The sequence below is a fragment of the Xenopus laevis genome, chromosome 9_10S (genome assembly GCF_017654675.1).
Source record: "Xenopus laevis strain J_2021 chromosome 9_10S, Xenopus_laevis_v10.1, whole genome shotgun sequence".
NCBI lineage: Eukaryota > Metazoa > Chordata > Amphibia > Anura > Pipidae > Xenopus > Xenopus laevis.
Genome location: NC_054388.1, coordinates 59,229,027 through 59,301,115, shown reverse-complemented (window position 1 = coordinate 59,301,115; position 72,089 = coordinate 59,229,027). Strand labels below are relative to the sequence as shown.

The 72,089-nt window shown below is 38.9% G+C and overlaps 1 protein-coding gene across 2 annotated transcripts; it reads right to left on the bottom strand.

The window, feature by feature from the left end:
- Positions 1-23,893: 23,893 nt before the first annotated feature.
- Positions 23,894-58,112, bottom strand: lypd6.S (LY6/PLAUR domain containing 6 S homeolog). Of its 2 annotated transcripts, XM_018238774.2 has the most exons (6): positions 57,886-58,112; positions 40,097-40,216; positions 32,784-32,961; positions 31,537-31,635; positions 26,902-27,032; positions 23,894-25,942 (listed from the first exon to the last, which is right to left on the bottom strand). In XM_018238774.2, exons 3-6 carry the CDS (start codon positions 32,899-32,901, stop codon positions 25,775-25,777), a joined length of 516 nt encoding a protein of 171 aa, XP_018094263.1. In that variant the 5' UTR covers positions 32,902-32,961; positions 40,097-40,216; positions 57,886-58,112; the 3' UTR covers positions 23,894-25,774. The 2 variants fall into 2 exon arrangements, with proteins under 2 accessions (XP_018094263.1, XP_018094262.1); XM_018238773.2 differs by lacking the exon at positions 40,097-40,216 and having other exon boundaries at positions 57,886-58,111.
- Between the last annotated feature and the right edge of the window lie 13,977 nt (positions 58,113-72,089).

The following is a 72,089-nucleotide window of genomic DNA, read 5'->3' as shown; positions in this document are numbered from 1 at the left end:
AGAAATCATTCCCATAAACTTGCATTGGGATTGCATTGTGATACATTTTCCACATATGAAAACTTTTTACAGCCATTTGGAACCAGAGGATAAAATGGTTTTCTGCCGGTGGGATGATACTCAGATCGCTTAGTTTCTCAGAAGTCGCCCGAAGTTGCCTCACGAGGAAACTTCGGATGACTACGGAAAGCCGAAGTGATCCGAGTGCCATCCCACCATCGATTCACATTCTAGCCGGCGGGAAGGCATTTCGGGGAGATTACTTGCTGGGCGACTAATCTTCCCAAGTAGCAGCGTGTGCCACCACCCTAAGAATTACATCCCAGATGGTATCATATCACATGTTAGGCACACAACACCAGAAAAGGTACTGTTGCTGGGATACTGAGAAGCCTATTAACTAGGAAGTTGGGCTACCATACTTTGGAAGCTAGAAAAAGGATGAGTAGACATCTGACCTCCAAGGGTATGATGATGTCTCGTGTCAGGAGCCTCATAACTTCTCATCTACTGATGATGACACATTATTTAAGAGGTCTTTAATGCAAGATGGTGTGGGGTGGGTAAAAAATATGGTGTCAGCCATGATGGATAAGAACTACGGAACCACTAACTACCAAAAAATAGCAAAATAGGCCAAATTCAATTCAGGGAGTAAATAATTTATGGGGAGCAGGAGTACAAATGCTGAAGTTCTAAGGCAAATTAATTAGTGTGCCTTAGAGCCTAAACACTTTACTATTCTGCTCATCCTTCATGCAATCTGATCTCAGTCAGAATTGAAGATGAGAAGGAATGAAAATAAGATTAGCAAAATAAAAAATAAGAATACAAATCAAAATTCACCTTCAATTGTTTTTTGGTTTGTTTGTTTGCTGGGGTCAGAAACCCTTACAACCAAAAAACATTTTCAGGAACAGGCAGAATAAGAATGCTAACAATTAAAAAAAACATACAAAATAAGTTATGAAGACTAAAGAGCCAGTAATGTTAGGAAGGGGAAAAGCCTCAACGTACAAATTCACCCCCATTTGTAGAATGTACAATATTTATGTCTGACAATATCTGTACTTTTTTTGGGAAGGGCTCAGGGGTCAGTTCATAAATAAGCATTATCTAAAGCTCAGCTTAACAAAATACACTACATTTGGCATTGTTTAGCCAGATAAAATATGGCAGAGTCGATAGCAAACACACTTCAATATAAAAGAAAGCTTAAGCTGCAAAGAAACATTTTTAAAAGCTCAGGACAGAAATACAATAAGCAGCACATCAGTCCAAATTAAAAATTAAAATTTTTGGTGTGACTGGTCCTTTAACATATCGATTGTTACCACCTAGAGTATTGCCCTCAAACTGCTATACTTAATCCACTTGTATGTGTGAAACGGAAAGGAAATTACCAATAGATATAGATTGGCACTGACGATTTATTTTAGCCCTTTCTTCAGCGACACTCTTATTGGAGTTGAAGTTTCCAACAAAACTGCAATTACCAAGGACTGTTGTCTAGAAGAAATTTAAGACTTATGTATAAAGGTCTGAAAGGACATGGAGACGAGGCCTTTCAAAATGGTTTCTATGGGCAACTGAGCTTGAAGCTGCGAGGCCTGTGTTTTCGGCAGACATAGTTATTTTCAGATTAAGATAACTTGCCCATCTAATCAGATTTCTGCCTGCGTTATCGATCTTACCGGCCTCTCTCCTGTACCAAAGTAAAGTTACATTTATATGTACGGAGAAGTGGAATAATAGCAGGTGATTTTATCTATAGAGCAAACAGGTGAAAGCATCAGGCTGGTTTTAGATTGCAACAATGAGGGCATTAGCCTAGGACCCCTAGATCCAGGCAATGGCCCCTGGGGCAGAAAATTTGCATTGTGTAACAATAGGTATGTTTGAGACTCTTTGTCAGGGATAGATACCCTACAGTCGCACTACCCAGTGATACTGCTTGAAGGGCAAAGCTTGGGCACCCTAATATATGTAATTTGCCCCAAAAGTCAGGAGTTTTAGCCTTCATATGTGTAAAACATTAACTAAAAAAGTTCAACAACCACTGCATTAGTTGCATCAAGCATGGCAGGACTAAGTGTGTTATATTTTCTTCACTGATCCATTGACATCATGCAACATTGCTGGAAAGGGGCCTTCATGTTCTCCATTATGTCATGTGACACATTCAGATTGAATAATTGGTAAACATGATTAGCTGTTGTAGTATATTCCTATGGTGGCTATTGTACTAGGCATTTATAATACAAGTTATCACCAGTAATGATGGGTGGATAAATTCGCCAGACATGGATACATTGAGAATTTCCGCTTTTCACCGCCCGCAAATGTTTTCGTAAAACTGCATCGAAAATTCACAGGCGAATAATCCGTCACGAAAAAATTGTCGCATGCATAAAAATTGTTGCGTATCAAAATTATTCAGATGCCCATTGACTTTAATGCATTTGGACAAAATAGTTGCGCGTATAAAAATTGTTGGTTGTGTCAAAAATGTACGCCCATAGACTTCAATGCGTTTTGCAAATTTTTGCCATCTTGTGAATTTTTCCACCATTTCTCGAATTATTCAGCGGAGCCAAAAGGGACAGATTCACCCATCACTATATCACCAGTTAAATTATTTCGGTCAATGTGGCTTGAACTAAAAATAGCGTAGAATCCAGTTTACTCCTAATGTCTGACAAAGCTGCAACCCAAGAGGTCTTGCAGCATCTAGATTTTTGTGCTTTATCAATCATACCTAAAAGGGGGGTTGTTACCTTTTCAGGATAATAGAATATGAAAATGCGTGTTCTCTCTAAAGCCTTAAATAAAGGGAGACTGATACATTGAAAAGCTTAGTGCCAGACTGGCTTAGAATGGTGCTGTATGGAATTTCAGTCTTGTAATCCTTTTAGCATTTCCTTATAGGGGACAAAGTCATTTCTGTGTTCCTTGCACATCCCTTCAAATAGCACCCATCCCTTCAACTGTGACTGCTCAGCTCTATACAGTGGGGAAACTGTAGGCTTCAAGGAAGTGTTGTCTATTGTTTTGTTTATCTCCCTTTCTGGAATGTAATGGCACGTTTCACTACAGCAATAGAAACTGTCTGACCAAGGAAAAATGAGTGGCAGTGGCTAACCCTTAGCAATTAGTTAAATGAATACCCATCAATGGCAATTAAAATGGGCATTCCAAATTTCCACAGTCCATAATTTATTTTTTATTGACATATTCCTCATTATGCCACTAGGTGGAGAATGCAGTGAAAGCTGTCAACAGAGAAAATGTCCTGCTAAAAACCTTGGCAAATAGCAGTGTAATCAAGTGTTGCAATCTAAACTCTGTTTATCCCATCTATACCCCCCAAGATAAACTGCAATGGATTGGATCATATTTCCTCCTTAGGCTTCTTAGACTGATTGCATGTGGACGTGGTTTAAGGTGTCATGTTTATGTTGATGACAAAGTACAGGGTTGGACTGGGGTGCTTGGGGCCCACCGGGGCTACTGCCTACGGGCCCCCCTCGCCGCTCCAGAGCGTCGCGTTTGTCAGTGTGCATGCGTGCAGTGCCCCGTTAGTTTGAACGTGCAAAATTATTATTTCACCGTGACCCCCAACAAAGTGGGGTCGCGCCACTAAGAAGCGGATCTGGGCAAGCAGGGCGCACAAGAGCCCGGGGCCCATCGGGTTTTTTCCCAGTTTCCCGCCGGCCCAGTCCGACACTGACAAAGTAACCCACAGTGGGAATGGACGCAGGGTTTCAGGGCAGCCAACAGAGAACAAGAATTTGCTCACTGGGTTTGTAACTGGGTTGTTAGCATTTGTATATACCACAACCCCCATATGTAATGAAAGTCACTAAGTTTGCCCAGGAGCAGCATAACCAATAAGATGTTTGCTTTTAAATGGGTGACAAGTAAAAGAAGTAAAAGCTTTCTGCTGATTGGTTGTTATCGGTTACTGCTCCTGGGCAAACTCAATGCCTTTTATTACATAACCCCCATTGACTTTACAACAATGGTGAGGCATCGCACTGGAATGGATATATCTTTCCCTTCTCAAAGTAAAGTGTGACAGTGCCAAAGCAGCAGCAGAAACGAAATGAGAAAAGGTAAACAGGGTCAAGAACCACAATGTGACCTAATTCTCTTTTTCTGGCCTAATTATCTTTTTCTGGATCTGAGGAGTAGACTTTAAATTAAAGGGACATTAAAGGATTACCCATTACGTTTTGGTCTTTTTTATCCAATGATATTGTTATTTTAAATACACTACACATAAAGTAATTATGCAGTTTCATAAAGAATTGTTGCTGATACATGAGATACATCTGAGAACACATAAGATTTGCCCAAGCACAGGGAGAACATCAAAACCCCATCCAGCTAGTGTCCTGCCTGTAGTAGAATCTAGGACACATACAAATACTTGGCAGATTGTGCTCCTGTCTACAATCAAACCTAGGCAGCGTTGCTAATTTTTGTCACACCATGCTGCTACGCCAGCAGGCCCCTTTGTGCCCCCCACATGAAAGTTTGCCTACTGTATTTGTTTATTTTGTATAAAATTTAAAACTATTAGTACTGAGATTAACTGGCCCCTGCATTGTTTACAGCTCAAATTCAGACAGCAAACTCCTGCATTTTTCACACCTGTAATTCCCCCTGCATTGTTTACACCTGTAACACCTCTATTGTACACACCCTAAAGCCCTGTAACTGTTCACCTCTCAGAAAAAGACTAAAACTGCCCACATTGTTTATCTGTTCACACCTCATACAAACTGGTGGAGGGTCACAGGCATTGTGTTGCTGTATGTAGCACAGTATGTCCATTTTAGAGTTGTCCTGATCGGTTTCCCTGTCTACTTCTATATTCTGCTTTTCCTATGCTCCCTGTGTGTGCCATACTCTGCCTGCCCTATGGTCTTTGTGTGTCATATTCTGCCTGCCTTATTCTCCCTGTGTGTGCCCTACTGTTCCTGCCCTATGCTCCCTGTGTGTGTCATATTCTGCCAGCACTATGGTCTTTGTGTGTGCCATACTCTGCCTGCCCTATTCTCCATGTGTGTGCCATACTCTGCCTGACCTATGGTCTTTGTGTGTGCAATACTCTGCCTGCCCTATTTTCCATGTGTGTGCCCTACTGCACCTGCCCTATGCTCCCTGTGTGTGCCATACTCTGCCTGCCCTACACTACCTGTGGGATGTGAGCCTGGTAGGGTTTGTTCTAGGGATTTGTTAGCATTTGGAAATTGTTGTTAGGTGCCCCTAAGGTGTTTAATCATGTGCTGGGGGTTGCAGTGTTATCCACAGGGGAGGAGGCGGCAAATGTATTTAAGGATATGTTTTAATATGACTTATTTTTTCACATATGAGTGATATCCCTGCAGTGATCACCAACCATTTTTTTGGGTGCTACCACCATTAATGTGGATATTGTCTTAAATGTTCTTGTGATAACATGGGCTATGTTTAAAAACAGGTAGTGGTCAACACTGGCTTCCATTTTTGGCCCTCCACCATGTAGGCCAGAAAAATTCTGGCCCTCGGTACCACAGAAGTTGGACAGCACTGGGCTAGATAATAGTCTTATTTTTTCTGTAGCACTAGTCTAATAGCTAAAATCTACTCAGAAGTAAGCATTCCAAATCGTTTTTAATCCTGGTACTTCAAGGTTCTCCACAGTGAGTAAATTGATATGGATGCCATCTATAAACACAAGGTTCTTTAAAAGGTCTCCTGACTTCACCAAATCTTGTAGGGAAGCACCTCCATTTTATTACAAAAACATGAAGCTGGCCGCATTCCATGTTTCAGCTGAATAAATTGAATGAGGGTGGTGAGATTCATTAATACCTATTGTTGAAAAGCAAACTAAATCTAACTAGAATGCCATTTCATTTATTACAGAATGTGAACACCTTGAGCCAACATTGTTTTGCAAAGTTTTGGATTGTGAAATATAGGGCACCCAGGGGTGACAGTTCTTCATGGAAAATTTCTAATATCCTATATTAAAGGGGTTGTTCATGTTACAAACACTTTTTTTCAGTTCTGTTGTTTTCAGATTGTTCACCAGAAATAAAGACATTTTTCAATTGCTTTCCATCTTTTATTTTCAACCAGTTTAAAATGTAATGTCCCTGTCTGGCAGCTCAGTAATCCAGGTGCAGAATATTGGAATATTAGCAACTATTGTATCAATTCTAACTGCTGCCTTTAATGATTCCTCACTGAGTTGGTGACCCCTGTCCCACAGCCAATTAAGAAGAAAATATAGTTATAAAGAATATAGCATATTATAAAGAATATTATATTAAATTCAATCATTTTAAACATTATAAAGATTGGTAAAGTATAAAGCTGGTTATATAGATGTAAGAAGGTGAAAAAGTGGAAAGTGGAAAATAATTGAAAAAAGTTTTTATTTCTAGTTTTCTATAATTGCAAAGCAAACTGAATGCGAGACTCAGAAAAAGCCAAAGCAGGTGGTCTACACAAAGATGGGCCAGCTCAACGAAGTGTGGTGGTGCCATATAAGAATTTTGTAACAAAGTACTGTATACACTATGAAGACCTAAAGGAAAGGGTAGGGCCAATGGAGAATGGGATACAGCAAACCAAGGTGTTTGGTATAGATCTCCTCTTTGATTTTATTGACACTCTAATTAATTTGAACTTACTGAGGCATAGTGTGTATAGTAAAGTGAACTGGCATCAGATAGGAACTTACTCTCCTGAGGATATACAATTCACTACTGGAGTTTCCCGGTAGTATTAATATGTAAAACACAACTGCCTTGAACAGCTTGCACTTCATATTTGTATAAGCGATGCTTCGTGATGTCATTCATTATTTTTCATTATTTTCCATTCTTACTGCTGCCTCAAGGGAAACCTGTGTGCAGTATTATAAAGTGAAAAAAAAGAATGCATTACTTGGAAGATATTATTTAGAAGCCCCCTTAAAGTTCCATGACATATATAGCTCGTATATTTCACAGTAATGTGTCCATTATTCACATGTACATATCGCCACTGGTTATGGTTAGAGTCGGACACATATTTCAAGTACAGCGAGTCTCCTCCCATAGAGCTGAAATGAAGTTAGCTGCCTAAGGCACAGGGAGATTAAGTGTCTTGCCCTCAAAACCACAAAGAATTGACAGAATAGTTGACACAGGAATTGATCCCTGGCCTTCTTTAAAATAGTGACTTCCCCTGAGCCATTTTTCCTCTGTTAACCTGCCATCATCTGTTCTACACCTGGCGTCAAATAATCTTCTCCACACAAACACACAAATCTATTAGCTCTTAGCTAGGAATGAAGGTTAAGGTTTATGATATTAATCACAATTTGCGCAGAATAGATTAGTTCAAAGTGAAAGTGATAGCATTGACACATAAATAAACATGGGGATTTTACAGGAGATGCTATATCAAGATATATATATATATATATATATACATATGGTCTGTATTGATTTCCATCCAATATACAAAATAATATTATATTATACTATACTAAGCCCCCCAAACCAACACTAATTAATTTCTTAACAATAAACAATATGGGTGTATTGAGATCAGCATTAATACTGGCATGTGTTTTGGGGGCATTATGTGTGGAATGGCACTGTACTTATACTACCATATGTACTAGGGGCATTATATATGCATTCCATGTATATGTATATATCCTGCAATGCTCTGGGGGAGGGGTTACATGAAAAGGCACTGTACTTATACTACCATGTGTTTCGTATGGAAATCCTACCATTGTTCTGGAATATTATAGATGAAATTGTCACTGTACTTATACTGCCATGTGTTTCATATGGAAATCCTGCCATGTGTTATGGGATACTATACATGAAATTGGCACTGCATTTATTCTGCCATGTGTTTTGGGGGTAATACTAATATACATGAAACTGGCACTGTATTTATACGACCATGTGTTCTGGGATATTATACATGGAATTGCCTCTTTACTTTCAAGTGTTCTGGGTATTATACATGAAATTGACACTGTATTTTTTACAGTGTAGTTAAATATGCCCTTTGACTTGTATACAACTTGTCTTGTTTTTTGGGGTATTATATAGCTACAGTTAACCTGCAGGGTGGAACTAGATTTATCCAGTGATGTTTTACTATACGATAAAAAAGTCTGTGTAAAATGTGGTTTTACTTAAGTTCCCCATATGTGAAAACTACCCTCTGCCAATAGTTTCTTCATTATGTGGCCCCTGAATAGATGGAATAGTGGAGTGCTGGTCTTGTACTTGCTCTTTACAGTAGTGTGCTTACCTGTTCATATAACTGGACTTCTATCTGTTTTAAAGGAGAAGGAACGTTTAAAAGTAAGTAAGCCTTATTGGAAAGGTCCACCTAAATATACCAGTAAACCCTCAAAGTAATGCTGCTCTGAATTCTCTGTCAAAAGAAACACTGCATTTCTTTCCTTCTATTGTGTACACATGGACTTTCTGTATCAGACTTTTTCATCTTAAACCTCCAGGGCAGGGCTTGAGCATGCTCCGTTTGCTTCCCTCTCCCCTCCCTCCCTCCCCCTCCCTGCTGTAATCTGAGCCCAGAGCTATTAGTGAGCAGGGAGAGACTCAGGCAGGAAGTGATGTCACACCAATCTATTGGCAATAAAATGCCTCCATAGCTTTCCCTCTCCTTTAAGAAAACCGAGTATACAGTATACCAAAGCATGAATATAGTTCACTGCACTCCATAGTTCTCCATTTCATTGTATAGGATTTTTAGGTTCATATTAATCAACCCTTTCCTAAAAATGCCTGATTAAATCAATCTTTATATATATAAAGGACAGTCGACTAGAAACAATTAAGCTGTTAAGGAAAAGCTTGAGGCATAGGAGAGAGAGTACTGGGAACACTAAAATGTGTTGGGGATAAAACCGATGGTGGGGCCAGGGGTCACATTCCTGAATAAAGGAACTAATTATGGATGAAAAATTATTTTTCTGTCTAAAGTCAGGAAGACCTACATTTTGACATGTTAAATGATATTGTCTCTCTGCATTTGTTTAATAATCATAATGTCTTAATGCTTGTATGGTGTTGCTTCAGGGTCATTTGGCACATTTACTCTGTAGCCTTTGTCTCAATATAAGCACTGCAATGTGCAAATATATGGAATGTGGCACTGTGAACCTCACTGGGGAATAGCTTGTACCTGCTTGTTTCACCTATTAACAGTCATCAATGGCAAAAAATAGCATATTGTGTCTTGCACTACAGAGTATATTTTGCTGTAAGTTTATGTTAATATGTTCCCTTACTTTCTCTTGACTGCCCTTGTTGCCAACATTCTTTTATATAAAATCACAGCTACAATAGTAATGATGGGTTCAACTATACATAGGCACAAAAGCCACCAAGCAAAAAGACTTGCGGTGCTGCACCACAACAATGCAGTACGTGTACAGCTGCCCGTACATTGAATCTGTGTATATGGCGAACAATCGGACATGTAGAGGGCCTGTAAAGAGCCCTCAGATGGGGACTGCATCAACATGCTTGATCTGGTCCTTTCCCAAGAGACAATGCAAAAATTTTTAGCCAAATATCAGTTGGACAGGCTCACCTGAGGGCCCCATATATGATGGGCCAATAGCTTCCGACATGGAGATAAATAAATGACACCTAGTGATACTGCGTATGCTTCTGTGTACTGCAATAATTTAGACATCTGATGTTTAGCCTCATTAAAAAAGAGCAAAGATAACTAATAATTACAGAATGGATATGAAAATTATCCCTGTGCCTTTAGCCTAAGGCATGAATTAATGGTGCCCATTTGCAACCCTCCAGCTGCTGTTGAATTTAGAGTTGCAGACAGGTAACATAGTAACATAGTAAGTAAGGTTGAAAAAAAGACACATGTCCATCGAGTTCAACCTTTTTTTTTTTTTTTTTTTATTAACTACCTATCTGCCAGTTGATCCAGAGGAAGGAAAAAAAACCCATCTGAAGCCTCTCCAATTTGCCTTAGAGGGGGAAAAATTCCTTCCTGACTCCAAAATGGCAATCGGACTAGTCCGTGGATCAACTTGGACTATGAGCTATTTCCCATAACCCTGTATTCCCTTACTTGCTAAAAAGCCATCCAACCCCTTCTTAAAGCTATCTAATGTATCAGCCTGTACAACTGATTCAGGGAGAGAATTCCACATCTTCACAGCTCTCACTGTAAAAAACCCCTTCCGAATATTTTGGCGGAACCTCTTTTCTTCTAATCGGAATGGGTGACCTTGTGTCAGCTGGAAAGACCTACTGATAAATAAAGCATTAGAGAGATTATTATATGATCCCCTTATATATTTATACATAGTCATCATATCACCCCTTAAGCGCCTCTTCTCCAGCGTGAACATCCCCAATTTGGTGGATGGCTCTATGTTGAATATCCCTGTTGTATATTTACTGAATATATTTAACAATTCACACATAATATACAGTATACCTTTTGTACCAGAGACACGCTTACTACCAAATCCAGACCTTTGCTTTTTCCCCTAAATATGATTGACTCTTGATAACTGTGGGAGGGTTGACAGGTCAGTTATCAATATCATTTACCCAAAGGGGCCCCTGATAAGCTGGGGCTTAAATACAGTAAAATGCCCTACCCTCATGAGGGCCCTATTTAATTTAAATAGTAATGGAAATACTCTCACCTGAAGCCTGATGAGAGGTTCACCAATTCCCATCATCCATTGCATCCCTTAACCAACTGGAAGCTGTAGATATAGCAATGTACAAAAACATACACATTGAATATCCATTTAGCAGTAGAAGATTCAAAGCCAAACAATGTGTTATGAGGCATTTTGTAATTTTCATAGACAACTATGATGCGCATGTTGATGATCTTTGGAAGCCATTTTTATGTTACACAAAAGCCAATCATTACTTTGTGTAATTATTGTTATGATGCACATTTCCTTTCATCCCTCAAGTTTCAAGCACCTGCTGGTTCTCCTCTTTCAACAACATCATTAAAGGGGTAATACAGTTTCCATAACTTTGTTGCTCAACCAGGGCTTTACAAGATCCTGCTGGACTTCTGCTACCATTATAGTCCATCATGTAATAAGGATTAAGGCATGCTGGGAGCCAGGAATGCCTGGGCCCCCTCCCTGTAACCTGCCATGATTTGTTACACTGGATAGAATTGGACCGGAATGAAACATGAGTCTTTATGTATGGATGTGATGCTGTTCCTGCAGGCTATACTGCTTATGAATGGGCTGGATATTAATGATGCATCTTTCTGTCATCACATCAGGCTGTTTATGGTTTCTATAGTTCTTTGATATTATTTCTTATAAATGAAATATAATCCTCTGCTTTCTGCTGCCTCTTGGCATATTTTCCAGCCTGAGTTTCCACCTGTTTGTTAATGAAATGCAGATCCATTAATCCACCCCAGAACCTCATATCATGGCCAGCAGGGCAGCAGTTGGAGAAGGAGACAGGGTCACTTGCAATTTGGGGGCTTCCCTTCAAAGGTGAGAAAAATTACATCCTGTCCAAAATGCAGTCCCCAGCTGCCTTTGTCTTATTAAGGATAACGTGTTTAAATCATTGTTATGGTACCTAGAAAGTAGAGTGGCCCCAAAGGCTTTTCCATGTGATATCATTATACTTTTACTCTGGCCCCGAAATATATGGTATATGTGGATATACAGTACAAACATGCAGGGCCCAGTGGTAGAAAAGTCCAGGATTTATTCTGCACTTTCTTACTATATCATTAATATGTCATTCTTACAGACAGGTCATTTACATTCAGTGCACATCCATCTTCATTGTTTGGCATGGTGTTACACTAATAGTTCCCCTACACCTTAATTACACTACAACTGCTGCACAATTCTCCACCACCTATTGGTGTAGCTATCTTTCACTAAAATATATGTATCCCATTTGCTTATTACATACTTGAGCCAGGCACCAGTCATCCTGTGGCTACAGGCAAAACTTGTATACTATGTATAAGATTGATTAGGTGGCCAAAAACTCTTCCCTACAGTCATTGTACTATCTGTTTAACATAGGGTGTGAAGCATTGGCAAGTTTATAACCAGGCTGAATGGAGGTGGACATGACATGGCTTCTTAAATATATAGCAAATAATGCATCCCTTATTGTAAAATATAAGGATATTAGAAGTCATCAAGGAGTTCTTTCATACAGATCATGGAACGCCAAGGTAACGCCTCATATTATACAACAGGGGGTATGTTATTTATTATTATGTTATTATATGGGACACAAATTACATTAATAAGTGGCAGTTATAACAGATGACATCAATACACACTGTTTATAGCTGATGACATCAATAAGCTCTGTTTATAAGGATGTCATTTTCATGGTTCTTGTGTGTTATAGTATATGTGTATATCAGACTTTTCCCAAAAGCATTTAGGATACTCACCCTTGCAGAGACGTATGCAGTCCCTTATATATGTAACTGCCCCATACACCCACGGTATCAGGACTACAGTCAGGGCCATATATTCTATCTACGGTAAGTATCCGAGGGCCTGTCTTAAGGATGCACTTTGATAAAGGCTGCAGAAACAGCCGAAACACAAGATATTTATTCAGAGTTTGATAAGTCCTGCAAATGCACCCAGGCAAAGATAGACACTACAATGTGAGTGCCTACTTTTACCTTAATAGAGGAGTGCTCCACATTGAAAATTGCATGCCTTGCATTACAACCAATGTAAACATAAGCAAAGCATAGCACTCATCAGGTGAAAAAAATGTTTATTACAAGCCCAACGTTCTGGTCACTACTGAGTGTATAGTATCACAAGCAAATGTCCCCAACTGCCTTGTGTTACCTTCTCGTTCCCTGTTACATTAGAAGAGAGCAGACTTTTGAGTGTACCTACTGTTTTGGCCAGGAGAGGTGGCGAGTGAGGCAACATGCATCACATGAACCAGAGCAAGGCCATTTTGAGAACAGCCAAAATGTTCACTGTGTGATGGATTAGGCTCAGCAAATATGCTCACTGTATTAGGCTCAGCATATAACTGTATCTGGTATTCATTTTTACAGCTGCTATTTAGTGGCCAATAGTGTTTGGATTCCAGGCCTTCTCTGTTGTCCCCATTGATTAGCATGTGTGTGAGCTGTAGTTCTCCAAGAGCTTGGTAGATACAGTGATGAGACAAAGTGTACGTAGATCAGCCAACGAAATGCAGATGCACACCTGGTCCCTCTTCAACGTACACGGTGCATGGGGCATAGGGGGACGGCACCTCCAACAAGTGATACGAAACAAAGTACTCCAGCACACGTAATCTGCTCAAGGGTTATTACCTGTGTTTAATGTCAAGCCAAAAAGACAAAGTGTATGTAGGCAATCTGTTCTATCGGGGTCTTTTTATTCTGTAGTCGTGCCATCTGTGACCATACCAGCATGATTCCCTGGTCAATTTAATATGCTTCATCTCAACCAGTAACCATGTTAGTGAAGGGGTTTCTAATGAGTATAGTTTGCCAAGTGCAGAGAGAGAAAGAGAAGTGAAGGATAGGTTGGGTGTAGCTAACCAGGTAGTGATATTAAAAGATATCTAGCCTACGCTGGAGCTAATGTATTACTCTCAGACAGGTCAGGCTGTTCCCTAGCATAGCTGAACAATACAATCCATCAATCCCAATGCACCAGCAGTAGCATGGACAACAACATATCTTCGTGTATCCAGCTCTCACCACTCAGCAGAGCCACTCATGTGATTCTATCCACCATGCACACCTTTAGGCACCACTTATACCTCACCCTGCAAGTGAAACCATTTTTAGCCCAAAGCACTCAGTGGATCAGGGATCTCTTCCATCAACAAATCATGACTAGTTTTCTCAACCCCTTTTATAAAAGTTTACAAATGTACAGTACAGAGAGCTGCCTTAAGCAAGACACCAATAGGGGCCCCTTAGTGGGAGTGGGGCAGCAGTTGTTCATAGAAAAGAGTTGGGGTGATAGTAGGTACAGTAGATATGAATATATATGCCCATAACAAGCACTCCCCTCCCACCCTCTAGCATGTGCTCCAAAATTATCAATGTGGGGGCCACAGGAAGCTGCCCTGGATCAGTGGAGTCAATGAAGAGCACTTGGAAGTCCTGTACTTACTGCCTGCTTATGAACTGGACTTGATTAAGGAAAAAGGGGCGGTATAATCGGGGGGGGGACATTGTTTTACCTTTGAGGTCACTTTGAGGCCAGAGTGGGCTGTATGCAGTGAAAAGCCTAACTTCATATTGGTACCATTGGTTTTAGAGATGTGGGACAGGCAGGTGTCTGGATACATTTGGCCATATAATGGGTCTGGGTTTCATTATTTTCTCCAGCATTATTCTGGGAATATTTATCTTGTGGCTTTGGTTTAGTGAATTCAGTGTCGGACTGGCCCACCGGGATACTCCCGGTGGGCCCAGGTGTCAGTGGGCCTTCTTACTTCTAACCATTTAGCCTATTTCATGGTCATTCCCTATTTCTTTATGGGGAAAAAATCTTAATAGTGGAAGAATATAGTGTAGAAGTAAGTAATACAAGACTAAGAGAATAAAGAGTTTGAGAGAGGAGAGGCGGAATAATAGTTTGAAAAGTGGCCCCACAGTCTACGGTTTTCCAGTGGGCCCAAGATCTAAGGTTTTCTGGTGGGCCCATGGCATCCCAGTCCGACACTGAGTGAATTCCCTGTGTGGATTAGGAAGTCTCGAAACCCCTGTGTATAATTGATGTGCAGACATACACAGTGATAAGGAGAACAGTATTTCAAGGCAGTAAAATGTGTCAGCATTAATGCAGCAGATACATCGCAGAAGTGAAATTACCATAATTTAAGTTACAGAACATCTACAGTATATCCTAAAGGGTGTGAGAATGGAATTGGGTGCTGCACCCTATTCACTCTAAGCAAACATGACTTTCCTGGCCAGTCACCCTTCACTGAATATATAAACACCAATACATACTGAATGCTGCCATTTAAGGCACACATGCTGCCTGTTACTGGTGCATATGAGCCAAGCCTGGTGTTGGGAAGGGAATTCTTTTGTGATACATGTTTACTAGATCAGATTTATAGTAGATCTGGCCAGAGCAGTGAGTGGGAGGGAATATAATTTAGGGTCTAGGAGAAAAATGTTTCTGTACAAAGTAACAGGGAGTTAAAATGCATAAATTATGTATGGATAAAGCTCAGTTCTTGCAGTGCCTCACCCATCTGGTAGGTAGGGTAAGCCGCTCACTGGTAAAAATCGTGCTGCGGTCAGAACTATTGGATCATCCAAATTTGACACCAGTGTTATTCTGCTACCTGTCAAATAACATAATTATGCTTGGCCAGTAAGGCACTTTTTCAGGCTTTGAAAGTGCTGGCAGCGTTTTGTCTGATGACCACAGATAATCATCAATGCAGTGACTGGCAGAACAACATTTTTTTGATTGGCTGAAACTGGATGTGTCTCAAATAGATTCCTATCGGAATGTTTTGTCTTAGAGTGCATGTGGCCCTACTGTCAGGGTGCAAGTGAAAAAAGTGAAATTAGGCTCTCCACACTCAAGAGATTACTTAAAAAAACTTGGTTGGGATCTGCCCAAAATCTGATTCTGTGGCACCTGTAGCACAGCTCATATTCTTGTTTCCTAGCTGACCCTTTATACAGTATGTACTCATTTATCAACAGGGTGGGACTATATCTGCAAAATACCAGCAAAATACCCAGTCGCTCCACCAACCTAGACCTGCTCGCCAATCCCTGCTTCTGGACTTTCAATGCTCACAATGCCAAGGCAGCTGCAGGAAGAAGTACACAATACACTAAGGGGCCAAGGGGAGGTGTAGACTTGCAGTAACTTAACTTTCATGACTGCAGTGCCCAAGTATAGTAGTGACCATCCTGATCAACTGTTGCCATTTTGCCTTTCTATACCTGCTATTCACAGTCCCCAGATTACAATACTGCTCAAAAGCATTGCTGATACATTACTACTTGTTCATACCCTGCGCAGCAACTTAGTATAAAATCCTTCCCCAGAATTCTGGGAAATGTTGCTAAGCTGGCCATCCCCAGCATATACAGTATAAACACAGTATCAGATGTCTGCTGTCAAGTTCTGTAAACCGACATGTCACAACACAAACTTCCATTTGTAGTCAGGCATTATTCTCAACATTAACTCTGCAATTATTTTAACAGTTCTGTACATTGTAACCCAGACATTAGATTGAGCTATTGTGAAATCATTCTTTATTAAATCAAAATTACCATCAAAACACCAGATGTTGTTGTAAAATTCAATAAAATAGAGACGTAAGAGAACTATAACCTGGTTACAAAATGAAACAAGTAAAAATGCTGAAATGTTCCCCTAAGTTTTGTTTGAGATAAACCGACTTAAATAGCCTCTAAAGCAGTGGTTATTTGCATAAGCTGTGCTAAGTTGTCCCCAACCAGTGGCAAGGAAGCAACACCTTGGTCATCAACCCCTTGGATGTTGCTCCCGGTGGCCTCAAAGCAGGTGTTTTTTTTTAATTTCTGGCTTGGAGACACATTTTGGTTACATAAAAACAAGTTGTGCTGTCAAACAGAGTCTACTGCCAGTCCACACTGGGGCTACCACCACAGCCTTATTTGGTACCCCAAGGAAGATTTTTCTTGCTTGTGGTGCTTTACATTTGAAGAAATGCATTTGCTGAGTCTGCATCTTGTTGGCCCATGGAGGGTCCTTTCCAGCAGCTTACCTGACTAATATTTTGGAACATATGGTATCCCAAACTCAAAACAGACGCCAAGGTTCCGGTCTAAGCTCACTTTTCTGCCTATAACCACTGCCTTTCACTTCATGAGGAGCCCTCCATCCCTGCAGGCAATATTACATTAGCCCCCCCTCTCAGAGGGAGCCACTGGATGCTTAGGCTTACCAGGAAATTTAGTATAAAATTGACCTATAAGCCGATCAGCTCAAACAACAGAGGCAGGGACCCAAGATCTCTCCTCAGGGCCATAACCTTTGCAGTGTACCAAATATTGTAGTTTATCTCTGGAAAGCGAGAATCCACTTACCTCTGTACCAAATATTCAAGCTGACCATCAACAGAAACCAGAGGAGGAGAATTCTGATGGAGAAATCTAATTGGACAGTACTCGGATATGACTTCAGATTCAAAAAAAGGACCAAAGAATTTAGGTCCTATCTTGGTGGAAGGCACCTTCAGAGGAATGCTCTTAGAAGATAACAAGACCCTTTCATCAACCTCATACTCTGGTGATACTTTTATGATTTCAGATGCTTTCTTTTGGACAGCTACTGCAGAAGATAATGATGTTTCTACTTCTACAAAATCTTAGAAAAGTGATCAGCCAAAGAGTTAAATGCAGGAACATCTGAGAAATGACCAGAAAATAAAAATCCTTTAAGAAAGTAGCCAAAACCAGCAAAGAATGGAGACTCTCCAGTGGACGAATGAGTAGCATTATTGTAAACTCAGCCCACAAAAGAAAATCTGCCCATTGTGATTGATTATTGGACATGTAACATCTGAGATATTATTCCAAAGATTGATTTGTCTTATCCAGCTGGTATAGGACACCCGTCTGCGGATGGTAATCAAATCGGTACCCATAAGAGAGCAAAAGGCCTGCCAAAATCTTGACACATATTGAACCCTCTTATCAGAGCGGATGTGCAAGCCACTTCCCCCGTAATATTACATATCTATTGGGTAGGTTTTAAAATACCATCCAGCAAAGACTGCATTGGCCCAATGCATCCCAGTGTGTTAGTGATCAAATTGGGTTTAGATCTCCTACTGTAAATGAGGATCCTAAACTGCGTACTCTTTTATTCTCTGAGACATTCTGCAGCAATCTGGTGGGAGACCCCTCCAAGTGTAAGCCTCCTGCACAGTGAGCCATCCCAGTGGTATCATGTCTCTGTCATTAATGTAGGGTCAGTAACTTCTTGTTATGCCACTGATTATAGGACAGACCCAATGTGTGTAAGACTCTCACTTGGAATGAGCATGTTATTGGAGTCTCAGAAGTGGACGTCGCCCAAGAGATTTTTAGGACCCCCCAGTCGGCTCAGTTACAGTTCTTAGCATGGCATCATTTTAATACAATCCAGTGCACAGATGAGCGGCATATGATGTAACAAGCAATGCACTACAGTTGTTCTTATGTACATCAAGTGCAGAGCTCCACCTCTTGAGTGGTAGACAAGGAGCCAGCTTACCCCAGCACAAGGTAAAATGTAGCAAAAATATACCAGTGTGTGCCAACATGCAGAAGTCATTTTGTGAACTTGTGCATGTATGAGTAGTGTGGTGTCTCCATCTATAGGGCCAGGACAACAGACATTATAGCAATCACAATTGCACAAGCACCTCATTGACCATAACTTCTTCCGCATCCAGCATATTACCCAGGCTTCACCTCAATATGTGAATGGTGTCACAATGGGTGGCACAGTTTCCTCCCAATGTGAATACATAGAACTTATCCCTTTATAAGCTTGAGAAGAATACAATTATATAGATGCTTATCTGTGTTTAAAATCTGCTTATTACCTCTGTGAGAACACAAAACTTCAATAAAGTCCTTATAATAATCTGACATTAAGCAGAGAAACATGTTAATCCGATGATTAGAGAGTTCAACGACTCAGCTTTACTGAAGTATCCACAGTACCCTGGCTCTTCTGGTTTCCATTATTAAGGAACAAACCTCCTCCCTTCCAATGGACCGCCAGTTTCACCCTTAGTTTTCATAGGGAAAATTACAGGCTGAAAGCTAATTACCAATATGTGATGTTAGTCACGAAGCTACCAGTTCATCCAGTTTAGTCATATATTTTATATATGAAATTTCAGCACGTTTACTTATACTGTATTTACACACCGGTGTTCGTGTTCCTCATTACTCATTGTGAGTTGCTTTTGGCGAAGACCTGGTTTCCTTTATTTCATCTGATTTTCTTGGAAGGAAACATCAGACTCAGGAACTTTTATAACATGAAAGTGACACCAGCTGGAGAAGTAATTGAGCAGACTGAGATGGTGGTTTTATAGATGTGAATGAGGGATAAAATAGAAGGGGAATTATTTATAAAGTGATTTCCTCCCATTTGGAGGAATCAAGGCAGCCATGATAGGTAAATTGACTAATCCAGCACACCAGCATTTTAAGGGTCACAAGGCGTTGCCACAGAGTATTGATGCTCTAGTATGAAATTCCGTATCACAGGCTGATCCACTTAACCGCTAGACAGATGGACTCCGACCTTTATTGTTTGGGTGGATGGACTGTCCCTCTAGCCTTATATTATTTATAAGATGAGAGCACACTTTGAACTCATGGAGCAAAAGAAGCCGTGGAACTAGTGACTGCTTCAGTGCCTACTCCAAAGCTGCAGTAAATGGTCAAGTCACTATATTGTGTCTGAAATCATAAGCAAGTATTTCTGTCCTTATGTGCTGTCCATTGCCCATTGCTTTCTTTGTCTGAAATCCATTAAACCCTTTGCAAATTGAGTTTTCTGATGGTTTAAAAGTTTGAGAGAATTCATTAACATATAGATTGTGTTCTGCTTGCTTTTCTCCTCCTTTTATTTGGTATTGTTGTGCCATCAAAGCTGTTGTTGACAGTGAGCCACTGTACTGACACTCTTCAATACATGTGAGTGAAACCCTAACAAGAGACAGTATACTGTATACAGTATAGCACACCTGCGTAAATACCAACATGACTTGTCAATGCAGTGACACACCCTGACAGCAGAGCCATATATATGACACATATACATAAATATGGACAAAACTTAAACATGTAAACATCAAAAGAACATATATTTTTTTATAATGCCTGCAAATGTTCATATAGAACACACCCTGCTGTTAGGGTGTACCGTTAAGGTGGATGCCACCATTAGTCACTTGGTGGGGATGCTGCCACCATAAATCTGTCCTGTTTCATTATTGACCCATGCAGCGGGCACCCTGTTGATGTGGAAAGTTAAATGGTAAGCAGGCATTTTTAGAAATAAGTAAAATCGTTCTTTATTTTCCCAGACAAAAATGCTGTCATCTGAGACGTCACTTCCGGGTTCGGTGATGTCACTTTCGGGTTCAGCACTGCTTACATAGGGGCAGGTTTAAGTTGGTGTGGGGAAAAATGTGTATGTAAGTAGGTTTGGGTTCGGATACGGGCAAGCAGGTTCAGTTTGGGCGAGGGTCTGCAAAAACGGATCCGTGCAGGTCTCTATCCTGTACTTAAGATGGCATCTTAAATTGGCCCTGATTCTGGAGCGGCTGCCACCAAAACTTCCCCCGTGTGCTTACCTCATTTGCACTTGTATAAGGGGCATTAATTGTGCTCTGATGATTGATTGATGGATTGATTGATCGACAGATACACATGATATTTATGGCTTTTCAATATATTCTACAGAACAGAGATTGTTATTAACTAACAATAATATGAACTGCAGCCAGAGACGCTCGCCTCAGGCGGCAACGCTGGAGAGGTTTCCAGGGTACTGGTACCTTTAAGAGCCGAATTTCCATTTTTTTAACCGGAAATTCGGCTTTACTAATGTGAGAGAGCGCCTCCCCACAGGTAAATCGGCGAGGGGGGGCGGCATTGCAGGAGACGCCTCAGGCGGCCCTTAGGTAAGAATCGGCGCTAACTATAGTTCAACCGTGCAAGGGGAGGATCCCCAACACCTGGCTTCATATGATAATTTGATCAAAGCCTTTATTCTGTACAATAACTGAAATGGCTCATGAGATGGGTGGCACATATCCGGGCTCAGGCAGAATCAAGGGGAAACACTCTGTAATAAATCAGATCGCCGAATTTACCCAGCACCATACACAGAGCAATAGTCTGTAATTATACTGCACAACCGAGTTGCCATAACATGCACAGGGCTGCATGGAACGTCCGCTAATAGGATTTCATGCCATAATTGTAAACTACAGAATGATACATTAGACACAGCTAATCTAATCTGTAAATGAGGAAATTCACCCAAAATATTGTTTACCTTCAAATGTACTTTGTGTGGCTGGCTAGAGTTTTACATTTGCTTACAACAGGTTCATCTATAATATTATAAAAAAGTATTTTTAAGGTGAACTTTCCCTTTTTATACGTTCAACCTTAATATAGGCTGCCCATCTCTGGTGCACAGGGTGCCATTTAACCTACACAGACTAATAGCATGATGCATGAATTTAATATTTCTGGATTTTATAGTTCAATTAAATTTATAGCAGTAAATATAGCTGAATTACACTTTTCTGCATAGTTTTCATGCCTTTTGAGAATTAATTGCATGACTTTTGCTATTTCTCACTGTTTTCCAGTGATATACAGTTGTGTTCAGAATAATAGCAGTCTGACATCACTAACCTGATCAATCACTGTTTTTGGTAGAAATTATATTTCTACATGACAAACAATTTACTAGTAGGTTTAGCAGAGTTATAGAAAAACAGTCATGACATGCATGCTGCTGATTCTGTGTAATTGAATCATTAAAGGAAAACTATACCCCCAAAATGAATACTTAAGCAACAGATAGTTTATATCAAATTGAATGACATATTAAAGAATCTTACCAAACTGGAATATATATTTACATAAATATTGCCCTTTTACATCTCTTGCCTTGAACCACCATTTCGTGACTCTATCTGTGCTGCCTCAGAGATCACCTGACCAGAAATACTACAACACTAACTGTAACAGGAAGAAGTGAGGAAGCAAAAGGCAGAACTCTGTCTGTTAATTGGCTCATGTGACCTTACATGTGGTTTGTATGTGTGCACAGTGAATCTTACGATCTCAGGGGGCGGCCCTTATTTTTTAAAATGGCAATTTTCTATTTATGATTACCCAATGGCACATACTACTAAAAAAGTATATTATTATGATAATGGTTTATTTACATGAAGCAGGGTTTTACATATGAGCTGTTTTACTCAGTATCTTTTAATAGAGACCTACATTGTTTGGGGGGTATAGTTTTCCTTTAATTGAGGCTTGCTCCAAATAATAGCAGTGTTCAAAATAATAATAGCTCAGCTAAAATGATCTCAAATGCTTTAAAATGGCAACCAAAACCTGAAAGACATGGAAGAAATCATTCGTATGGATTGAAGAATTGCCAAAATGGCAAAGATTCCACCAATGATCAGCTCCAGGAAGCTCAGGAAGGTCTAAAGTTACCTGTGAGTACTGTTACAATTTGAAGATGCTTATGTGAAGCCAAGCTATCGGCAAGAAGCCCCCGCAAAGTCCCGTTGTTGAAAAAAAAGACGTGCTGAGGAGGTTACAATTTGCCAAAGAAACAGTTTGCGTATGGGGGTGTTTCTCATACTATGGTGTTGGGTCTATTTATCACATACCAGGGATCATGAATCAGTTTCAATACATCAAAATACTTGAAGAGGTCATGTTGCCTTATGCCAAAGAGGAAATGCCCTTAGAATGGGTGTTTCAACAAGACAAATACCCCAAACACACCAGTAAATGAGCAACACCTTGGTTCCAGACCAACAAGCAGGACTGTATTTAGGTTTGACCTAAACACGCCCCATACGTGCCACATGTGATGTCACTTCTGCCAGTCAGCCGGCCCCTTCCCCTCACACCAGCTCTTTCATCAGATTTCCTATGGAAATCCGTGGAGGAGGCTCGACAATTTTTTTTTATTAACATTATGGAGTGGCCAGCCTAATCCACGGACCTTAAGACAATAAAAAACATGTGTGGGCGACATTAAAAATGCTGTTTCTGAGGCAAAACCAAGAAATGCAGAAGAATTGTGGAATGTAACAGGTGCCAGAAGTTGGTGGACTCCATGTAACACAGATGTGCAGCAGTTCTCAGAAACACTGATTATACAACTAAATATTAGTTCAGTGATTCAAAGGAAAGCCAAATCTTGAAACATTTTTCAGTTTATACATTGAATGTTTGAGTTTGTAAAGAAGACACTACTATTTTTTGGAACAGCTTAATATTCCATTTTCTTCACTTTCTGTAAAGGGATAAAACAAATTTCGTACATTTTTCTTCATGTTTTGATTTGGAATAGAATGTGCAGTGTTTCCAATGCATTTGCGTGTATGGAAATATAAGTTATTATAAGGATTTTGAGCTTCCCTTAACACAACTGTATTTGCTCTAAATAAGTACCAATATTTATAACAAATAATTGTGTTGACTCAAATTGCAGACAACAATTTCCAATTTAATGATGATTTTTTCTTTTTTACCAAATCAACACATTTGTCAAACTCAGAATGTATGTGTGTGTGTGACTACTTGGAGCCATTCTGGTCTATGGGGTGATACCCCTGCACATCCCATGCATATCACATGCACAGAGAAAGAATTCTGATGATTGTTTAATCTCAATACAGGCATGGGACCTGTTATCCAGAAGACCTGGGGTTTTCCAGATAATGGATCTTTCAGTAATTTAGATCTTCATACCTTAAACCTGCTATAAAATCATGTAAACATAAAATAAACCCAAAATGAATTATATCTTAGTTTGGATCAAGTACAAGATACTATTTTATTACAGAGAAAAGGGAAATATTTTAAAAAAAAATATTATTATTTGGATAATATGGATTCTATGGGAGACAGACTTTCCATAATTTGGAGCTTTCAGGATAACGGGTTTCCAGATAATGGATCCCATAACTGTATTACCTCTTGGTCAAATTTACCCAGCTTTTTCTCACCTCTTTGTTCTGCTAAAGAGAAATTTCTTTAAAATAAAATCTGTACCGCCGGTGCATTATTATTTCTGTTTTATGACAATTTTATTTATGTTTTGTAAACTGTTTAAGCAGTTATGGTTTAAAAAGAATTTCAAAAACAATTATAAAATGCCTTAAAATCCTAAATTCCAGTTATCATAAAAAATATAGCAAACATTTAAGCTTAGAACAATGTATATTACAGAAAAATATAAATATATACAAATAAATACTGTAAATATTTTTTACAAATGTTATCTACATAGAAATGTGCTTTATTCAAATCAAGCACAACATTGACATTTGCCTGCAATGTGTAGCTAAGTGCAATTACTTACAAACCCCGGGCAGTCCCAAGTTCTGCATTGAAAAGGGGGGCAGGGCTTACTGGAAAAGGGGTGGGCTTAAAGTCTAACAGGGTGGAATAAGAACAGTGTATGTCAGGCTATTTTCGGTTATAGCCCCTCTTGCTTTGATCAGGGCCACCTTCTATTCTAATAAGGTTATGGATATAGGGAAACATTGGTGCATTTGTCATTGTCATAGTTGCAAGAATATATAGAGCAAAAAATATGTTTTCACACCCCGACTGGCCTTCAGTAGTAGCTTATAAAATGTTACAGATATATAGAAACATTGGGATAACAGTCACCCTGCTATAGTTCTAGGGGTGCCCAGGGTACAAATAAGCACCCACCCCATCTCACCCTAACGTGCCTTCATGTTGGGTTTTTCTGGTGTATCTAGAGGAGCAAATTCTCTCCAGATCTTACCTTAACTGGCCTTCAGGCTAAGCCCCCTTGTCACTGCTCTGGGCCCCCCACTCAAGAGGGCCAGCCCCACAGTTTCCCTTAAATGGAAAGAGTTTGCTTTCTATCAATCACACTCTATTAAGTACTGTTGCAGAAGAAGTAACTTCCCTACCCCAAAATACCATTTCCCACAGTTTTAAATGCTAATATGCTGTCCAATTTTCATGGAGACCTTTATAGCAGTTTATCCAGGCTTCAGCTCTTAAGCTATAAACTGTGACCCCGAAAGGTGTCACGTGATGCCGGGAGTTGTACTGCAAATACGGCAGACTGGCCAAAGTACTGCCCATTTTGCTGCCTAGTATTGCTGCACTGCCAGGTCCAGGGTATTAATCCCTACTTTTATCTCACTTTCCACCCACCTAAAGAAAGTTCCCGGCACCTGCTGGTAGTTTAGCTAATTGGAAGCTCAGCCACAGTTAGTTCTTAACTTAGATGAAAAGCGCAAAGCAATAATATACATTGGTAGAATCAGAGCTATACAAAGATATATACAATTGCATGTGCTGCAGGAGGAAATGCTATACATTTTAGTGTTTTATCATCAAATATTGATCTGACGTCTGATATGATCTTTTTAACTTCTGGAACATAAATAGCCATTACATCTCATATAAAATACTTAATTAAACCTTCAGCCAACCACGAGACTGCTCAGAGTTGACTAAATCCAACAGGGGTGCTCACTGATAACAGATGCAGCGGTTATTGGACACTGCAAAGACATTTAAATTGAGGTCTCCAAACAAACACAACTTCTCATTAGAGAGCTCCATAGAAATGAAAGGAAAATTTGGAATTCCAGTTGGTGTTCTGTATACATGTCTTCCTTCTGAATGTATAATATACTTCCCACTGTCTATATAGTGGCGCTACCTGGTTGTCGGTGAGAACAGCTAATTGAATTTCCATACTCCTTTTTTCACGAGGCTCTGTATGAACTCGCTCAAAGAGAAGTTATGCATTCCATTGACCCATTCCAGATGCAGAGAGGAGATTGAGATATCATTATCATCCATCAAACAGATTTCACTGGACAGCCTGGAATACTCAGTACTAGGCATACATGGCTGCCTTTCATATTTGCCTCAGTGTATCTGCCAGTAGTCTTTACGTCCCATAGAGCCACAGCAGGAACAGGCATGCTAACACTGTTGGACCCTGCACTGTGCTTCTGTCTGAGTTACTGAGCGGCGATGTTGTTGCAAATATGGCATCTGTTTCATTTCTCGGTAACGGCAAATTACAAATGTTCCCTTCACAGCATGATGTGCACACCTAAAGCAGAAAACATAAAAAGGTAAGTTAGTTGTGGCATGAGGTTTATACAATATGGCAATTCAGTGGTGGGGGGTGGCTTCTGTTAAATGAATTACTAGTGGATAACTGGTTGGACTTTTCCCAGTTAGGCCAGACCAGGCATCTCTTAGACTTAATAGACCTGCGTAGACCTTGGCGATCCAGTTGTTCACCCAAGGGTCAAATGCTCAGAGTCTACCATGTTGGTGCCAAACTAGTCAAAGAGATGCTTGCTTGGTGACCTGACCAGACAAGATGGGCTTTTTCTATAAGGCCAACTTAAAGGTTAATTTTCCATTTTATTTGAAAATATTAAGAGTTAAATGTTTATTTTCTTTCTGCACTAGTTATTTGCTCAGTGTGCAGTTCCAGTCTTGCCTAAACTGCTATTGTTTTGACTGGCTAGTCAAAACCTTCCTTATAACCGCATAGTAGCTGTCCAAATGACTAACAAAAAGCAAGAAGACGCATGCTATAACAGCCTAGGGGGAATGGTTCGTCAATACTGAGGGTGTGGCCAGCTGACTATAAATGTAGCTCTCCATAGAAGGGCCGGCACCATAGGTATTCCCTTCTACAGAGAAAATCCATAAAACTATACTAAAATGTCACTATATTAAGAACAGTTCTGCAAGGAAATCTGAGTGTACAGTGGCTCTTATATGCAGTTATTCACCTTTTATAACTAACCAGGAGTTCACACACCCCAAGTGTATCTAGTATTAGAAACCCAGTTCTTGTAGAGTGTTTATCATCTCCTTATTTTGTTTTATAGTACATTAATCCTGGAATAAGAAACCCACCCATTGTGACTAACATGGGGTCATCCGAGAATGCTGGGATTTCTAAATTACAAGAGTTTCCTTGTTGTGTATTGTACATGCCTCCCCTAGTCCCTTTTGTTAATGGAATGCTTCTGTGCATTTATTCCTACCCACCTTCTGGTTCTTATTGACAGAATCCCTGCAGCCGGTATTTAGGCACTGCTCCAGAGATGCACAGCGTTTTGTCACCAGCACACTCTCCCCTGTGGCATTCATGATGTGCTGAGTGTAGCAGTACTTGGTCTCTGGAAAAACAAGAACACCACACTTCTTTATTCATATAAACATTATATAGGTTTAGGTAGTCTTAGCCTCCCCCAAAACAGCATCAACAGCCTCATTTAAGCATTAATAGACCCCAAACAAATAATTCAACCTCATCCCTTATCAGTAAAGTTGCTGGGCTTAAGCCCTTGCAATATGCTGGAGTATGTGGGGGTTGTAGTCTTGCAAGACTTTTATGATACAATTACATGCCCTTTAAGCGACCAGAGTCTACTTATCCTGTTTTATTATTATTTTACCTTATTTTGAGATGAAATTGAAAAACATCAGCAGATAAATATGGCACCGGAGGATTGGACAATATTTTTACGCTGAGCAGCTGGAGACTGACCAGGAAGCCCTTTACCTGACCCTTTAAATGTAACAAAGCCTTAGAGAAGCCTTTTAATGATTTATATCCAGCTACATAGGAACAAGATAAGAACGGGAGAGAGCCTCATCTTCCTATGCAAGTATGAACCACCCATCCTGTTATTGGCTCTTCCTGTGTATGCAGGCAAATGCTCAGCGTTATCAGGCTCTGTGTATATCCCCCTTTTCCTGGGATAAATTAATCTCCCCTTGATAAACAGGTGTCATTCTCACTAATCCTCAGAATATCTGAAAGTCAAATTTAATCTCCACTTTTTGTCCTGTCAAAGGAGATTTCAATTTTGATATATAGCCGGGATAACCAATGTTTTTTCAGACAAAGTCCAAAGAAAAGTGTCAAGTCTACCAATATTTGCATATCTTCCTTTAGCCAATTCTCCTGGAGTACAATGGGTGAGAAGAGACACACTCCCGAAAACAATGTACGAAACAGACGTGTCGAAGATGTGTCATTTGTGAAATGTTAGCGCTCTACGTGAATATGGATAAGGCCATGTATGGGGAAGCGAATGAACCTACCATACAAGCAGCAGCCATCTAGGGAATATTCCAGGCTCATTTTCTTAGGAGGAACTTGCCTTTCAGATTCAAGTAACACATTGTCCACATCTTCTATGCACCTCTGTAACTGCTTTGGCAACCCAACCAGAATGAACCATGTGGACGGAGCACTCACAGCAATGTAACCATGTGACGTACTGTGTACCAAAGGAAATAGCCAAAATCTGTCAGTGACTGTTTCCACAAGTCAAATCAACTCATTGCTATAGTTGACCACACATTCAGGGAAGTTGCTCTATAATTCAAAAATACTGAACAACCATCCTTGAAAGGGGCCCCGGACAAGAGTTTGATCAACTGGTATTCATACTGGGTCTTCAGCCAAAAGGAAACATGGAGTCTCTTTTTCATGATATCCTGCAAAGGTTGATGGACACAGCCACTTCACTGGCACCATCTATCTTAACTATACCTTACTAAACAAAAGAACTGTAGTTGTGACTCCTTCCACTAAAAGAGAGAATTCTATAGCAGACTGTGAATGAATGTGCAACTACCTCTTGCCAATTACATTGGAAAACCTCTAAAGCTGGAAATCACAACTGCAAAAGCAAACAGTTTTGCTGCTCTGTTTTCCCAAAACCTGTCACCTCTACGCTCTGCACAACAATAAAGGAATCCCATCAGCAAAGTTTACCGAGCAGGGAAAACAGACAGGCTGTCATACTTGTGGTGAGCTCCTTGAATGAGACAAGACAATGGCAGCTGATTTTCCTTGACACGCGCTATCACAAAAATGTTACTTGTGGAGAAACATTTAAATGTAATTATTTTACAAGGGTGATTTTTCTTGTTTAGTGCGGTGGCCCCAATCCTTGAAGTCATATGAATGTCAGCAATTCCTTTCAGCAGCTAGAAATTTCCATTCCATTGTTTTGCTCCATGGAAGGGTCACGGCACACGTCTGGATGGGAATTTAAGAGGTTTTAACAGCTCAAAAAAAAAAGGAAGAAAAAATGGGCTTCCTTTAATAAACACAGAACAAGGAGCATTTTTATAAAGCTCCAGACGGCTTGCATTTGGTTTCCAATTATGAACAGTAATTTCAGATTTATTTGTATTACTTAAAAAAAAAAGTTTGCAGTAATTTGACCTTTACAAGGATTGACAATGTATAATATTTATAGAATGCTGCCTCAATTATTAGGTGCAAATATCCCTCTTGTTTTGCACTTTGTACCCTGCACCACAGGTTCACTATGTTAGGCATACATGTGGGAGGTAGGTAGGTAGGTGGGCAGCACATGGACATCCCCTCAAAGGTTCTCAAGCTTGTGTGTCATTCAAATGCCCAAGCTAAGGAGCAATATAGGACAATAGGTACTGTGGAACCTGGCAGAATTAAGTACAGGACTCCCTTTTACCCACTAGTACTGTGCTTTGTATCTTGCTTTAAGTATTGTCCATAAGCATAAGGCATGCAAATCAGTTCACCTTAGTGCTCTCTTGCTTGCACCCATGCCAGTGATTTCTATAGTACAGTAGAATTTTACAAGGATCACTTAACCCAGGTCTGGGCTGGCAGTCTTTATAATCATTGGAGAATAAATGTCTATGAGGAATGCATGGAATTAGTGCCAATGGGTTTGCCAGTATTGTCCCTTAACAGAATTCAGTGTGTTGGCCAATTTTTTTTTGTTATTACAAATATTTTCTTTTGTCATAGATCTGCTGAATAATCAATCCTTACTTTTTACTTACTTTAGCCTTGTATTCATAAGATAAGATAGTGATATGCCCCCATTATAGCTCATTGAGGGATGAAGAGAGTATCCTTGCCGGACAGATTTAGCAGCTTTCTGTATAAGCTGGCAGAGGCAAAGACTTATTGGCAACCCGCCTATAGCAAGTTTTCCTACTCAACAATTCAAAAAATGAATTGTGAATACAAGTTCCAAAATGAGAGGGTGAACACCAGGAGCCTTTGAATAGTTAAAATATCATAAAGTTTATTAGTAATTAAAAACAGGCCAACTTTTCGGTGTCCATCTAAGACCTATACATATATATATATATATATATATATATATATATATATATATATATATATATATATATATATATAGATGTAATATAAAATAAGAGACACAACATCAGTTCAATGGTTTTGGTGGCCCCGACAACTTATGATACATTGGCCCCAGAACATTATACAGCTGTCTTCAGTGTGTCCTTCTGATTTGTGTGCAGCTTACATCAGCTATTGCATCACACCATAATAAAGCAGATTTACAAGGTTTATACATTACAATTGAGATGTAAAACAACAACCAGCTCACAAAGAGTGACAAAGACTTGCCCATTTCCAGTTCATATATTTTAGCCCATTAGGTAAAAATGGTAGTCTGCAAAGGTACCCAAGTGTGAGAAGACACTGTCTGCCACTCTTGATCAAGTCAGGCCCCCTTTTAGCTGATCTTAGGCCCTAAGGTTGAAAACAGGCCATGTCCCCATTTGTCCACTGAGGTGTGACATCTACAATGGCATCTAGAAGATCCATATCACAATAACAGGCACTATTAAGCAAAGTACATCTGTAAATTTAATATGCTTTGAAAGGGAAGGTTTAGAACAAGGCAGAAAAATACATTTAATTTTATCACAGCCTCGATCTCTTTTAGCTGGACTCTAGCAAGACTAAATTAGTACTGTTGAACTGGAAATGCCCCAACAATAGCCATAAGGGTTTTTTCTTGGTGAAATGGTGAAATTATCATTGGAACGAATTTCCGCAGGACAGGCAATAATTAACTCTAAAAAAAACAGTTTTCTGGCTTCTCTACAAGGCACCTAGTATAAAAGGAAAGACACGAGGCAGGGAGATGATGCCCAGTGTTCTCTGGCCTGAGATCATGTGAAATAAATCAGAATACCAGCCTTTGTATTCCAACCAGACATTTGGGACTCTAATGCCTAATGTGGCTTCCTGAATGGCGGCTCATTTAGGGAAACTCTACACAGGTAACAGTATTCGGTGCATCCGCACGCAGACCCAGCCAATCCCACAAAATATAAGAAACTCACTATCTGATCAGAGACGGTAAGTGGATATTGGAATGTTCCATCGCACAGATTAAAGGAAGATTATAAATCTTCCCATCTCCAGTGACTTTGCTGGTTGATCTTTTGTGATCTTATCATGGGAACATTTCCAATAAAGTGACTTTATTCTCTCTCTGTAAAGCAGATGTGTGCAATCTCAGGACTCTAGCTAGGGATTAATACTTAAATATTGACAGGATATTAACTGCTTTTGAATTAGGGCTGTGGTTCACAGAGCTAGGTCAAGAGATACAGGCGCCCGAGGCGGTCTGCAGCCAACCAAAATACCATATCATACTTCCTATGATAATTTCTCCATGCTCAGTGGAAGTAATGGGAACTGTGTGCATTTTTCCCCTGGAGTTTTGTCATCTCCCATTTAAATAAACAGGCAGGGAGCACTTGGTCTACAGAAGTTAAAATGAATGCACTGTGGCCTATGGGTCATAAGTTATTTCATATCAAAAGAGCATGCTTTAAACTGCTTACCTCTTGGGCAGTATATATCAGGGGCCCAACGATTGCAATCATAATTATCTGCAGCCTTATCGCAGGTAAAACATTTAAATCCACCCGGATACGGTGTCGCTGTAAAGAAAATAAAACTATTGACTTGAATAAGAAAAGTAGCAACACTAAGCGAATGCACACCAGTCTTTATCTTTAAGGTATGTCATCTCCAGTACCAGCCATCATTATAAGACACTTTTTTCCACAAATGCTCAATTTTCCATTCTTCAGCAGCCCAATAACCATGGCCTGATGCACTTTGATAAGTCTACTTTCTCTCAAAGAAGAAAGCCCACAGCAACTAAACTGAAGATTTTGGTGGCTGTATGACACAATTTAAGTAAATATTCTAGGATGGCATAATAATTTATAAAACATGGCAATATGGCTTTGGTAATAACAAATAAAAAGCAAAATATTAGCACAGTATGTAATGCATAATTTCAGTTATAATTCAATTCCATTAATTTAGTAATTTGCTAGTGTAAAATATTTGCTTGGGAAGTATAATAAAAACAGAACAGAGCTGTGTACATAAGTAGCGCTATATAAATACACATACATATAATTCATTTTTGGTTGCATTTTTACAGATATGACTCTGTTAATATCACCTATGTGATTACATTGGAATATGCCCAATAGCTCCAGCTATAAACGTCTGGCTTCTGTGGGAAGAGAAACCACGCTGCGGATTGCTAACTGATCCTAGATTTATTTCGGCAGAAAGAAGAGACTGTGCTGACTCCTGAGACATGTATGGAATGTCTTGCTGGGACAATAGCAGAGTCAAGAGCAGTTGCTACTCCAGCTGTGAGTGTATCTTGTTTGGCTCCTGATCATTGCAAAGTATATCTGTATCCAACAATGCTACTAAAGATTTACAACTGGAGGTATCAAGCCAATGGGTGGTTGTAGTTAAAAAAAAAACATAACAATTGCAACAACATAATATTTTTTAGACCACTGTTCTTTTGCTTTCTGTTGAGAAGCCTTAGCCAAGACTACATTTGAGTGTGGAGAAGAGTAATGGGTGCAGTGTTTCCACGTAGTCTTTAAGGGCCTGCTGTGAGCAAGCTGATTGGTGACCATGGGATAATAGACCTGGAACAGACTTTGCACGGGTTATCATCAAATTTCCACAAAAACAGGTTTACAAAATGTTGTGATTTCCATAATGACCAAACTCTTTTCCAGTAGCAAACACTTTATGGCAAATGACTTACTTGAGGGATAAAGGTAGACTATATCTTGCACTGTAAAATCTCTTGACTGAACACTCCCTGCCCAATCCGCAATCAGACTCAGCATCAGGAAGCAGGACACTCCCAGCCAGGTTTCCATAGCAGACTAAATTCCAATTCATACAGCCATGTGTAAATCTTTCCCACTCCAAACAGCCACCTGGGGAGAGGGATCAAAATATAATAATATGTTAGGCACTTGCACTTATCCATTGTAAATACAGTCCCTAAACCTTAACACAAACACCTGCTAACCAAATACCTGACAGTAATTAAATAAGTCAGGCAGGGGTCCCCAACCTCTTTTACCATGAGCCACATTCAGGGTAAGGGCAAACGGGCAGATTCAGGGAGATTAGTCGCCGTGAGTGCCATCCCACTGGCAATTTCTCATTTTAGCCAGCGGGAAGGCAGAGCGGGCTTATTGTAGCCCCCAATAAAAGACGATTTGCCATCTGGGCGACTAATCTCCCCGAATCTGCCCGTGTGCAGTAGATCAAAGAGAAACTTGGGAATGTCAGCAGAAAACAGGACAGTTGGGAGGTATGGATCAATGTTCTCATAGGTGCGATCATACCATTGCCAACACATTTTCCATGACATATGATCAACAGCAAGTTTTTTTTATAATCGTGCCCCCAAATGTTTAAAAACTGTATGTAAAGCATTCAAAATACTGAACAGAAAAACATGTTAAAATAAACAAACAAAAAAGTCTGACCTGTAACATTGTGGGATAATTATATTAGAATATAGTGAAGGCTACAATACAAACATTTATATACGAGGGAACATCAGCTTGCCCGGAGCAGTGTTATGCTTGGCACACCATGAGAGATAGTGTTTTCCATTTTTACTCCACCCAAAAAGTCTATCAAAATACAACAGAAAAACACCATGTACCGTTACAGAGAAGCTATTGTGTTATCGTTCTTGGGCCTTTTGTTCAGCCTCTGATGTTCTATAATTACTTTGCCCTAAGCTAAAACACAGAGTTTCAGAAGTGTAATACAGGCTAATTTGGGAGCCAATCATAAATACATCTGCCAGTACTACCACAAGACAAGTGTGGATTTCAGAGAGAATCTTAATGGTGCATTGTTTGAGTTCCTTAATTATGAAGGAAATATGGCAATTTTACAGCTGTTTCAATGAAACTTTGTATTACCGCACACCTCCTTCCACTTTTTCTGCGTAGTGGTGCTGGTCCACCGTTGACCTTGCCAGGTCACCTTATTGCTTTGTAGTTTCGAAAAACGGTCCGCACACACCAATGTTGCAGTCGGGGATAGTACCCCTTTTATTAATGCCACCAACAATAAATATTCAACGTTTCGGGGGGACACAGCCTCCCTTCTTCAGGAATCCTGAAGAAGGGAGGCTGTGTCCCCCCGAAACGTTAAATATTCAACGTTTCGGGGGGACACAGCCTCCCTTCTTCAGGAATCCTGAAGAAGGGAGGCTGTGTCCCCCCGAAACGTTGAATATTTATTGTTGGTGGCATTAATAAAAGGGGTACTATCCCCGACTGCAACATTGGTGTGTGCGGACCGTTTTTCGAAACTACAAAGCAATTTTACAGCTGTACCAGCCATTGCTACCATATTGTAATGTACTTTATAACTCATAGACCAGACAGTTAATGAAGAAATTATAAAGTCCTCAACATATTGCGGAGGCCTCCCACACAACTAATATTTGTGCTACACCCAGGTCATCAGCCAAAAGTGCTCATGATTATGCCAATTTCCTTATTGGAAACAGATGCCTAAACTGAACTGCGATGTTTTATGTCACATTTCTTAATGTCAGTGCATAGTTCCTAGACTATCTATGGCAAAAATTAGAATTCACACCAAGGGCCAGATTTCAACTTTAAGGGTCAAGTGAATTCGAGGGAATTTTCGAAGTAAAAAAAATTTGAAATTCAAAGTAATTTTTTGGATACTTCGACCATCGAATATGATACAGGTATGGGACCTGTTATCCAGAATGCTCGGGACCTGGGGTTTTCCGGATAATGGATCTTTCCGTAATTTGGGTCTTCATGCCTTAAGTCTACTAGAAATTCATTTAAACATTAAATAAACCCAATAGGCTGGTTTTGCTTCCAATAAGGATTAATTATATCTTAGTTGGGATCAAGTACAAGGTACTGTTTTATTATTACAGAGAAAAAGGAAATCATTTTTAAAAATTTGCATTATTTGGATAAAATGGGGTCTATGGGAGACAGCCATTCCGTAATTCGGAGCTTTCTGGATATCGGGTTTCCGGATAAGGGATCCTATACCTGTACTACGAATACGAATTTACGTTGAATTCGATTTGAAGTAAAATAGTTTGAATATTCAATAATCGAAGTACTGTATCTTCAAAAAAACACCGACTTCAATACTTCGCCAAATTAAACCTGCCGAAGTGCTAAATTAGCCTATGGGGACCTTCTAGACCATTTTTCTAAGTCTTTACACATCGAAGTAAAATCGTTCAATCGTACACTAAAATCGTTCGAATAATTTAATCGTTTGGTCTGAACGATGTAATTGTTAGATCGAACGATTTAATCGTTCGATCGAATGGTTTTACTTAGATCGTTCGATGACCAAATTCGGTGAAAAATCCTTTGACTTCGATATTCGAAGTATTTTAATTCGATGGTCGAATTTCTAAGTATTTTTTACTTCGAAATTCGACCCTTGATAAATCTGCCCCCAAATGTACTATACGTCTTCACCAAGGTCTCAACTGCTTCTCACAATTAATAACATGCCTCATCAATTAAGTTTTTACAGGTTCTTTTATTGCCCCACAGATAAACACATTTCTAAATAAACTCAAACATTTAGAAATATGGGTACTGATTAATACGCAAGTAGTCCTTTGTTCCTTGGTATATTTGCATGTATGCTGCTTGCTTCTAACCAAGTTAATATATCTTTAATATATATTCTCCAATTACCCCACAGTGATCACAAAAACACCAGGACACCTGTATTTACAATTCAACAGGCATTGAAAAAACGTGTCAGACATCGGTCTTTACTACTACTGTTGGCTGCTCGGTGACACAATGTCCTCCATAAATTTAAATATTTATATCAAATTGAGATTTTAACTCAAGAAAAAGGATTTGGCTTTTTTTATTCATCATCCTGTAAGAAATAAAGTTGAGCTAGATGTGTAATGCAGTAGGTATTAGGGATATAAGAATAATTATTATATGTTGTTTTCCCATGTTGTTGGCAATTTCATTCAACCATGAAAATTATAATGCCTTAACTATGTTCAATCATTGGTGTTTTAAACACACACAGCCCAGAGCAAACTGCATATCAGTAAAAGCAGATTATTATGCATTAGACTATTTTACTGTAAGGCACAATTACAGAAAAAAAGATGAAACCATTCCCATGGGTGAGAAACCTGTCTCTTAGAATGTCGCTCCATCTCATTTTTTTTTGGAATACTATACATTATATATATTATATAAATAATAATTGGGACCAGAGGTAAATAATGGACGATGCTTTAAGGCTGCTAAAAACATTTAAACATTGATTTTTACTGCCACCAACAAAGATTTATATTAAATTAGTTACCATCAAGTATACAGTAATTAAAAATGCAGAAAAAAAGCAAATCAGCACAAACGTATAATGGGTTTCTGGATAAAAGATACCTGTATAAACACAGGGTTTCAAGCTGAATCATATTTTGTTTTGCTCGGTTTCAAGAAGGAACAAAATTCATTGCTTTTAACTCAATTACATTGCAAAGAAATTCTAAAAACTCTCTATAGAAAGTGGGAGGCCCAAGTGTCTGGCTTCATTAGGAAATGAATAGTGTTGATGCCAACTGACAGGTGCCCAAAGCCTTAACTGATTGTAATGAGCTCATTATTGTACAGTACACAATTAGGAATTCTAGCTCGTTATGATTTCGGAGGAGGTGTGAGACAGAATTAATGGAGTGCATTTATTTCGCTCGTTAAAGAGGAACTCAGTAACGGCTGATTTTAACTCTACAGCTCATTTTGTTTGAAGAAACACATAAAGGGACATCACTGGGAGATTGGTTTATAAAAATTTCAATACTACATTTTGAAAAAGCACGTGAAAAAAAATCCAAATACAAACTCAAATGGGTTAAGTGATATTGTATTTCCTAGCGATAAAAAAAGTCAACTGCAAACAAAAATTGCCTTCTTCCATTAATTTCAATCAGACTGTAAAAGCTCAACTGTTTTAATAAAAAAATACACAAATACATGTGTATTTTTAACGTGGCCTGTACACAAAGTTTTGGGCATGAAAGGGCTTCCATTGGACAATCTGAAACAGAAAAATGGGGTGGTAGTACCTCACCCCTCCAGCTGCAGTGGTAACAATATCCCATGCATGTGCTGAGTATTCCATGCAGCCACTTCTGGGTCTTCAAGTTTAAGTTACACATTTCCACCCAGGTCTGGACTGAGATTTAAAATAGGTCCTGACAATTCAGGTACACAAAGGCCCAAAGAGCCCACAGAGAGGCCCAAAGAGCTCCCCACCAGCCCAATAAATAGTGAATGTCTATGGCATCTTACAGCAGCCCTTCTGGCATTTGCCAGAACCCACAGATTGCCAGTCTGGGCCATTCCACCTTAGGAAAAAGTTGGCACAACCTCTAATTAATAATAACGTTGATCATATCTTCTTTAGAGGTGTCTGCTCCAGTAACTTCTACTTACCAACCTGAATGCCAAATAAGTGGTTCTTTCTATCTGCTCTGTTCATCAACATTCTATAAAAACGTATATATATGCTGATAAGCTTCATGGTATCAAGCTCTATGGAAAAAGAGTTGGGCACATTCAAAGAGCCTGCTATATCAAAGGCAAATCAGAAAATAAAGACGTATTAGATTGTGATATTGCACTCACAAGTTAATTCACCTCCCCTCCTGCTAACTCTGCATCTTTAATTGCAAAGTAAACATCCCACTTGTAGTTATGGGATTATCTATTCGCCTGTGTTAGATCTACAAAAAATAACCAGCAGGAAGAGGAGGCAAAGTTACCATTGCTCACTCAGCAGAACTGGGACAAGGTCGACATGGTTTCCTTATGCCAACAGCATCTCTCCCTCCCTCTCTCTCTCTCTCTCCCTCCCTCCCTCTCTCTCTCTCTCTCTCTCTCTCTCTCTCTCTCGCTACAAATGTTTGAGAGGGCAAAGTGAGTGGTACATACAGAATGAGTAATAATTCAAAAAACAGTATCCCAGAAGCCTCTAAATATAAAGTCAAAAGGTATCTTTATTCAATAGACATAGTATAAAAAATGGTACATACTGACCCTCCAAGAATCCACTCATTTGTACTATTTTTTTACTATGTCTATTGAATAAAGATACTTTTTGACTTTTATATTTAGAGGTTTCCGGGATACTGTTTTTTGAATAATTATTCTATAGTGACTTGGGAACTGTTGCAAGGTCCTCGAGCTCCTGTTGCCCTGTGCGGACTGACAAACTGGACTCTCCCTAAATTAAAAGTTAATTTTTATTTATCTATACAGAATAAGTAGCCCCAAATATATCCTGCCTAGACAGAAGGCAAGGTGAAACATGGTACCACCTCCAAAATGTAACCAAAACGTATTTATTATTATTTATATATTATATTATATATTATTTATATATAATTATTTATAATGCCAGGTAAGGACTCCATTTCATTTTGTTATAATATATATCATATGATGTTCTCTCTAATCAATATTTGGGATTCTGAGCTGCTAATGGCACGTTAAAATGATCTAATACTTTAATGTACAGCAATGAAATAGGCCTTTGGAACAAGTAAATTAAAAGCTGAAAGATAATTCCTAACCTTGAAAAAGTTTTACCTGTATTTCCATGGCCTCTCTTTTTATTGTTGGTATGTGTGAGTGCAACTTAGATACACTAGACACAAAATATTTCAGGGGCACTAACCGAGGTAGGTTTCCATACAGTTTTCCAGTATATAAAGGGAAAAAACCCTCTGCCATTCTCTTTGGAGAGAAGCCGGATACAATTGGGCAGATTTATGAGGCTACATTCTGGGTTTTTTTAACTACTAGGGCAGGGACTGATGTGAATGATGTTTGTGCAGAATCTGTCAGTGCTATATAAAAGCTTATAATAAAACGGATCTGTATGATGTTTCCACCCATTAAGCACTTAGGGGCAGATTTATCAAAGGTCGAGGTGAATTTTCGAATGAAAAAAATTCAGCTATTTTTTGTATACTTCGACTAGGGAATAGTCCAAATTCGTTTTGAATTTGAATTTATTAGAATATCAAAAATTTATCATGTACTGTCTCTTTAAAAATTCGACTTCCACCATTCACCATCTAAAACCTGCCGAATTGCTGTTTTAGCCTATGGGGCACCTCCTAGAATCAATTGGTGGACTTTGAGAAACCTACGTTTTTTTGGGGAAAAACTTTGAATCAAATTCAATCGAATGCGATATTCCTTCGCTTCGTAAGATCCAAATTCAGCCGAATACGGACCTATTCGATTGAAAACTGACCTATTCAACCAAAAAAATCCTTTGACTTAATTTCGGTTGGTCTTTTTGAATTTCGCAGTTTTTTCAATTCGAAATTCGACCCTTGATAAATATGCACCTTAAGGTGGCCATACACGGATAGATCCGCTCGTTTGGCGATGTCGCCAAACGAGCGGATCTCCCTCCGATATGCCCACCTTGAGGTGGGCAATATCGGGCTGATCCGATCGTGGGCCCTAGGGCCCAACGATCGGATCCTAGCGTTCGCCAAACGGGCGGTCGGATCGCGGGACCGCATCAACTAACAGATGCGGCCGCGATCCGACGGGATTTTTAATCCCATCCGATCGAGATCTGGCCGACTTTCGGCCAGATCTCGATCGGGGAAGCCCGTCGGGGGCCCCCATACACGGGCCAATAAGCTGCCGACACGGTCTGTCGGCAGCTTTTATCGGCCCGTGTATGGCCACCTTTAGTGTTAACTTACAAAAATATCAAACTGCTATATAGCACACATCTTTTGGGTCTGCTATAACCTGGCGATGATGGGGCTCTAGGGATTTCTGCCTTCCTGGCACTTTTTTTAGGGCCTATTAGTTTAATGTGCACCTGACACACACATGAAAAAGCCTTAGTTTCTCGCCGTACAACAGAACATACTAAAAACATAAAAGGCCCTGTATCATGCCGATTCATAGCCTACTAAGGGTTCTCTCTAAGATAATTATTCTGCATCACTATTATAAAGCCTCGTACCATGGGAGTCGTGGGAAAGATCCGCAGTTCGAGCCGCTGACAGCTGGGTAAGCCTCATTCGGTCATATCTTGATGTCCTTTGGACCCATAACAGCTTGGGCGAAGACTTCACAAGCGAGACTCAATTAAGGAAACATAATTAACAATCAAACACTATCAGTGTACAGATTCATCTTCTAACAGGGAAAGGACTGCCTGACGTTTTTTAATGATACCACGAGCGCATGATCTAAAAGCTGAGGCAAGGGATCCCTTTTACAGATCAATCCAGTCTGTGATTCTGACGAGATTTTTGTTTTGCCACCCTGTGGACATTTTATTTAAAGTAAAAGTGAAAGATGGACTTGCTAGAAAACACTTGATATATTTTGTATGCAACAGATAGGGTTTTCCTTAGAAATCAATCATTGTTTTCATTGACAGACAGCACAATATCATGAAGGGGATCTTCATGCAAATACACTTTTGTCGTAAAGAAAGAACAATATAATCCAAAGCAATTTACACTTATTACAAATTTTCAGAAGTTATAACTGCAATGGAAAGCTGTATTTGTTTATCCCTGTCTGTTCTTGGTCTCTCTTCTATGTTCTCGTCTAGGTAGAGTATGTCAAGAAAAAAATCAGACAGCTACCACTTTCTATCACTATTACATTTACAAATAAATAATTAAAAATGTGTAAACATACTGGAAAGTTGCTTAAAATTACATTTTCTTTTCATAATGCCAACAAACTTTTTTTTTTTAAATGGAGAGGCCTTTAATTACCAAAAAGCTAGCCTTATATTCAGTTCACTTTCTGGATACAAGACTGGCAGGCAAATAATGTTTCAATGACAGATGGAGAGCTGCAGGTTAGATCATGTGGCCCTTGCATTGGGCCCTATTACATCCTGGGGTCAGATATAGCAATTAGAAATGAGTTTCAATTCCTAATTAGATGTACAGAAAATAAAGGTAAATATTTCAGGCCTACAAATACAAATAATTTAAAAAAATAATAATGTGAGCAGGGGGAAGGTGGTTTCTTTTGGCTAATTGTTCAAATATTTTTTAAACTTTAAAATATTCAAAATATTTTTTTTTTTAATTTAAAATTCAATAGGAGTAAGGTGGAAATAAAACATACATTAAGTTGTTATATTCCAGGAAGCTATTACAAACAGCTACATGATAATATTTCGTTTTACAACATAAGAAAAAAGATGAAAAAAAAATATATTTAGAACAATGAAGCATAAGGTGCAGGCACTACAAAAAAGGCAAATAAAAGCATTTAAACAAGGTGTAACTGAAGCAGATTGCAAGCTCTACAGACAAGAACTTTCAGTGCTTAGCACCATTATGTTGAAATAATAGCAATAATCTTGTATACTTTCAAAATTCAGATTTTGTTCTATTATTACTTTATTGCAGTGTCAAATATTCTCAGTACAAATGTAGTAAAAACACATTCATTGTTTTACTTATTCTCAATAACAAATTATTCTCTATAAATGTAAACTCTGAACATTTGCAGTAGAAAAGCAAAGACAGGCACAGGCACAGATGTTATTAAAACGCAATAATTACAGGCAGAAAAATGAGTGGGGATCAGTTTATCTGAGCCGCTAATCTCTCCTTTCTTGCTTTGGGCAAATAGTTGAGCGCAGTAATGGACATACTTGTCATACTCACGTCAAATACTCCTAACCTTGTACTTGTCCCTTCAGTCATACACCTTCAATCTATGAAGCCGTTTTTTAACTACAGTTTGCTTGTTCCTCAGCTATAAATGTAATAACTTGACCTTTAATTTTGAATGTCTCAACAACAATATATAACTTGCCTAACTCCCAGAGGTAACAAGCATTCTAGACAGTGTATTTGTCTCACAGAAAATAGATCTAATTTCATATAACATCAAAGACCACTGTAAAAAAATATGTAACGTGAGCAGCTGTAATTGCAAAGCCTAAAGGAATTGGAACCAAAAGGCAAAGCAAGATGAGTGGTAGCCAGAATGAGAAATTAAAAAGAAAATAAATGAGAATATCCAAATCATGGCCTTCCAGGTTTGTCAAACTACATATCCCAGTAGCCTTAATATTCCCTTTATGTTTAATGGAAATGCTGTGAAGTTTTGTGTTACTTTAGATAACCGGTTTTCAATTCATTTTTTAACTTAAAAAAACGTTTACTTTCTTATCTTTATCATTTTACTAATTAATCAAGTTAAGAGCTGTAAATCTTGCAGTGGGGATTCAGATAGGATTCGTCCCCACAGTGACAGAATGCTCTGTTATACAGATAGCTAGAATATCAGCCATAAAGCAGGCCAAAACTGCTGCTTACAATGGATATAAGACAGGAGCTGTGTCACTGTGACAGAATGCTCTATTATAAAGATACCTAGAATCACTGCCATAAAGCAGGACAGGAATGCTGCTTCAAAATGTTTTTTTTCAAACAGCATCCATTACTACAGTGAGAATGGAAGGGCAACTATCCAAACCCTTACCCTTAGGGGGCAGATAATCCCTGCCAATTCCAACTGTAAGAAAAAGCAGACAAAGGTCAGCTAATGACTAATGCCACTTTGCAGGGGTAATTACATAGCTATATGTGGTAAACAAAACATTTTTCTGCATCAAGATACAATTGTTGTTCTTTAATAATTCCCTTTAATAGAGATGGTATGTGTCAACCCCTTTTAGTTTAATGCTTAGCATAACTACTAACCAGTCCTGCAGGAATCAAAGAGCATCTTCGCATCTATTTGCAGTGAGAAAAGGTGAGCTCCTTTAGATACAGGGAATTTACATGAATTAGGGATTCCTATTTTGCAGTATATTATTATTATAACATGCCAGTATATCTTGCAGTTTGAACTCTGATTATACTCTCTGAAAGTGCAATATTATTAATTATGGTCACTAAGTAACAATCAATTAAAGCTGATTGCAACATTTTAACAGGAAAACTTGCACGTTACACTGTGTTTTTCTTTCTGCAGAAAAGGAAGCAAAGTGCTAGAAAATAAGCTTTTCCGTGACTGACCAGCCAACAACATGATCACAAGGGGAAATATTCCATGTTTATAAGTAGATTTGAGGATTTTTGTTAGGGCAGAGCTTTTTGTGTGCAAGAGTGTTTCTTTTCTGCACATTTGCCTCTATACACAGGATTGGGAACTGCCAAATTCTTTACCTTAGCTTGCCCAGTATAGGAGTACAGCTCAGCTTGGGCAGAGAACATTCCTTGTAAGCGTATTTGCATTTATACACAAGGCTGCCATCAGAGGAGGACAGATGGGAGTCCTGTCAGGCAGGCCCAGAACTAGGGGTAGTCACAAGAGGCATATGACTAGTGAGCAATCACAGAGGGCACAATTTCCCCCCTCCCCTTTATGAAGATATTGGTTAAACCTCTGCTCTGCTGCCCTGAATCTCACCTTTAGGCAAGCTACTTTTGCTTACACATACAGCATATCCACTGTAAATCTCCAAAAAAACAAATGTGAAATTGTTACAAAGAATGCACATGAGATACAGAGCACAAAGCTCCACTCTCCAAGAGAACATCTTTTAGTCGACAGAATGAAAGTGTAAATAGATGAGTGCATTAGTCTATAGTTCTTTCCTTTAAAGCGTGACTTGCACATAACCAAATATCAGTAAGGAAACCACCATGTAATCCTCACTACGAGTATTGCAATGCCAAAGCTTAAAAAAATATTAAATAATGCATTTTACAAAAACTATATTCTGAATGTCCGGGGCAGTTACTTTCACTTTTTCTCTACACTGATTATATGAAGGTGCTATTAGCTCAAGTGTCTCTTCCTACTGGGCTCCTATTGTGTATATAATGTTATTCTAGGAAGCTAACAATGGCATGGTCTGGCAGTCAAGAGGGTGTGGTGTGGACAGTGCAGCATGGATGGAAACGGCACTGTTCATAACAGGAACAATACCCTGGGGTTTCTTATTGCCTATACAAAAATATGCCATGTAACTATGCCAGTGTAAGTATTCCCCTGTAATAAGCACAATTCTACTAGAGGGTACATTAAAGGGTAAAAGACCACAGGAGATTTCAATCAGATTTTGAGGGTCAGATTTTATCTGATCATGCCATGCAACACCAAGCAACACCATGCACCAGCACAAGTAGGATGCAACAAAATCTGATCCCTCTATAGCTAGACTGTAATGTCGGATCAGTGTAGCTTGCTTCTACACTCGATAGTCAATATATTTCAACAAGAAAATAAAAGTCTTTCCAACACCAAATCTTTATCTTGTTGCATGCACTGTCATATCCAACAGTCGTGTCAAGTCCGAGGGAAAATTTGACATGTAGTTTGCTCATCAGATTTTTGTATAAGTCCCATTATATTTGACCCAGGAGACTACATCTGACACCATCTTACAAAAGCACTTTTGGAATTTAGCCCCAAGTCTAGTCATTCTTAAACTTAGCTCTGTACTTGCTTGCCTTATGTTCTTCCCATTCAGAGTATATTTTCCTGAGATTTAATGGTAGCTTTGTTGGTTAGCTTTGTTGGAGATGTAATGGTTGAAGGGTATGTCAACCCTTCAATGGTAGCTTTGTTGGTTTCACAGTTGACTGTCAGAGAGGGTACGTGACCCACTTTAGAGAACAGGTAAGAGGGCAAACTCCTTACACAACCAGTGATTCATCCCTACTGAAAAGGCTTTGATGTTGCCTAATTAAGGGCCTTCCCAAAATGCCAGTAACTCTCGTGAAGCTAAAGGATAATTAAATGCTCTCTTAAGAGCTCAATGCTGCTTTTACAGTGATGGCACAGCAAGTATGCCTGCATTGTGAGACACAACAGATTATTATGGGATAGATTGGTTCTAAGCAGTGGAAAATGTCAATTTAGTTTCAAATGGAACATCCCAAGAGTTTAGATTTAGAAAGGAGGAACCAGCATCATCTATTATGAGGAGTACTTTGGGTTTGGGTTTTTTTCTGTCATTTGCATCTCCATACCTAAGGGTTCTTAGGTATGTAAACAATAAATCAACAATACACCTACATAATATACAAGTGCAGATTAAATAAACCCATCTGGATTGCTCTGCCACCAATATGGATTCATGCAGTTTTGTTACCATCAAGTACAAGGTACTGTTTTACTATTACAGAGAAAAAGGAAATCATTAAATACAATTAGAATTATTTAAAATGAACTCTATCGCAGATGCCTTCCAAAGCTTTCTAGATTTCAGTTTTCTGGATAAATGAACCTTGTGCCTGTATGGTTTTTTTTTCAGTATCTATCTATACATTATACACTTTAACGGGGTAAGTAATGTGAAGATACATTTTTATCTCTGTTTATATATCTAATGTACATATCTACTTTTACTAGCTAGTTTGTATATCAATATATATATCTATAGTAACTATCTACTTTACTTGTCTGTATGTCTAATGCGCATATATACTGTTCCTATCTGCCTGTATATCAGTCTACTGTATATTTCTAGTTTACCTAGCTAATCTAATTATGCCTCATTATCCTTAATGACAATTTATCCAGTGCCTGAAATACTAAACACATACACGTCGTTTTGCTCTACTCTCCAAACAAGCCTTGGCCGGCCCTGTCAGGTTCTCTAAGATCCACTGGCCGAGCAACTTAGAACAATAGGTAGGAAAGCACTGAACAGACAGAAGATATTTCTTTTAGATGCAGATTTATTGGGTTTCAGGGAAGGGTACTAAATGCAGCAGAACAATGACTTGTGCTTACCAATAAATGAAGGCTTTTGCAATTTAAATGCTGCTGCATAGTGGCTGGGTAGGCAGGGTAGCAGTTAGAGAGAAAAGGGGGCCCAAGGCAATGAATGAGACTGGGATCCTCATCAAGAGCTGCACTGTAATTTAAACCAACATTTGACTCCTCATATGCAATGTCACATGGGGCTGTTTCAGAACCCCCCAAAGCATCTAAAACAGCCCCAATTGCCTAACACTGAAATTCACTGCAAGCCCTCATTAATTCACATTGCATTCAGTTGATTATTGGCAGAAATCTTTAACCAAGACAAAGGTAAATCATTTATGGAACTATAAATGAATGAATATCTCAGCGCTTCTCATGGGTGGCACTTTCCAATCATGTGGAACAGCAAAGAATCAGTGGCTACAATGCCATGGGACCTGGTTTATACTACACTGTTTCAGGTGTCAGAAACAGCACAGAAGAGAATATAAACAGCCAGGTAGATACTGCCGTCAGCAATTACATTTACATATAACTTGTCATTTATGTGTTTCGGAAAGTCGCTAGCAATACTAATTCTTTCATTTTTCAAGGGGGGGGGTGAAGATCGGCTTTATAGGAATCAACATAAGAAAACTATATATCCTAAAAAGAGGGGCCAAGTATGCTGAAAATGCTGAATTACTTTATGTGCCTTACTAAAAAGTGGTAAAGCAGTATTGCCCAACATTTCATGGCTCATTTAAAAATGCAGCATTGTGTGCAATTTTCAAATTCAATTTGCCATTTCCCCCCAGAAATCCAGCATCTTTTCAGCCAAGAGGTTTTATGCATCTGCTCCATACAATTGAATTCACGTGTTTTGGCAAATTAGGTAAAAACTGCACCACTTTTCGTGCTACTGCTCACTGTTATATTAGAATAATGGCTTTTTCTGTGGGCCCTTGGGCATGTTTCATCAGCACAGACTGGTCGGGAACATTGTCCCGTAGCACAACTATAAATTAAATACGTGCGAGGAGCATGTTGGGCCCAAGTCCCCTTTATGAATGGTATCAGCATGTGCAATATTGCACTTACAAGCACACAAATGAGGTTGTTTGTAGTTTAGTAACTATTTAGACAATATCATCAAAAGAAGTCTGTTGAGGACCAAATATCATGGAAGGCTGCACCTAATTAGCTGGTTATTAGTCTGACAGTTGTGCATTAACCACATCTTCAGTTAGCCAGCCCCTTCTGTCCCAGCTGGGTGGGGTTCTATGCACCACTATTTAAATTCTATTTAAAGGCCATTTACTTTAGAAACAACTGATTTTAGCTTTTTATGGATAGCCCCACAAATTTCCATTTGTTTTCTAAGTTCTATAATTTATACATACATACAGCGGACCCTTCATTATAGCAAGTGTGACTAACGAGTGTGTGAAGACAGGAGCTCACTTTACGACTGCTCATTAGTATTTGAATGCACTTTGCACTGGGCAAATTCATTTAATCGCTAATAAGCAGGTTCCATGATTGCTTTGGCACACCTTTCATTACTAACTGATAAAGGGAACCAATTGGCTTTATGAATAGCCAGGGGTATTTACTCCCCATACATATTGAAATGACTCTTTAAATAGGCTAAACATGTAATTAGGCCAACATGATTCCAGGTAGAATTGTTAGTTGTCAGCTGGACTCTTCAAACACTGTTTGAACTGCTAAACAAACACAATCAGTGGGCACATTAAAGGACAATCAGTGGGCACTTTAAAGCAACATCAGAAAATGAAGGTGCTTCATATGCATTAAAATGTACTTGGCCTTTATTCCCCATTTTCAAGAGTTTGGATCTTTAATGTCCTATTGAGTATAAACACCTTTATACCTTGGGGTGGTTGGCATACAAGGCTTTGTATGGCAAATGACTTATAAACCAATTAGAATATATCTAGTATAGGTAAATCTAGTCACATTTCTGCATAAACAAAAGTTAAAACACATATAGAGCAAGCCACATTATTTGGAAGCGGCTTTTACAGACAAAAAAACACACAGGACTCCTGTCATTGACATGAATGGAAACTGCTTTCCAATTGGTTTCTATTCATGTCATTGACAAGAGGCACAGACGGGTACTGTACTATGTGTAAAATTCCCCTTTAATTGTGGCACTGTTTGGGCTCTTTGAAAAAGCAATGGCCATGGAAAGCCAGTCTTGGCTTCAGGTATGGCCAGCTATAATTGCTTGCCTGGTGGCTTACCTGTACCTGTGATTAAACCATATACTAAGAATTCCTTAACAACCACAGAAACCTACTAGACTAGATCTAGTGCAATTAAATTATTCCCAGTCCAACGTACTGTATTGGGTATAAATCCAGCTGTTTACTGAACCAGACCTTAAAGGAACAGTAACACCAAAAATTGAAAATCTCAGGGGCAGATTTATCATAGTGTCAGATAAGAACTCACCACAGAAAACTCACTTTCTATTCATTTTTATGCAATTTTTTGAACCGTATTTATCAAAAGGTGAACTCCATTGATAAATAAGATTCTAATAATCCCATACATAGAAAAGAAATTGAGTGAGTTTTCTGAGGCGAGTTCTAATGTCACAATTTGATAAATATGCCCCTTAAAGTAATGAAACTATAATACACAGTTGTACTGCACTGGTAAACCTGGTGTAGTTGCTTCATAAACTCTACTATAGTTTATATAAACAAGCTGCTAGTCATGGTGGCAGACATCTGAAAAGGGAGAAAAGGCACAGGATACACAGCAGATAACAGATAACCCCTGTAGCATACAAAGGGATTCTCCGGAACTCTTCTGTTATCTACTGTGTATCCTGTGCTTGAATGGCTGCCCCATGGCTACACAGCAGCTTGTTTATATAAACTATAGTACAGTTTCTGAAGCAAACACACCAGTTTTACCAGTGCAGGGCAACAGTACATTATATTGTCAAGATTTTAAAACACTTTCATTTTTGGTGTTACTGTTCCTTTAAGATCAAGGCTTCATACAAAAATAACCTTTGTTAGTTGGGTAAATACCAGCACCCCAAACAGCCTTCACCAGGATATCAGTTGTCCATGCTTAGTTGAAGGTTGCCTTTAAGCAGTGCAACATACCAATCTGAGCCTGCTCTTTAACCCAATTACTTCTCTACAGGCCTTATCCTGCATGCATTGCCAATGGAAAGAGGCTGAGTGGTCATTGTTGAAAAGTTCAGCCATACTGTAAAACCGTAGGGCAGTTTTGTAAGAAGTAAGAAAACACTAATCCAATTTCATTTCATGAATGTAAATAGCCCTAATTAAACCCAATCAATGAAAAGAACACTGTTGCCTTGAGCCATAGCAATGATGTACCACATCAGGAAAACTGCCTGGGATCATTCGATTTCTTTGAGCTTGAATGTGCAACTGACCCAGACATGTCTCACAGGTGAAGCCCAAGAGCAGCCAAAAAGTATGTGCAATGTAGCCCCTCATAAATCACTTACGCAGCACTGAGCTCTAGCCCTTTATTTACAAGCAAAAACGACATCTTGAGGTATGTGAACAATTTCGCCGATCAGGTTTTGTTATCTAAGCAATCTGTCAGTGAGTGTAATAAAAATCAGTTTCACAATTTTATCAATATAATTGATTTTTCAATAGAATATAGAAGCTACTTGTAATATATTGTAATTATACATCATATTAATATATTTTATATCATAGTAATACTATCCTTTTTTATATATTATTATTACATAATATTACATACAGAGATGCCCCCTTGCTCCTGAACTTACTGAGCTTACTGTAGTTTTCTGAATGGAAGCTTATACTGGACATTAGTGACTGAATGTTAATTGTTTATAACAGATAAGCCCAGTAATAAATATACAATTTATCGTTCACATGTGGTTTGCTACTTTGGTTTGGTTCAGCCACATGCAAAAATACTAATTTATTGCAACCCTAACAGAGTAAGACTGGCCTTCTAGGAGCTGAGGCCCTACTCAGTCCCTTCAGTTCTTTATTATAAACAAGAAGTAATTTTACTACTCGTTGTGACAGTGGGCCCCAGGGTCTGTGTAGGTCGTAGGAGGTCCAGTCTGACCCTGAACCCTATATATATATATCCACTACAGTAAAATACAATGCCATGAGTGTGACTCTAAAGGGCCTTTCGATATATTTTGAATTAAGAGGTTGTATTTATTCTTTTTGTAGACATTTCACCGACTCATGTAGCACAAGGGACATTAGGCACAAAATGCAAGTAACTACTTAAATAGGCACAAATTATATTATAAGGCAGGGGTGTCCAAAGGTAGATCGGGATCTACCAGTAGACCTTTAGTCGGTGATCTCAAGACACTGACAACTAACAACTTGACTAAGTTACCCTTCTGTTTTATTATTTTCATTCAGATATTTATTCTGTTAAGGTTACATAAGGAATAGGTTTTTTTTAAAATATAGTCATATAAATTCTATATTATGGATGTAGATGATAATGGGACAACATCACAAAAAGTAGACCCCACATTAGTAAAGTATGGGCGCTCCTGTTATAAGGTACACAAACGGACACAGGTATATTTTAAATTCACCCCTGTAAGGTACTGAGGGCAAAGGCATGTTTCTAAAAAAAAAAATAGGGAGAGACTTTAATTCCACGCATCTATCGTCTCCTATTCACTTTCTCAACGCACACCTCAAAACACACTTGAGACGTCCCGGGGCTGAAAAGCAATAAAAAAACTGCCCTTTTCACCGCTATAAACAATGTCTTACACATGATGATATGAGGGCTCAGTTGTAAATTAAAAACTTTCTATTGTCAGTCAACTGTAGCATTGTGAGTGCAAGAAATGACACATTTTTTAAAACCAAGATTGATGGGGTTGTAAGCTAACTGCATGACAAATAGGGGCATGTTTATTAAAGCACAAGGTGTCAATGCACAACATTATTTAAAAGAGTAGAAAATTGAAGCCATTGAAGCATGAAAAGCTTCTATATTCTATTCTATATTCTATTCTAATATTCTATAAATATAATATTTTGGGGTTGAAAAATGTAAGATAAGGTTATACATGTTTTCGTTTAGAAATTGCATACATAAAATATTCCATGCTAAAAATAAATATATACATTTTGCTAAATTTTTATATAAAAAAATATATAAAATAAAAAGTCTTTGGGAATTTTATCTGAAATATTGAATATTAAGGGGCCGATTCACTAACTTCGAGTGAAGGATTCGAAGTTTTTTTTGGGCTACTTCGACCATCGAATGGGCTACTACGACCTTCGACTACGACTTCGAATCGAAGGATTCGAAGTAAAAATCGTTCGACTATTCGACCATTCGATAGTCGAAGTACTGTCTCTTTAAAAAAAACTTCGACCCCCTAGTTCGCCATCTAAAAGCTACCGAAGTCAATGTCGATATTCGAAGTCGAAGGATTTTAATTCCTAGTCGAATATCGAGGGTTAATTAAATCGGCCCCTAAGTGTTAACAAAAATGTTGCTTTATTTACTGAAAATATATATTAATACATCCAACACACTATGGGGCAAATTCACTAAGATGCGAAGTTGCGCCAGGCGCAACTTCGCCGCACTTCGCCAGGCGTAGTTTCGCCAGCGGTTCGCAAATTCACTAAAATCAGAAGTTGCGCACAGGGGTAGCGTAAGGTTGCGGAGTTGCGCTAGCGTTGTTTCGCTATATAAAGCGAAGTTGCGCTAGCGAAGGCTAATTTGCATACGGCGCGAAATTCAAATTTCAATGGAGGAACACGTATCTGCACTACAAATGCCTAGAAAACCTTTGCCCTACACATGTGCCCACTGTCTGGGTAAGTTGCCATGAGTCAGGAAATGTAGGGGGGAGGAAGGGGAGCCCCAAAAAATTTTCGATCTTTTTCAGCCTATCACCCGTCATGTAGAAAACACGCCATCGTTTTTTTGGGACTTTAGAAAAAATTTTGACTTTTTTTGAAACAATCCCTATCTACTCTATTGCGCTTCGCCAGGTCTGAGGTGGCGAAGGAAGTCTAGCGTAAAAGGTAGCGTTCAGTACACTGCGCAAGTTAGTGAATTTGCGTAGTTTCGTCGCTAGCGAAGATTCGCCTGGCGTAAGGTTGCGAAGTAACACTAGCGAAACTACGCCAGCGTTCGTTAGTGAATTTGCGCAGAAGTGAAAATGGCCAACGCTAGCGAATTAACGCTAGCGTTCGGCGCTTCGCGCTTTAGTGAATTTGCCCCTATGTGAGTTTATATGAGCTGTATCTGTGAAATATTCTATATTACAAATATTTTTTAAAATATGCTTAGTTTGTGGTAAAAACATATAAAAATGTGTATATTTTATTTACTTTTATTTACTTAGGTGTTGAATATGTGAAATATTCCATATCAAATACATTTACATTTTTGTTAATTTTTTTGATGGAAATTTTTTTCTTACAATTTGTCACCTCCAAGCTGGAAAATTACAATATTTTTAGGAGACATTCCTTTTTTAAAAAATGTAATTTCTATTGAAAGCCAACGATAAGGTATGATTAGGGAAGGCTTTCTGTGTATCACTTTATCATTAATTTATGTGCAATATGAATACACTTTGGACAGTTTGCCTCTTGTGCTCGCCCATGCAAGAACATAATAACAGGCCAAAAAATAAAAACACTTTGGTCTGCAATGTAATTCACACAGGCGTTGAGATTTGAGCTTGAACTCTAATATTACTTTATATACAAGTAATATTCCTAATTAGAGTGTTCCGTCTCCAAATTGCAACTTCATCCAGAGGAAAGAGGAATTCCAGAACAAAGAAATGATGGCAAATATCTCAGGCCTGGGTCAGAGCTTGTTAGGAAGGCAAACCAACATGGGGGATGGAAATAAAACACTATCTATGTGCTTGTGCGAATATCTTCCCCTTTGCCGTGGCAGGCGAGATAACATGATAGGTATTAGAGACAGAGCCACACACAGCATGTAGGAAGTTGATACTTTCTTTGATAGAAATTCTTTCATGCACTAAACCAAGCATATTTAATGCCTTGCATGAAAGAAAAACAATCAATTCCTCTCCGTCATAACCCTGTGGTCTGTACAATGACGGCAACTAAAATAACACTTCAGATTCATAGGCTTCTGTTTATCTTCATGTACAGTCTTTTGTACTGGCATCAATTGTATGGTGTCGCTCAGCGGAATTATTTTAACTGGATTAACAGTTGATGTTGAGACATGTTATTAGAGGAAAAGGTCCCTACCTGGGTTGTGAATGGGTTCCAACATATAGGGGCAGATTTACTAAGGGTCGAATTTCGAAGTTAAAAAAACTTCAAAATTCAATCCTCGCAATTTAACCCTCGCATTGAAATCCCTCGACTTCGAATATAGCTTTAATTTGGCAAAGTATGAAAGCGAAGTTTTTTTTAAAGAGACAATACTTCGATTAACGAATAGTCAAAACGATTTTTACTTCGAATCGTTCAAATCGAAGTCGAATGGTCGAATATAGCCTATACGATGGTCGAAGTACCCAAAAATGTACTTTGAAATTCGAACCATCACTCGAGCTTAGTAAATCTGCCCCATAGTGTGGGCACGCAAAGCAGCTGTTGGGGAATAGTAGGTATAAGCAGAAGTGTATGTGCCTAACAAAATCATCATCCTGCCACTGCTAGGACCTATTGAGGCCCACCCCGGGTGTAGTTGCACCCCCTACGCCAGTGGGTATAAGATGATAACAACAGGAAAGATGGTATAAGTATGTCAATACAGGACAGTAATAATTTATATAAGTGTTTTCCAACTTGCATATCTTCAGTTGCTATTAAGGTAAACTACCAGCTCCCCATGACAGCCAATGGTAGGTGTTGAAGTATAAGTCAGCAGTCCAACTTTACAAAAATAAAGATCTAACTCACACTACTCAGCAGCTGAAAGGTATAGCAGGTAAAGTAGGGAGAGATGGTGTTGATAGTAGCCGTGGTATAATAGTTTCTGGACTGTGACTGTTAGAAAGCAGGTATAGTAGGGAGAGACAGTGCCTATAGTAGCAGTGGGGATAATAGCCTCTGGGAAGGGACTGTGGCTGTGGGATAGCAGGTATAGTAGGGAGAGATGATGCCTATAGTAGCAGTGGGATAATAGTCTCTGGGAAAGAACTGTGGCTGTGGGATAGCAGGTATAGTAGGGAGAGATGGTGCTTATAGAAGCAGTGTGATAATAGTCTCTGGGAAGGGACTGGGGCTGTGGGATAGCAGGTATAGTAGAGAGAGATAGTGCCTACAGTAGCAGTAGAGATAACAGAATATGTGAAGGAACTGTGGCTGTTGGATAGTAGGTATAGTAGGGAGAGATGGTTCCTATAGTAGCAGTGGGGATAATAATCTGTGGGAATGGACTGTGGTTGTTGGATAGCAGGTATAGTAGGGAGAGATGATGCCTATAGAAACTGTAGGGATAGTAGACTTTGGGAAGGGACTGTAGCTGTGGAATAGCAGGAATAGTAGGGAGAGATGGTGACTATAGTAGTAGTGGGGATAATAGTCTCTGGGAAGGGACAGTGGCTGTGGGATAGCAGGTATAGTAGGGATAGATGGTAACTATAGTAGCAGCAGGGATAATAGTCATTGGGAAGGGACTGTGGCTGTGTAATAGCTGGCATAGTAGGGAGAGTTGGTTCCCTGAATAAAGTACATTTTGTCATAGTCCTCACTTCCAGTAAAGTTGGTAAAACAGGTGGATGGCATTGGTTATGAAGATTACTAATGGGTTACTTGATATCACTTTACTGCAATCAAAAAAGTAACAGCACAGCAACATTTAATACCATAGTATTTTCTGTTGGTGGCACGTTTCATGTAAATAAGACCTTGTGTGATCTGGGGATTTAAAACCATGGTCAGTGGTAATTTACTAACAGGAGAGTCGCTGGCAGCAACCAATCAGCAATTGAATTTGATTCAAATAATTAACAAAAAATATCTGCTCATTTGCACATTATTACTGCATTGATGCAAGGCTACACTTAAGTAATTGGGGAACATGTTTCAGATAATTTGAAACATCATTATATCTTCATTAATATTATAATTGAATTTAATATTATAATTTAATTAGAATTTTAGTCATTGTCGATTTGACCTAGGACAATATTAAAGGCTTATCAAGTTTAATCTAAGGGGTCCAGTGTCGGACTGGGACACCAGGGGCCCACCCAAAAACCTTTGACTAGGGGCCCACTAATTAATCTTAGACCAGGGGCCCACTCTGACACTGAAGGGGTCCTCACAAATACATGGCTATAATAATTGATGGCTGACAATATGAAAGAAGTCAGAGAGCTGTGATTATGAACTTGTCCAAGACAACCAGTGAGGGTAAAAATCAGCCCTGTGACACTCACTCTGGAGATGATGAAGGAGCCATGAACATGGCCTGGTTCAGAGAAAGCAGACAGGATCACACCCTGAGCTTCTAATTTATATTAAATGAGTGGAACTGTGTCAATAGTTTTTTCATGTCAACTTGCTAGAAATAACTCCAAACCTAACAACACACCCTGTTGGTCAGCAAACACCCTTGGCACTAGCACCGGTATATCCTGTAGGGGTAAAATCCTGTAATAAATTGTATCAACCTGGAAAGACAGAAAACCGACATCGGATCTGTAAACAGAACCAATATTTGGTCACTTGTGCCTGGAATGTATATATGCAATAAGATTCTTTTGTGCTACATCTTTGTAGCTAAATAAAGCAACTGCTTACAAGTCAGTGTCACACTGGGCCGTACTAGAACAACCTACCCCGCCCCAGCAGCCGCAGGGTCTGCTCCCTCTATAGTTTCACTCTTTGGAGGGGGGGATAATCTTAACAGAGCGAAATACAGCATACATATACATTTTAAAAACAATGCACTGACTTTGAGACCAGCCCTGCCATGCAAATAATTCTTTGTGCAGACAAATTTTCTGCAGTCAACATAAACGGTGGAATGCATTGTGTTGAGTTTTGGAGAAATATATATATATTTCCATATATTTGTCCCAAAAAGTGTATGGATACATAAAAAAAATATCGTGGAAATGCAAAGAGTTCTACTGTTATCATTAACCATTACATTTGGATCTAGGAGGGGTGTGTGCTTGCTTAAAACTGAACCCAAAAACTGTAAATGGGCCTCTTGCTTAGTGAATGTGAGCAGCCTGATCATGTAGGATATTGGTTTCAAAGTACTTTTTATGAACACCCAACAAATGCGATTCTTCCTTACTTCCTTCCAGTGCAACATGAGAACACACAGCACAGAGGGACATTCCAGTAACAGGTGCATATAGCCACACAGCACACAACTCCTTATTAAACTCCACTGACTAATTGCCCTTACCCTAATCATTCATATGCTGCGCCAGCACTCAGCTCCATTTTGTGCAGGAACCATTGCAACAAACCAGGTTGGCAGCATTAGACAGCACATCTATACTTTTTATAAGTAAGGCGCTTGTGTGTGTTTTATAGATATAGATAGATAGATAGATAGATAGATAGATAGATAGATAGATAGATAGATAGATAGATAGATAGATAGTTAGATAGATAGATAGATAGATAGATAGATAGATAGATAGATAGATAGATAGATAGATAGATAGATATTAGCAATTCATATCCTATGATTGTGTGGGTCCCCACAATCCCCTTTAATAAAGTAAAACTTAATTTAAAAAACAGGAGCACTTAAGGTGACATATAACCAAAAAACGTATACCCAAGGCTCGAGTTTTGGGCTGAAATGTCAATATTTTTTCCATTTATGAAAGATCTGTGTGTATAAACATCTGTATAAACAATCCAAAGAAAAGTGACACTGCTGTTTTAATACCAGGTGTTAAGAACTTAGCCCACTGCTACAAGCTCCTCACAAAAAAAGCAAAAAAGCCCATGTATTTTATTGATAAACCATGTAGAAAAAATACAAAACAACTTTCAGAGCTGCACTCCATTATCAAGTTATATATATAATATACAAAAGCCATGAATATCCTGTAAATTATCCTATATCCTTAAATGACTTTTAGTGATGTCATCAGTTATAAAAACAAAGCTTAGTGATGTTATATTTTGCAAAATTGGACAGGGGCTTGATTTGTATTTATATAAATATATAAGATATGTATAGGCTGTGACATTATTTCCTAGGAATGGATTTAGTAGTCGGGGGAACCTATCCTATCCATTCACTCCTATTCCTACTATACCTTTTCCTTTACTGTTCTTTTTCGTTGTTTTTATTGCATTTACTTTAACATTGGGCATAGTGCATCCAACACTGGTTGACAAGATACATATTATTGGAAGCAAATCATTTGTACACTTTGCACTAACAAGTTGTTTTTTGAATAATACATTTTGAGTAAAAAAAGAAAACATGAAGGCTTATCACTTATTATCCCAATTCATTCCACACTGATCTAGTTTTGCCATTTAGTAGGAACACTGAAAAGCTTCAGGCAGGTATTTTTACAGGAATCATATAAATCCAGTCTATTCATGACAATAATTAAGGTGTTTCTAGCAAAGCCTAAAAGAATAGAATAGAAATTGAATGAAAGCGGCAGTATTTGTAGGAAATAAAAGCTGTATGATATGATGCAAGGGTGTAATAATGATGATATTACAGTGATACAGTGTTACTAGTTTTATTATACAGAAGGCTGCAGAAGTAACTAAGTAACAACTTTAGAGTAAGTAAACTCCTGGGCCCAGAGGTAGGGGGTGGGTGTAGGAGAGATCATGGGGTGGCAGGCTGTGTAACCATATTTTATAGCGATTTTTAGCAGCAGGAGAGAGAAATGCGACAGAGCTGCAGAGAGGAATTCTGTCTGACAAAGACGCGCTTCTATCCCTATTGCTCTTTGTCGGGAGCTGCAACAAGTGATGTGGCGCAAGGTAAGTGTATTCTGTACCCCAGCGCCTCTCACAGAAGCCTAGTGTTGTTAGGTGTAAGGAAAGAGAAAGTACTTACTGTATAGGAGAGGATCCCTAGACTTCCCTGTACTTCCCCAGCTCCCAAAGGCAGGGCTGTCAGCCAGATCTCAGGCTCCAGTAGTCCATACACTAAGCAGGGCACTCACCCTGGACACCCATGGGCTCCTTGTATTCCCAGTCCTGCAGTAAAGTGTCCAGCTTGCCTCCCCCCACCCCAAACCCCCTGATATTGTCCGAGTGGAAGCGCAGCCAGCCAGACACATAGAGCCCCTGCCTCTGCATACATTAACTCGCTCGCTGCTCCCTCAGCCCCGGGCAACCAATCAGAGAAAAGCGGGCGTCGGCATTCCTATTGGTTCTAGCACAATGCCCAGCTACCCTCCTATCAGAGCAACTACAGAATAAGAGAAGTGTGTGTTTGTTTCTATAGTGTGTGCGTGTGTGTAGGACATGCTGTGTGATATTATCAGTAAGGTAAGACACTAGCTTGCTGGGGTATGTGAGGTACAAGGGAAATAGTTACTGCATTTGTATTCGTTGTCGTGCCCCCAGTTATTCCAATGAAAGTTGCTTCTATATTATAGAAGGTTCTATTCTCAGCAACGTTGCAATTGCTCTCCATTTTTTTCTGAATTCTTCTGCCAGCTTTCAATTGGAGGTCACCCAAAATAAAACTATTGCTCTGAGGCTACAATGGCATTGCGATTGATACTTTTTATTACTGTTACCTTTTATTACTTAGCTTTCTATTCCGTCCCTCTTCTATCTGTCTATCTTTCTAAACACTTCCTGGTTGCTATTAGAGCGGACTCTAGCAACTGGATAACTTGAAATTTCAAACTGGAGAGCAACTGCACAAATAGCTAAATAATTCAGTCCAGAAATCAAACTATGTTTGGACTTGGCCCCATATTTTTGCCATAATCAACTCCCAGGCCATGCCCATTTAAAAAAAATAACCCATAGCAGTCTGGCCGCACACTGGAGTAATTCAAAATAACTAATAAAATGTGTGATTTCAATTATTATAGGGCAGTACTGCAAACTGATGATTGGTTGCTATGGGCTACTGGACCCATCTTTTTTTTTTTTTGCATCTTTTATACTTCCAAGCAATTCAAATGGCAAGTGTTTCAATAAACTAGAGAGAAGGTTGTCTTTCTAATTACAACAATGATCTGTAATGTGCATGTCTCTCTCTCTCTGTCTGTACATGAAAATGAAGTGATAGGAATGTTCCTCTAACCTTTATTGCCTGTAGCTATTGGTCTAATTACCATTCTATTCTATCCTAATCAAAAGGGGCCACACAAACATTCACATATGAGTAGAATACATGTTACATATTAATTCATGATGTGAATGATGTATATCTCAGTGTAACTGTGTCAGCGCTGTTTACAGGCAATAAAAAAATAAAATACCTCAGATAAGTTATTGATAATGCTTTTTTTTCTTTGCTAAAGATAAAAGCAGCCTAGTGTAGATGTGGGTCAGGAGGTTAAGTAAAGGGCCAGACTTGACAATACCTCAGCCAAATGTCAAAAGCAATCACCCACCTTGCCTTGTGTCCTGGCTGGTGATGAAGCCAATGCACAATAACATTCAATTAATATTCATCTCAAGTCTTAACTTAATGTTTGTCTTCCTTTTAGGCCATTAAATGGTTTCCACATACGTGCTGCTTTATGAGTGCATCAGTTTTACTTGTTTGATGCATTTCAATTTGTTGTCTTCAGAGTTGAATCCTTCAAAGAGTGTAAACCTACATTCCAGTCTTTTTGGCTGCGTGTAGCAGGTGTGGCTGTGCATGTTGTGTGTTCTGTAGTATAGCAGTTGTATGCTTTGGGAAAGGAAGGAAGCACCATGGTGTCCTTCTGGGATGGACTTGTAGCTGTCGGATACTGTGTAGAGCAATGGGGGCCATGCATGATCCAAAATAAGTTTCCAACTTCCAACTCAGCACTTCCAGACCAAGTTGGCAGCTTATTGGTCAGTGTATGGAGCATTTTTTATGGCCTATCCCACTAGAATCTGGCAGAAAATTGAGCAGTTATCTATCTGGTATGTTAGAAAATGCATTTGCATAAGGACCACATGACCACGTAACCTACAGAGCTGTCCATCATGAAACCTCCTGTAACCTATGCTGTAGCTCTTGGAATACTGCAGCTGGTGGCTAGAACTCCACATTTAGATCTGAAGCAAAAGCATAGCTATATCATTTATCCAATTCAGAGTAAGCAAAAGAAAAATGGATAACTGAAATTCACCCAACATCAGACATTCCATCAGTAACTTCCAGAGCTGCTCAGTATTCCATCTCTGTAATAAAGAGGCACAGAGCCAAGAAGAGCAACACACAGACCTGACATTTCAAATCCCGTGTGTCAAAGACAAAGTGATACATACAATAACCTTGCACTTCTATAAAAAGAAGTATTTAGGGAATTATTTGGAGAACATATGGCTTAACTTTAAATCAGCTGTCTCTGGGGGATAATTCAGCCATTATTATCTATCATGGATTAATACAGCCTAATTATTATTACGATTGTTATATATATATAATTCCCAATCCAAATTTCTGTCCTTCTCCAAAGTGACATACTGTATAATCATAATATGCAGTTTTGCTCCAGTATCCAAAAAGCAGCTAGTATTATACATATATATTTCATTGTTTATTTTTCACTTCTCTACTCATCCTTCACGCTGATTAGTGCACTAAACCCATTAACAATATAAAATTGATATATTTATATAATTTAAAACACTGAGATATTTTGTGCCTTAAGCTACCAAAAAAATGCCCTCCCCTTTAAACAAAACAGGGATTGTTTGTCCATATATTGCAATATATTTAATATTTAAAAGTTGAGTGTAGGACTGGCCATACCAGGGATAAAGTTGATATAGTTGGGAATCTTAAATATATTGCAGTATATGGACAGACAATCCCTGTTTTGTTTATATTTATTTCTTTCACTCTGCAACAATTAATTTTGAGGTTTACATCCCTTTTAAAACTTCAGATATCCTCCTGGACTTATGTAAGGGTTAAGAAGGGACTGTCTGTCCATCATGTCCCAGTTAAGCAGGAGGCAGAGCCGTGCGTTCTGCTGCACATGAATAAGAGTTTGTACTCTTTGTCAGAATGAAACATATCTGGCATCCTGGAGAGGCAGGAATGTGACTTAATAGTGTATGGAAACACCTGTGCTACTCTTGCACCTTTCCCCAACACATGCTTACAATTGTTACACATGAGATGTCAAGCGCAGACAGAGGGTGCAGGTGTCCCAAACTGCCAACGGTGATTCGTTGCTGCACCTGTCTCCTTCATCTGGGTGCATTATTCCAGCAACATAAAGGTCTGGTCACTCTGTATTTCTCAGAACAAAAGCACAAATCCAAAGAACTGGTATGGAAGAATAACACAATTAGGTGCACACATGATTTAGATATACATTTCTGCTTTGCTGTAACTAGTTATTTGTTGAAATATGATATATCCCTACACAGACATCTGGCAACTGCATGGATTTCTACACATATATGCATGGATTCTAAACTATGGATTAGGACCCAACATAGGTCTCCATGACACTTGGGATGAGACCACTTGATCCGATTTAATACATTTGCTCCCACCTGCATGGTTTTATAACTCCTTCTGATCTCTACATTTCCCACCTGCTGCATTGATCTCACTTTGTTCTTTCTTCTGTATAGTTTTCTACCTGTTCTATCTGCTACTCTGCTCTTTACCTCTCCCATCTGCTGCATGATGATCTGCTCCTTCTTCTTCTTCTTCATGCTATTTTGATCTTCTCAACTGCCTGCTACATGGTTCTCTACCACTTCTCCTTGCTATTTTGCTGTTTTACCTACTACCTGCTCCTTGTGGGTGTTTCACAAGTGGCTGTTACAGGATGACCTGTTAAAAAAAACAAATTGTTATAGGTACAACCATCTTAACTCCCCTACTTACTGCACCCGAGCCACCTCTATCTCCCCACTTAGTATTTCCCTTTTTACCCCTGCCTTCAGCTGAAAGACTCTGCACTTTTCCTATTTGCCACAAAGCTCTCTAACTGCTCAAGGATGCCCATTTGAAAGCTGCAAATAGTCAGAAGAATAAGGCAAATGACTATAAATAATGTAACACCTATTTGGGCTGCATAGCACACAAATAGTTAAACTGTCCAGCTAGCAGTAGAAGCATGGGTTACACGCGACTTCACACAACAGGGTCAGGGCCTTCGCCATGTGGAAGTGTTCCCTCTATGGTGTAGTGCAACTACATCCCCCAGGCTACTGTGCATACAACAAAAGATGGGCGCCAGGAGGTTCTTGCAGTAAAACAGAAAACGGTTTATTTAACTATGCACAAGGCAAGTGACCACAGGTTTAGTACTCACACAGGAGCTGAGGCAATAGCACATTTCTCACACAGAGCTGCAGGCATTAGGCATTTCTCACAGAGGAAAGGTCTCCATTAGGCATTTGCAGTATTCACACACATTCCCTCCTGGAAGTTGTCAGGAAGCAGCTTCTACCCTACAGTCCCTCTTCACTGAGGTCCCTGACTGGAGGCAACACATAAAGCCTCTGGGAAGCTCCTCCCTTACTGCAAATCCTTGTTGGAGCTTCAGCTGCTCTTTCTCTCTCACCTCTCTGCCTTTCTCTCCTAGAGAGACTATAACAAGTCTGCCCTAGTGCAACTATTCCTCATTCACGGGGTTACCTGGTCCCCGACTTCTTCTCCAAAGCACATGGGCCTTTCTGGGCCTAGCTGTACCCAGGCTCCCCTGAGCACACCCAGCTGGATCACCATCCACAGGCCAAAGAGGAAGTGGCCACTCCCTACACACACTATATAGCAGTGTAGCAGGGGAGTGTCATTCTCTCCTGGCAGATCACTCTAAGAAAAAGGTGGGGGCCTTAAAGCTGCAGGTCAGATTACCCAGTAGGGGCCCCTACAATAATAAATAATGAAAACCAATTGAAACGTTGCTTAGAATTGTCCATTCTATAACGTGCTAAAAGTTACCTTAAAGGTGAACCACCCCTTTAAGATATACCACGTGTTTATAGCAGTACCATTAATGTTATGAAAAGTTTTGCCGAACATATCATATTAAGGATGTCTCACATATTTTACAATTTAATTTTTGCAGCCAAATGTAAGCAGTAGAGCAAATCAAGGTCTCAATACTGCAGGAGCAGCAGCACTCATTTTGTTCTGCATACAGTCTTGGTGTCTGATGGTTACAGTTTAAGCATCATATACATCAATGGCTCTGTGGTGAAGCCTTGGTATGGTGCTTGGTTCAAGCAGTGGCTGACAGATCCCCTGGAGCTAATGAAAACACCTGCTGGTGCCATATGAGAATATTGGTAAGCCAGCTCCACTGATGCAGGCTGCTAAATGGTACCTTGTATATTGTGCATAATTGCTAAATTGGCGTAATTCAATGGGTACAAATTATGGCTTGATGACAAACTGTAAATTGTTTGAGAATATCATAACAAAAAGAAACAGTCATTTTGATAAAAGTACAGAGCCAAAGCTCTGGTATAAAATTGTGTGCAAAACCACCATTGGGGAAATTCACCATTAGTTTAAATTTTAGCATGATGTAGACAGTGATATTTTGAGACAATTTGCAATATTTTATTTTGTGGTTTTTCAGTTTTCTAGCTTTAAATGTAGCAGTTCTCCAGTTTGGCTCCCTAGCTATCTGGCTGTTAGGGTCTTATTTACCCTAGCAACCAGGCAGTGGTGCGAATGAAAGGTTTGAAGATGAATAGGAGAGGAACTGAATAGGAAGATAAGTAATAAAAATTTGTCAATATGAACAAAATTTAAATAATTCACTATACAAAATAAATAATGAAGACCAACTGCAAAGTTGCAAGGAATAGTACATTCTTTAACATACTTAAAGGGGAACAAATACTTTAATATACAAGATTCTTTAGTCTAGAAACAGCACTCAGGGGAAATGTATGCAAAGCAGTGCTGTTGCATCTCCGTGTTACATTCCCAGCATTACACATCACTGCTGAAGCATCCTAGACAACAGAGTTCAACAGCAGAAAAGTGCATTTCTGGATGACCGACGATCACCAAAGGATTCCCAACTAAAAGAATGAGCTTTAAGTGAAGATTTAAAGGGATAAAGTGGTTTACATTTTTTCCACAAGCTGCTTTTTATTAGAGCCAAAAAAGACAACATAAAAGAAAGTCTGTCGGCTTAATTATGATTGCTGCGAGAAATAACTCAGTTATTTACCAGCCTGACAACTGGCTAATGAGTATTTTAAATGGAGGCAATGAACTCCACAGTCAGGCGGAAAATCAGAAAGGAACCTGATGGTTTAGGAGGATTATCTTGCCAAAACAATGTCCAATAACAAAGTGTCAATGTCACCCCAAGAACACAGCCAGATAAATCATTAGGGCCTTTGTTTTTTAAATAAGGGGGAACTGTAGTATTAATGCACAGGATTTACTAAAAGTTGGTAAATTAGTTGGGCTAAACCCAGCAATCTATGGGCAATGGCACACATGAAGGGTGTAACTGAGACTTAGGGTATTTTTCAATCACAAACTTCTTATTCACTGCTCAGTTGATTCCAGTTTATACAATACTTCTATTTCTGGCTAATAGGAAATGATCTGTTATCTGTGATCTGTGGGTTAGTATATTTATTTATTAATAGTTAGTTATTTTATGGGTGTGTTGCATACCAAATTTCCTTCCATGCAGTATTCAGCAGACAAAAGGGCTTACAAATTGCTTTGTGTGTAGTACACCTTAAACCATCCCAGAACCCAGACATAAAATGTAAAAAAAAAAAAATGAAATAGCAAGCATTAAGCAGGATTGATTGGATGTCATTTTCAAATTTAAACTTGCTTACACTTCCACCTTGGATTTGAAGGGAGTTTTTTGTTACCTACGACAAAGACCAGCAATTTAAACCATTCTGCTCTTTAGAAGCCAAGATGTCAATCACTTGTATTTTTCAGGATGAGAACCGACTTACAACTTCATGTTCCAATAAAATTTTGATGCCACCAGAAATGTTTTTTTTTTTGGACCCCATCAGATAAATTGATTGTTTCATGTGTGTATTCTTAGAAATGGCTGTCCACTCAGATTGTCCACCTGGAGGTCCACGTAAGGTCTTAGGTTCGATTTCAACCAGGGTAACATCTGCATAGAATTTACATGTGCTAAGAGGAACTCTGCACAGCCTGTTGTGTCCCTACACCAAAAGATCTCCCTGCCTTTGAGTGAGTACCTTGGCACAGGTGGTACAACTGCAGGGATGGCAAATAATTGCCCACAGGAGAAGTTATATGTGCTGCTATGCAATGCATTTAATTTTAACAGCCAATGGTCTGACTCTTATCACTGTGGGAGAACAAGGTGATGCAGTCTAATCAGCAGTAACAGCATCTTCCAACCCCCTAGCTTCTACAGCAGGCAGAGCATTTAGGCAGCACGTGAAAGCCAGGTTCTGCTGCCTAATGGCAGATTGGTCCAAACAACATCTGGGCTACAGCAACACTTTTACAATTGCTAGGACTTGTCATTGAGCAGTACAGATTGAAGAATCTTGATTGACTGCATCCCGCTGGACAATGTTATATCATCATTCAAAATACAAGGTAGTTGGATTTCGTAGAGACAGGTGCTCAGTTGTCTTTAGCCCAATCCACCGCCACCAGTCTGGAGCAGACTTCACCTCTGTTTTGATAAGAGTTTTTAGAAATTAAATCATGTAGAAACCAAAACACAACAATGTGTGAAAAGTCTTTTTTAACAAGAACCCTGCTGTTTAAATATAGGTCTGTAGGAACATGCTGTATCCAAGCCTTTAAATGCCAAGTGAACCATAGCGAAAACAACTGGCTCAACAGGTTACTGGCCCTGGGACTGCCACAATCCTCCCAAACCGACCAATTTCCTACATGAATAGAAAGAGAGAATATTGTGGTAGTATTCAAGGGACATTGAAAGGGTTATAAAGGTGCAAATTAAGTACGGTATTGTGAAAGGGAATCTAATGCCCCCATGGGCTTAAATAATCACAGGTTGGAGAGCAGCAGTAGTGAATAATATATGGGTGTATACAGTATGGGTGTATCAAGCAATTGAGGTCAGAAAATAAATCCCCCCCCCCTCCTTCATCTGTGCTGGCAGACAGTCAAGGCCACTTCAGTTTAAGTGTAATACGCTGTGTAATGTCAGGGACGGGGTTATCTTTTCAAAAGGATGGGAAAAGAAACTGTACTCAGAGGGCACTTTAAGCATATTCTTGTCGAGGGTTTATGCCAGGTTGTTGACATAATAAAGTGATATAAGTATTTGTATTTATGTAAGTATTTGACTTCTGTGGATTACTGTGTTCTCTTCGGGGAAAAAAGGTAACCAAAACATGCCAGAAGGAGCACACAATTGCTGCGCGATTAAGGGCACTGATTGTACATGGGGTTTAGTATTGTGGTATCTGTGTTATATCTGCACTCAGCTACCTCTTCTTAAACATTTTATAAAATGGACCAAAGCTGACGGTGTCAGGAATGGAAGCTGCTGATAGGGAAACCCTAGCAAAGGGCCCTGACTTGAGTCTTGCTCCCCACCCACTCTTGGGGCCTAGTTTCATTCCAAACCTGTCTGACCATCAGGTCTTTAAAGATTTTGGGTAGGACCAGACATCACTAATATCTGTATGGCATTGCAACTTAATTCCCAAACTAGAAAGTAGAACTAAAAAGTTCCTGATTTTGTTTCAACATGTTTACATGGCAGTGGTTTTCACTGTTGATGGTGCCCAGAACTATACCTCAAGAAAAAAAAGAATGAAACAGATTACATAATAATGCTTTTTATTAATGTCTCTTTAAATAAAAATAAGGTCTGACCTTGATTAATGTATATGGTTTCATGCCACAGCAAACATATTAGTCTGTTTGACTTTTTTAATGTGTTTTATGTGTAAAGTTGGAAATCTTCCCTCAAGCTCAAAACTGTACTGTCTTGTTTCACTGTGATTTCCCCTTCTACAATAGGAAATGTCAAATAAGTGAGAAATCCTTATCTTCCTCGGGGGATAATGCGTCGGAATGCCTGTGGTAATGCAAGCTTAAGCTATGGTTGGTAACAGCAAAAATGCCACATCACTCTCTGCCTTTTCATGGGGATAGTATCATCCTAAAAATGGTTTTCTTAATAGTTTAATAGGTAAGTACCTGCCACTGTAAATTATATGGATATTAGAAGTCACTGAGGCGTATTGTGACCATATAAATGCACAAGGCTGCAGGCTGAGCTTACAGGGAACTTTGAGTATCACTCATAGTATGAGATAATGTACACAATACTGCAAATTATAAGGATATTAGAAGTCACTACTGTGACCATATAAAGGTACATGGCTGCAGGCTGAGTTATACAGGGGACACTGAGTATCACTCATGTATATATTTGGTGCTATAGGCATACATTTTATAGGTAGTTTATGGATTTTGTGAAAGTTTGCAAGGAATCATTTATACTATTTGAAAAAAAACCTATGATAAAGTCACTGAAATCATTGTTTAAGTGTATAAGCCATGTTTTACTTTCACTAATTAATGAAACAGTGGTTGCCCGACTTTCGAGGCCCTCTCTTTGAGTGTCAGCATTTGGCCTGGCCCTCTCTAGCTAACAAGCTTACAGCCATGTAAAAATAACTGTATCAAACAGGAATATATTTAATAAAGTCTGAATGTTTTCTTAACTCAACTTAACTTCACCAACGTTCACCTCAATACATAAGTTATATTGTCATAAGATATTGCATATTCGTTTAAATTTGTAGGTACACCATTGTGAGTGTAATGTGCCAAAATTTTTCTGACGTAAATTTTTTGAAAAAAAAATGTCCCCATATAATTGTAATTGGAAGGTTCTCTAAAGAATTGACTCCATGAAGAAATTGTGGGATATAATCCATGGATACCCACACAGCAATCAGGTTATGAACAGAAAAGCCCAGATTTCCCAACATTATGGACAGTCCATGGGCCTCTTGGCATAGACAGTAGAGTAGTGTTATGTTTTGGGTAGCCGAGGATAAGTAGAGTATAACAGTGCTTTATTAGCAGACTCACCCAGCCATTACACAACAGTAACTTTCACTTTTACGCTGTCAGGAAGTATGCACAGTATAAGTCTTCAGCACAGTGACATCTACAGGCCATTTGTATAAACACCACAAGTGGGGTACAAGTCCCTTTATAAAATGAATATTATGTTTCACTGTGGCAGTTTCCAATGACATTGTCTTATACTAATAATGTAACTGCTAGGGTATATGGTGGGTCAGGCTGAGGGTCTGTGGGGGTAAAATTGCATATCAGTGGGTCCAGGTTGGGTTGCAGGTCAGCTGGTACTTTATTTCCACATTGCATTTATTTATTGTTTTACATGTCTAAAATACTTTCCTCTACAGATTATAGATACATAATTCACTGGTGATTCATTCTGAACAGACTACAAGACAACTGTAATCTCCCCTTATTTATCTCCACTTGTGATCTTATCTCATCACTAAAATGTGTGAAAAGATTTATTGCTTGTGTTTGAAAGTGCAGCGAAGGTACAGTTTACTAAAGCACACGTGGGTTTTTTAAGTGCTGTAAATTTAAGACCACACAAAGGACACACAAATATGCACCATTTAACCTTTAGATATTTTACATTTGCCTATAGGTTGTGACTGTTTGTTATTAGTCAGTGTCAAACCTGGGGAGATAGTTCAGAATGAGAAAACTGACACTTCCACTTATTTCTACAAGACAGATATCTGGTATATCTTCATATAATATGAAGAATATATGGGTATATTTCACTAATACTTCTATTCTACTGAAAAAAAAACCAAAAAGTACTTTTCAATAATTTTGTCCAATTTTTGGGTATTCTGAACAAATATAGATAGACAAAGGGGGAAGCAACCTATTACAGTCATTAAAGGGGATACAATCCCAAAAGTAACACTTTGCCATACAATGTACATGTACACAGCTTTAAAATATACAGGCATTAAAAATTGGACTGTTCTGTCCATTTCTGCTCTGCAGAAGTCAGACTTCTTTTTCTTTGTTAATAATACTATTATTCAGTTCTAGGCACCAGGGCAGAGAATTGGAAGGGACAGACTATAAAACCATTGAAAATGTAAAAGTTTAGACAAACTTTTATTTTTTGTGTTTATGCATCCTTAAATGCGCCAAGATAAAGCTACTGACTGTATATTATACAACTCACACTTTCAATCAAACTGACTTCAGAATTTCTTCAGAATTCATCACCTTCAGTTTTGTTGTTCCATTAAATGTCCCAGGTTTTGGATTGGATGTTCTGATTCTCAGTTAAATCATGTATATTTTTTCAAATTAAATTAGAAGTATTACTATATTTCCAGAACCTCAAACGTTTGGTAGGAGTATGGTGACTAACAGGTCTGTAGTTACATGTGCAATGTTTTTACTGTATTTATGTATCCCATCTTTACATCTTCTCTTGAACTGAAACTATTTCCATAGCTAAATACACACCATATTGTAATTACTCCTTCTAATCCCATATAATTGCATGTCTCAGAATTTAAATACCCTCCCAACTAATCTAAGTCAAATTTGGATTTTATACACAATTAACCTTAATAAGCAAGCTTAATAAACAATTCTTCTGCTTTGGATGCCAATTGGACAAACCAGACTTGCTGGTTAAACAAGTTGTTTAAGAAAAGACAGAATTTGCTATGCTTCCTGAAGAATTAACCTCCTGTCTTCTTTTTACCATAGATATGATAATGACAATAATAGAACTGTCAGCATATTTATTAAAAAACAATTAAAATGACATTCATTGGTAGTTATATATGGCATACCAAAATTACAGGCAGTGGTCCAAATGTGATGTTATGTAGCCCAACAAAAAGGGCTTTTTACATAGATGTATTTGAACTGCATATCAGTTAGTTCTTCTTTCTCCTCCTACATTAAAGTGATACTGGATACTGTCATGGAAAAACGTTTTTTTTTTTTTCAAAACGCATCAGTTATTAGTGCTGCTCCAGCAGAATTCTGCACTGAAATCCATTTCTCAAAAGAGCAAACAGATTTTTATATTACATTTTGAAATCTTACATGGGGCTGGACATCTTTTCAATTTCCCACCTGCCCCTAGTCATGCTTTGATAAACTTCAGTCACTCTTTACTGCTGTACTGCAAGTTAGAGTAATATCACCCCTCCCTTTCCCCCCAGCAGCCTAACAACAGAACAATAGGAAGGTAACCAGATAGCAGCTCCCTAACACAAGATAACAGCTGCCTGGTAGATCTAAGAACAGCGCTCAATAGTAAAATCCAGGTCCCACTGCGACACATTCAGTTTCATTGAGCAGAAGAAACAACAGCCTGCCAGAAAGCAGTTCCATTCTAAAGTGCTGGCTCTTTCTGAAAGCACATGACCAGGCAAAATGACCTGAGATGGTTGCCTACAAACCAATATTACAACTACAAAAATACACTTGCTGGTTCAGGAATGAAATTTTATATGGCAGAGTGAATTATTTGCAGTGTAAACAGTGTCATTTAGAAATAAAAACGACACCATAAAAATCATGACAGAATCCATTTAATGTTCCCCATGAAGCTGCAGGGTTTGTTTTGAATATTGTTACTTAACTGATAAGAGGGAGTTGGAGATTTAATCCCTGAGAAGCATAAAATCTAAACATAGAAGCAATGGTATACATATTGAGTAAGGCAAGACAATGATGAAAGCCTTAAGCACCAAGTGAACCTCTTCTAAAATGCTCTGTATTGCTCCCAAATAGTTATAGTCGGGTCAACAATGGCGCTTAATAAGGAGCTGCATTTACTGATACCAGATTGCTAGTTCCTCAAGAATGTTCTGCTATACAGTGTTGGCCTATTTCCCATACCTGGTATTGCTGCTAGTCACTTTACGCTTTTCTGCAACCACGGCTATGATGTTTCTGGAGACTAACCTTCTGTTGCTGGGGGCTAGCACAGGGTGAGCACTGATATAGCTAACTCTTTGCTAGAGATTTGGATAGGTTCAAGCTGCTGAGCCTGTGGGTCCATAACCTGTCTCAGTGAGTCCTTTATAATCTTCAGTACCAGAAGAATAATACAAATCTGTATTTGTCCTTGATAAATAGCAAATAATTGAGATTACTGTTGTATAAATTTACTTTTCAAGGTACATTCCACTATGGTGAAAAGACCATTCAGTTTCAGCTTTGGTACAGACCTGTCTTTATCGAGGATCAGAGTCCAAGGGGTGAAGGCCTTGTTCATTTCAGCTACCTTTGCTTAATGATAATATTATCAATTACTTTCTTCACATTTATCAAAATCAGAGATAGAAAGGGCAACCATTGTTCTAGCCAGAGTAAATATTACTCTAAAAGCACAATATCAAGGAATCTTTAAAAAAAACAAGATTCAGGGGAAGAAAAAACATCCCACAGGTGGCTTATTATCTACTTGACATATCCTCAAAAGAGCAAAATTGAAAAATTGAAAATAGCACAGATTCTGTTTATAACTCAGCTTACATGAGAATGACAGAACTGCAATGGAACAGCAGAATCCCTACAGGTATTACATCATAAATCTAATTTTCTACACACCTCCAAGCAACACAATTTAACCAAAAAACCTCCCCCAATTTCAAGGATATCATTACAATTAGCATTATAGGGAAATTTTCACTTCAATTTTCTTTTTCTTCACTATTTTCCTTTCATTTTTTTGGAGCCAGGTAAGTGATCTCTGCCCTATAGTAAGCCATTGTTTGATTTGCTAAAAGGCAGTGAAAATAATTTCATCACCCTCACTCATCTTAGCTTTCCCTTTAATAACAGTCTACATATGTGTAAAAGAGTTAATTACAGGTTTGTTGTTTTGCTGGAGCCGCGTCCTATAATGACACTTCTGAAACTTGAGCTTCGATGTTGTCTCTGTAAGGTGATTCAGTGTAATCTAACTACAAAGCACTGATTTCTCTACTTTTCTTGCCCAGGTAACCTGTAATTCAGAGTACTTAACTTATTCACCATCACTTGCCATGGTTTACAAGGGGAAAGGAGGGCCTGGTCAAATAATGGAGCAAATCCACCCATGGATAGAGAATACTGCT

Excerpts from the sequence above, each read along its gene's own strand:
- lypd6.S (XM_018238774.2), bottom strand. The coding sequence starts at position 32,901 with ATGGAAACCTGGCTGGGAGTGTCCTGCTTCCTGATGCTGAGTCTGATT. Across the intron at positions 31,636-32,783 it reads AGTCTACCTTTATCCCTCAA|CGACACCGTATCCGGGTGGA; the intron begins GTAAGTCATTTG and ends TTTTCTTTACAG. Across the intron at positions 25,943-26,901 it reads CTGTCAATAAGAACCAGAAG|GTGTGCACATCATGCTGTGA; the intron begins GTGGGTAGGAAT and ends TTTCTGCTTTAG.